The sequence below is a fragment of the Squalius cephalus genome (genome assembly GCF_949319135.1).
Source record: "Squalius cephalus genome assembly, chromosome: 9".
In the NCBI taxonomy this organism is placed as follows: Eukaryota; Metazoa; Chordata; class Actinopteri; order Cypriniformes; family Leuciscidae; genus Squalius; species Squalius cephalus.
The window spans coordinates 43,839,819-43,911,907 of record NC_137130.1 but is presented as its reverse complement, the minus strand read 5'-3'; the positions used below and the strand labels follow the sequence as shown (position 1 = coordinate 43,911,907).

Here is a 72,089-nt window from a genome sequence, read left to right as displayed (position 1 = left end):
TTGTGACAGGAAAGACCAGAATTCACAAAACATTAACTGCATAATATACATGTAATGCACAGCATTCTCAAGATAAACATTACTATACAAAATGCGTAGTGAGTAAAATAAGTGAGAATTTTATTTTTGGGTGAACTATGCCCTTAACATTCATATGCTGTTGGTATGCTAATCCAAGATCAGCATAGATTAATAAGAATAAAGTGCAACCTCTTGTGAACTGTGTTTGTTTTAATCTAGAGGAAATTAAAATATTTGCTAGTTTATATTAAAATAAAATAAATCAGGTGTCTGAAGATCAAGATCCCAGTCATTCAAAGGTGATGTTTCTGAACAAAGTAAGTTTATTGTCTGATAGGGACATCTCTGGTACTATCACTCCATCCTCTGTGTCAGCATCAGAATTTTGTTTATGGAAAAGTTGCTCCACTCCTGGAAAATGAGAGAGGAAATGTATTATAATCTAAGAATACAAACTACTTTGAACTCCCACATACAGTAACAAGTTGCAGATTTACAATATTTTTTCCAAACAAATTATATACATGTTTTAAGGGATTTTACAGTACTAGCTTAAATATTTACCTCGGGAGTCATGAAGCATTTATCATATGTAATACTGTTGTGTAACCAGTAGATGGCTGTATACCCCTATAAACATATATCCATGGCTGTGTATTCCCCAGTTGCTGGATGTTTTCAGTCATAATTACTTGCATGTATTAAGGTTTTAATTTGGACATATATTTATTATTAAAGACTATTAAAGATGAAACATTTTTCTCAGAAATGTTCATTTGAAGTGCAATTTTTGGCATTATTATTAGTCAAATATGGACACTTACATTTACTCATACTAGCTACATATAATAGCTTTATCTATCAGTCATCTTTATCACACAAAAGTAATCAGAATAAATAATTTCAAAATAATTAAATAATTTTCAAGATACTTCAAAATAATTGAGTGTTTATTATTATGAACAGAGACGTGTTCTGTGGTCAAGTCGTTTCTCTCCTCTTTCAAAAACTCTGCATCGCAAATTAATCAGCAATTGAGAAATTCAGGTTTAAATAGCTTTATTGGCATGGTAAAAAAAAGGCTTTACATTGCCAAAGTTGAATCAGGCAGTGATTGACAGCGCTCTGGTCCAATGGCATCATTGACTGATACAGTACTTTTTGTACTGTAGGCTACAGTACATATACTGTACAGTACTCTAGCACAATGTTGTTTGGGGTGGCTGGGGGGAAATATGATATAATCGAAGACTGTAACCGAATGTAGATAAACAAGTCATGTAATGATTGGGCTAAGTTAAATCAAGACAACACAGCTGTATAATGTTATGGGCTCTCACCTGAAAAAAGCCAGTACTGTATTATAAATAGTATTAGTAGGCTATAGTATTGATTAAAAATAAATAAATCTGACTTACCACGAGTAGGCTATCCAGTATCCTTATAGCGACGATGGCTAATGATAATGATATCATTCGTCTGTACTATTCCTTCTATAAGAAATCATCTCAACAATATAGTGTAGCAGCAAAAAAATACAGATATAAACTTAATATCATTAAAATGAAATAGAAAGCTGCGCTTACAGACGTTCACATCCACATATAAACACAGCACTGAGTCTTCACTTCCAGGTGAAGAAGCTGTCAATCAAAAACTCAGTAGCCAATAAGAGCACACTGCTACTAGCCCCGCCCCCACGAGAGAAATGTGTCAGAACAGCAAACGAAAACTCTGGGAGCGTAAACGAAAACTTCAGAAGCGTAAATGAAAACTCTGGAAGCGCATTTGTAAGTTCAGATCAGCGAACGAAATATGAGAAATAGTTAGCAAAACATGCAGTGTATTAAAAACGAAGTCAAAAAATTTGCCTGCGATTTATTCTTTTTCAGTTTCAAAGATATTTTATTCAGTTTCAATTTATATTTTCATTAGTTTCTTGAAAAGTTACGTTCATTATTATTGGATCAAAATTAATTCCATAGACCAGTAGGTGGCGATGTGCAAAATACTAACACGAAAGAACACCACTACCTCATGCTGAACAATTAACCTCCTAAGGGCTCAGCGACCATTAACATGACGAGGACAAGAAATTCAAGACACATATGCAGGTATTTATTCTAAACAACACAACAGATAACTAATACTTTACATGCAATGATCTTAAGTACGAAAAACTGTACTTACAACATAATGCAGTAGACAGCAGGATAGGGTGTACTCGCTTCTGTTGCATACTGTATGTTTGACTATATACTGGACGCATTATTGACATGACATACTGACACAGTTCCTCACAGCTAACCCTCATAAACTTTTGAAGAAGTAGTACTTCTTTAATACAGGATGCAGACAGACTGATGTAGTGTGAAGATTGTAAAGTTGTATGAACATGCCCATGACCGTACCTCTTTTACTTTAACAGATGCTGTTCTAGCGGAGTTTCCACACACAAGTGTGTCTGATGTGCATCAGGCGTAAGTGTAACAATGAGCATTTCAGCAAGAAAAAGTAACTAACAATGTGTAGTTTGTGTGTGGCCACTTTTCCAAAATCTTTTTTTTTTTTTTTTTAAAGTGTTCTTTTAATTTAAAAACATGGTTGTTACATTTTGTTATGTTTTACAATGATAAAACCATGTGAGAGTTTGAGTTGTTAATACCATGTGTGTCTGTCTGTTATTGAAGTTATGTTATTTATTGTAATGGCCTTGAAAACGTCTCGGTTACGTATGGTAACCCTCGTTCCCTGAGTCCAGGGAACGGAGACGCCTCGTCGGGGGAGTTCCCCTGACGAATTGGGATCACGCTAGGGAGCCAATTGCCTTCGAGAGAGTTAACAACGAGCCAATGAAAGAGAAACTGAAATGGCATGCAATATTTGCATTCCGCGGCCCGCCTACCAGCGCGGGTATAAAAGGCGGAAGTAAACATTGCGCAATGCTTTTCGCTGAGGAGCCGAACAGTGTCCAGTCCTCCGCGAAGGTACAGCAACATGGCGACGGGACGAGGGTTACCATACGTAACCGAGACGTTCCCTTTCGTCAGCAGGGAACTCCGACGCCTCGTCGGGGGAGTTCCCCTGACGAATTGGGATCCCTACCAAAACGCCATGGTGCTGGCCCCTTCCAGCGCCCAGCTAAGCTACCCTGCAGCAGTTTCCAGAAATTTTGCGGGAGCTAGCTAGGGAATCACACTGCTGTTCCGCAAGACCCAATCAGTGGATATGGATAACACTGGGAAAGCGTGCCCGTCCCCAAGGAAAATAATAATGGGGGGAAACGCTGCGGAAGTTGAGGCAGCCTAGAGGGAGGCCCTCAAATACACACATGTACTAACCACGTAGGGTAGTGAAGCATATGGCAGTCCTCGAAGGTAGTCCCAGTCCAGAGGAGTGAGGAGCGTACTCAACAGGGACGACAGAATGTGTCTGTCAAGGGGAAGACACGGCTGAAGTGCACGTGGCAATCATGGGTCACCGCAGGGACAACTGGAAAAACACCCAGTCTACTAGCAACTCCTTACTGAAGGTAGCAGACCTGGAGCCAGACGGTCCGCAACGCCTGGCACCGGAGGGGGTGATGGAGGAACTCACGAGGTTAGCCGTTTGTTGGGTAACCAACGGAGCAAAAAGACGCACGTATCTGCTCACGGAATGGCGTCGCAAGCCGACACACCTATTCCCTCTAATTACTGGCCGTAGCAAGTACTCGGGAGGAAACAGGTTCCACACGTAGGCTATAAAACCTAGCGAACGTGTTCGGTGTCGCCCAGCCCGCAGCTCTACAAATGTCCGTTAGCGAGGCGCCTTGTGCCAGAGCCCAAGAAGCGGCCACACTCCTAGTGGAGTGAGCCCGCAACCTGGGTGGGCAGGGCTCACCCTGGGACTCATAAGCCCTGGTGATAGCATCCACTAGCCAGTGGGCTAACCTCTGCTTGGAGACAGCCTTCCCCTTCTGCTGGCCTCCGTAACATACAAAGAGCTGATCTGAGGTCCTAAAGCTTTGCGTTCTGTCTATATAAAACCCGGAGGGCCCGGACGGGACAGAGAAAAGCTAGGGCTGGGTCTGCCTCCTCCTGGGGCAGCGCTTGCAGGTTCACTACCTGGTCCGCGAAGGGAGTGGTATGAACCTTGGGCACATATCCGAGCCGGGGTCTCAACACAACATGAGAAAGGCCGGGCCCGAACTCTAGGCACGATTCGTCGACCGAAAAAGCCTGCAGATCCCCCACCCTCTTGAAAGAAGTCAATGCCAACAGGAGTGCTGTCTTAATGGACAGGATATTAAGCTCAACTGTCAGCAAAGGCTCAAAAGGAGGACTTTGGAGCGCTTTAAGCACTAAAGTTAAGTCCCAAGAGGGTACAGGGTGCAGGTCGCGAGGTGGATTTAGCCTCCTAGCACCCTTGAGGAATCTGATGACCAGGTCGTGCTTCCCCACGGACTTACCTTCAACTACATCGTGATGTGCGGCTATTGCGGCAACATACATTTTGAGGGTGGAGGGAGACAGCCTTCGCTCCAACCCCTGTTGTAGGAAGGAGAGCACGACTCCGATCGGGCAAGTTCGTGGGTTCTCCCATGGGAAGAACACCAGCCGACGAACAGGTTCCACTTCAGAGCGTAGAGGCGCCTCGTAGAGGGGGCTCTAGCTGAAGAGATGGTATCTACCACTGCCTGTGGCAGGCCATCTAGAACCTCCACGTCCCGTCCAGGGACCAGACATGGAGTTTCCAGAGGTCTGGACGCGGGTGCCATAGAGTGCCCCGTCTCTGAGAAAGAAGGTCGTTCCTCAGAGGAATCGGCCAAGGAGGGGCTGTCGCGAGGAGCATGAGTTCTGGGAACCAAGTCCAGGTTGGCCAATACGGGGCTACCAAAAGGACCTGCTCCCCGTCCTCCCTGACCTTGCACAGTGTCTGTGCAAGAAGGCTCACTGGGGGAAACGCATATTTGCGTAAGTCCCGGGGCCAGCTGTGTGCCAGGGCATCCGTGCCGAGAGTTCCTTCGGTCAGGGAGTAATACCACTGGCAATGGGTCGTGTCCGGAGAGGCAAACAGGTCTACCTGTGCGGCTCCGAAGATTCGCCAGATCAGCTGGACCACCTGGGGATGGAGTCGCCATTCTCCCGGAAGGGGAGGCAGACGTGAAAGCTCGTCGGCCACAGCATTGAACTCCCCTGGGACATGAACGGCACGAAGCGACCTCAGATGCTTCTGACTCCACAGGAGGAGGTGGGAGGCGAGTCGCGACATACGACGGGAGCGTAGACTACCTTGTCTGTTGATGTACGCAACGGTCGCAGTGCTGTCCGTACGGACCAGTACGTGTTTGTGTCTGAGAAACCCCTTGAGGCGGCACAAAGCTAGACGTACTGCTTGCAACTCTAGGCAGTTGATGTGCCAATGCAGCTGGGGCCCCGTCCACAGACCCAAGACTGCATGCCTTTTGTACGTGGCCCCCCAGCCCTTGGCAGAAGCATCTGTGAAAACCACAGCATGCCTGGAAACCTGGACTAGGGGCACTCCGGCCCGTAGAAACCCAGGATCCAACCAAGGGGTGAAGGTTTGGCGACAGCGCGGGGTGACTTTGACCCGGAACTTGCCGCTCTGCCACATTCCACCTCGGGACTCGATCGCGAAGCCAGTGCTGGAGCGGTCTCATATGCAACAGGCCGAGCGGCGTTATTGCGGCTGCGGCTGCCATATGCCCCAGGAGCCTCTGAAACTGTTTCAGTGGGACCGCTGACTTGCCTCGAAAAAACTTGAGGCAGTTGAGCACTGACTGGACGTGTTCCTCCGTGAGGCGCGCAGTCTGGGCGACCGAGTCCAGTTCCATACCGAGATAAGAGATCCTCTGCACAGGGGAGAGTTTGCTCTTGTCCCAGTTGACCTGAAGCCCCAACTGACTGAGGTGCCGGAGCACCATGTCCCTGTGATCGCACAACACATCCCGCGAGTGCGCCAGAATGAGCCAGTCGTCGAGATAGTTGAGAATGCGAACGCCTTGTTCTCTCATGGGAACAATGGCCGCCTCCGCGACTTTCGTGAAGACACGGGGCGACAGGGCCAGCCCGAAGGGTAGGACCTTGTACTGATATGCTCGACCCTCGAAAGCAAACCGAAGAAATGGTCTGTGTCGGGGAAGAATCGAGACATGAAAGTACGCGTCCTTCAGGTCGATTGCTGCAAACCAATCCTGGGGACGGATGCACTCGAAAATGCGTTTCTGCGTGAGCATCTTGAACGGGAGCTTGTGCAGGGCCCGATTCAATACTCGCAGGTCCAGGATTGGCCGTAACCCACCGCCTTTCTTGGGTACAATGAAGTAAGGGCTGTAAAACCCTGACCTCAATCGGCTGGAGGGACCGGCTCGATCGCGTCCTTCGCCAGCAGGGCGTCGATCTCTTTCCGCAAGACCGGAGCATCCACTGGACGCACACGGGTGAAGTGGATGCCCCTGAACTTGGGAGGCCGGCGTGCAAACTGAATTGCATAGCCGAGCCGGATGGTGCGAATGAGCCAGTGCGACGGTCTCGGGAGCGCTAGCCAGGCTCCGAGAAACTGCCGCAACGAGCCCACCCGGACCGCCGGCGTACCCGCGGAGGGGCAGCGAGGCGGAAGGCAGGGACACGGCTCCGGTGGCATTGTAGCGGGGTCTGAGTGTGTACTTGAACAACACATACCTGCTTCCACCGAGGGACAGACGGCAGAGAAGACCCGAAAGTGTTCTGCTGCGGGCTGTCGCCTGGCGAGAGAAGGGGAGGAGACAAGAAGCGGGCCCCGAGGGCGGCTGCTGGCCTCGACGCCTTCCCGCCCAGCGGCAGACAGAAGTGGCGTGACCGAGGTGGCGCCACTGCTATCTGAGAGCTGGGGAGAGGGGACTGAGAGTGGCGAGACCCGAGGGTGGCGCACACTGCCGTCCCACTCTCTAACGGGTGAGACTGCTTGTTCAGCAGACCCAACCGTGAATGACCCAGAGGAGGAAGAAACTGCTCTTTCAATGAAGTTTTGGGTCGGCGGCGGAACAGAAAAAACGAACACAGGATTCTCCACCCGGCCCTCCCCCGGGGGAAGGAGAGGAGCAGAGGCCCCCTCCTGAAGAGCAGCTGTTCGGTCCTCCGGGTCGCCCGTCTCAGGAACGCTTCTTCCCTCTGGTGTTCTTCTTGGGGGTCAAAGACGGCTGAGTGGGCGGGGGAGCCCTCTTGCGACCGGCACCCCGCCTCCTGGGTTTAGACTGCTGCCCAGGAGGAGGAGCAGAGGGGGCCGCAGGAGGGCGCCCTCGGCGACGAGCAGTCTGAGGTTCCTCGGCCGCAGAAGACGGACCAGCAGCAGTCCGCTTCCTGGGCAGGACATGCCGAAGCGCCTCAGACTGCTTCTGGGCGGTGGAGAACTCTTGGGCGAAGTCCCCCACCGCGTCGCCGAAAAGGCCCCCTCGGGATATGGGAGCATTCAGAAATCTAGCTCTTTCTGAATCTCGCATATCCGCGAGGGTAAGCCAAAGGTGGCGCTCCTGGACCACCAAAGTGGACATCGCCCGTCCCAGAGAACGTGCGGTGACTTTCGTCGCCCGGAGGGCGAAGTCCGACGCCACACGCAGCTCCTGCAGCACCCCTGGGTCGGGACCACCCTGCTGCATGTCATGAAGCGCTTTGGCCTGGTGGACCTGAAGCAACGCCATGGCATGCAGGGCGGAAGCGGCTTCTCCACACGCCGTGTAAGCCTTCTCGGTCAGACCGGAGGAGAACCTACAGGCGCGGGAGGGGAGTGAAGGGGCACCCCGCCAAGTGGAAGCGGTCTTCGGACACAACTGCATCGCTACTGACCGCTCCACTGGGGGGATTCCCTCGTATCCCTTAGCCGCCCCACCATCCAGGGTGGTGAGGGAGGAGGAATGAGAAGGTCTATGTCTGGCAGTCAGGGGTGCCGTCCATGACTTCGTCAACTCCTCATGCACTTCCGGGAAGAATGGGACCGGAGCGGGACGCTGAGAACCAGCGCGGGCCGCCCCGATACACCAATCATCAAGCCGCGAAAGTTCGGGACACGGTGGAGGGTTCCACACGAGCCCGACATTCGCGGCCGCCCGGGCAAGCATAGCGGCCAACTCAGGATCCGGCTCGGCCGCAGCCACCACACCCGAAGGGGGTAGACCCGCCGAGTCATCACCTGAGGATGACCGCTCTCCCTCCGATGCAGCGATAGACATCGCATCGTCAGGTGGCGCCCCGAAGGAGACTACCGGAACCGCACGGGGCGGCACCAGCGGCTCCAACGGGGGCACTGATGGCAACGGCGCTACTGAGGAGTGGGAATCTCGTGAGGATCTTTCACCTGGCGAGATATTCCGCACTGTAACCCTCATACGCTCACCAACAGCCACAGCCGAAGTAGCCGCCCGCTGGACTGAACCAGCAGACGAACTAGAACGGGTGTAGACTGAAGGGACACCCTCAGCAATTTTCTGCTGAAGGATTTTAAGTCTCGAGCGGAGCGCCGCCAGAGTCATGTTCCCACAATGAGAACATGACTCGTTCACAAATGCTGCCTCTGCGTGTGCTAAGCCCAAACACGAGACACAGTAATTGTGACCATCACCCTGCGACAGAAGTCTACCGCATCCAGAAACGCATGGGCGAGATGACATCTTTGTCACGTAGACAAAGGCGCAGGTCGCCCGTAAAAGCTCTTTTAGAAAAGAGAGAGAACCTCTCTTTTACGTGCCGAAGCACACAGGGACCCACCGCGGCCACACACGGGGAAACTGCAAGCCCGTGTGGGCACTCAATACCAGCCGTGAAAACGGCTTTTGTTTATTCAAAACAAGCGCGGCTGGCAGCAGGAAGCGGCGATCGCTGATGAGCGCTGTAACACCGGCAGAGAGAGGACTCTTTTCTTGAAGAGGACTCGTTGAAATAAACTCTTTTTTCTCTTGACACTCATGCGAAGGAAACAGCAGTGATGAATCCTGTTCGGCTCCGAGGCGATAAGCATTGCGCAATGTTTACTTCCGCCTTTTATACCCGCGCTGGTAGGCGGGCCGCGGAATGCAAATATTGCATGCCAATTCAGTTTCTCTTTCATTGGCTCGTTGTTAACTCTCTCGAAGGCAATTGGCTCCCTAGCGTGATCCCAATTCGTCAGGGGAACTCCCCCGACGAGGCGTCGGAGTTCCCTGCTGACGAAAGGGAACAAGTGTGTTCAGCATTGTGTAAAAAGAGTCCCGAAGGAGATTCAGCCTTTAGTATTCAGGTAACGATTTTAAAACACTTGTGGCGATGTAATGTTTAAAGTATATTGAACAAAGTATAGCTAAGTAATATTTGTTTATCAATGTGCATTTGTTATTAAAGACAAAGTGTGCAGTTTGTAGTATTTGGAGTAAGCCAAAGGTATTACTGAGCATACACTTTTTACTCAAATATAATACACTTCATATACATGTTTTGAAGACACTGGTAATGAATTTGTAATGTACTTGTAACACAAATAAAGTACACTTTAATATCACTAATCAAGCATGTAATTAGTCCCTACACAGGCATGTACTTAAAGTATAGTAAGTATACTTGAAGTTGTTCCAATTTAGTACACAAAAGTACACTAAATACTCTTAAAGTTATGCTTTACTACAATTTAATTACAATTAAAATATACTTAGTTCAAAATTAGTTGTTTCAAAATAGCACACTTCAAGTTAACTAATCATTACCACACCTGAAGTATACTGATAATTAGTCTGGCTGCAAGTATACTTAGCATTTTTCACCAGGGTTTAAGAAATGTTTATTTGTTTAATTTCTCAGTCATCATTTTATTGCATTACATTATATGTTTGAAAACTACAAGCATTTAAATATCATCTTACTAGGGCTGCGTTTCCAGATAACGATGGATCGTAGCACTTATGAGGATTTTCTGCAAGCGACTTTACGAACGTTCGTGTTCATTTCACGTGCGTTTCACAAAAACGCACTTAGCACGAACGCTCGCAACTGTGCTTTAAGTGCTACTTAAGAGTCGCTGTCCGTTTGTCAAGTGCTGAAATGTCACCTTGTAGAATGGCTCGTAATTGTAGCACACGCTTGTATTTTGAAATGTTTAACCTAACTGTTTTCACCTGATGTGCATTTTCCACGAGGCCAATAATCTATAAAAGCACAAACCTACGAGTGGAGACACCAGCAAAATGGCTGAACCAAAAAAACTAAGAAAATACTTTTTTTTTTAAAGAGGAGATTAACCCTCTGGGGACCAAGGTGTTTTTGGGGCCCTTGAGATGTTCTGACATGCCTTGACATTTGTGGTTTTTTCAGTTATTTATAAACATGTTAATGGCTAAGGTGTAAATTCACTCTATATAGCACAAACAGGGCTACCATAATATGCGAGCAACGTGTATGTAGATGTTTGTATTTTTAAGAGAATAATGTTTATGCGTGGTTATTGGAAAAAATAAAAATGAAAGTTGCTGAATTAAGACCACAAAACACATATTAAATATGTGTCCACAAGACTTTTGACTAATGGATGTTGTCCCTTTGAGTTCTAGCTTCAAAATTATGTGAAAATAGTCTTGCTTTATCGTTCACAAAAAAAAAATACATTGATTTAAATGGTGTAAAACAGGTTTTGCTTGGAAAGCCATTATGCGAGGGGGGCGTGGAGGAGGAGTAGTTTGTCCCACCCACTCTGCATAATGACTCTGCCTAATGCCCATTCATTCAGGTGTGACACTGACTGAGCCACAATGCAAGGACAAAAGATGTATTAAGAAGAAGACTTATATTGACCATTTAAGATTTCGCTTACATCGCTCTTGTAAATATGTTTTGCTATTTTATTAAAAATGTTACAATTACAACAATAATTACAATTTCAACAATATTTCAAGTGTACTCTTTCTTTGTAAAAAAAAAAAAAAAAAAAAGATTATAGGCCTACATTTTATCATATGTATTCATTAGTTTGAATATAGCCAACATTGGAACATCTAACATCTTAGTCTATGACTTTATTTTTGACAAAAATAGTATATATATATATATATATTATATATATATATATATTATATTATATATTATATATATATAACGTTAGATATGAGCAGAAATTGCTAAACAAAAGCTTTTTTGATGTGGCGGTATATTCTACAGTAGCCTAAAAACTGTACCCTAGTCTAGTCAACAAAATGTTGTCTTTCATACTTCGCCTGACTGTAATGTTGTTTTTATGAAATATTAGGGCATATAAATGCTAATTTGCAGTTTAATACGTTGCTTATACAAATACATTTTATTTCAACATATTCCAGTCGATTTTTACTCATCTCAGTAGGCTATAGCAAAGCAGTTTATTCTTTCACACACAGACGCGCGATTCATATTTAGGCTAAACAGTCTTTACAAATATGTCCCCTTCATTCATCTCACAGAAAGGCGAGTCATATTATAGAAATGGGATTCATCTTTTTGCGGTTTACATAGGCCTACTATTCCACACGTGAGAAAAGAAAACAGCCTACCTCACTCCTCAGCGGAATCTGCTCCTCATTTCAGGAGATATTGCTCCTCATCAGCACTGTTCTGAGGAATCGTTTCTCCATAAGGTAGGCTATAATGTCTCACTCGCGAGGAGTCGCGACGCGCTTTGTTTACAGCTGATGTGGGCGTTTCACAGCTCTGAAATGGTTCTCAGAATTTGCGTTTGAATAGCACGCGCTCTCCGGGGCGTGGTCACATTACTGTGAATCATCTCGTAATGAGGTCGACTGGAGTCGCTCTCTTTTTATACAGATTACAGAAGATGAGAATATTTGTTTTTTATATAAATGACTTCATTTAAAAGATGCAATCTCAAGCTTTATGCCCGTGGGTCTGTTTGCCTGTTTGACTGAATTTTCGCGGAGTTATAGATCATTTTCGAACGCGTTTCAAATGGGAGTTTACTGACAGAGAGAAGGCAGAAATCGCATCATGTTAATTTTCCTTTATTTGTCAAAAAGCAAAACACTTTATTTTTATTGTGAGTATACAGAAAAAAAATAGACACTGAACAGGATCGATTGATGTATTACACGAAAATGAAAGATCAAAATTAACAGAGCATTTAGTGTTTATTTTCATTGCTAAAAAAAAAAAAAAACGAGCAAAACGCGCGGGCGCGTTTTTGGTCCCCAGAGGGTTAATGTCATTTTAGAGGAGGTGGAGCTATACAAACATATTATTTTCAGCAGGTTTATGGGCAGTCATACAAATAAACAAAAACAAAAAATCTGGGAGGATTTTGCTAGAAAACTGACTGCAACTAGTGGCAAGATCAGGGAAGGAGGTCAGGAAGAAGTGGCAGGGCTTTGCCAGTCTTGCTAAAAGGAAATGGGCACTGCAGAGGACAACATTTAATAAAACCAGGTGGTGGGAACAATGAGTCCCCCCTTCTCACAGCAGAGGAAGAAAAGGCCTTGTCAATGCTTGGCACAAGTGCTTCAGATGGCATTTGTGGTGGTATTGACATCCATGGAGGACTAGGGATAACTCAAACTGAGCCAGAGCCTGAGTCAGGTCCTTCATGCTCAGAGGAACCATCAGTTTCATCTGCCATCTCCCAGCACCTACCATCTCCTAGTCTTCCAAACAACCCTCCCAGGCCTCAGCCTCCATCTTCAGTTGTCCAGACTGCAGCCACAACACCTCAGCAGTTAGAGAATGTTGTTGTAGTCAGGGCATATGAGAGTGTCCTTACTTAACAGGGAGGAAGATGAAGTGGTGGTAGAGAAGGAGGAGGTCAAAGATGGTATGGGACCACATGATGGCCAACAAAGAAATGCCCAATACATGGCTGGTTTTCATGCATGTCAGCAAGTCATTGACAGATTTTTTTTTTTAGTTCATCCTTATTTTTCCCAGTCTTTGAAGCATATTACATATTTTATTTAATTTTTTGTTCATTCATTTATTTTTTATTAAAATTATTTCTATTTTTTGTTTTGTTTTCTGCCCTTTTAAATTATTTAATGTATACATTCATTTAACCAAAAAAAAACCAACAAAAAAAAAAACGAGTAATAAAGTGTACAATAAAGTACAATCAAAACCTTATATTATAATCACATTGCATTTGAATAAAGTTAAAGGTGTATCTGCCGGTTGTCCTGGAGTTGACCTCATAACTCGGTCTTCTTACGATGCACTTGTGGATTTACGATTACTCCAGAGCACTCGTAGATCTACGATGATTTTAAAGAGCTACTTAAGTTACGATGCTTTTGGGAAACAGACCGTAATATTAATATCAGTCGTACGATCGTTTTTACGATCTACTTAGGCTTACGATGCTTTTGGGAAACGCAGCCTAGGACATTACGGCAGATATAGTAATGACTGATATTTATATGCATTTTATGAAAGTGGTCTGATAAACTATTATTAAGATCTCAATGAATTACAAGCATCAGAAATGCATCTTGTGTTCATATAAATATTAGCACCATATTGTATATTTTCGTTCAGTTTGGGACTACTAATAAAATCAAGGTGTTTCTTCCTCCTCTGCCATAAAAGCTTGATGTATCAAATATGATACAAAACATAAAAACCATGCGACGGCTGGTTGCAGAACACACACACAAAAGCAGGATCTAATGTTATGTTTGTTCACAGGGTGTATTTTATTTACATGGCATCGATAAGAAAACCACTGAACACTGTGACACTGTTTTCATCCCAGATCCATGAGTTCTTTCGGAGTACGATATAGACTTTACCCTGTTAAAGAGTGAGACAGATCTCCATCATACAAGTGTTGATATTGTTTTCAGCAGTGTGGATTAACAATACCTGTGGCCGGGTCGTAGGCTTCACCAACATTAATGAAGACATCCTTGTAAACCAGTGTTGTATCTGTGTTAACTGGTCCAAAGAAACCATTTGATCCCAATGTAGCTGAAAACGCCACCTTTGGTTTGTCTGAAGAGAACATATACCTTCTTAAAATGTTGAAAATTGGCTCAGTAACAATGGAAGCAAATTATATACAACACTTTTTGAAACACAATTGTTTTAATTTTTATATAAAACAAAGATTATTGGAGTAAGTTTTACAGGAAAATACTATTTCTGTCTTTCTACTTCAAATTCAAGTCAATGTGATACATGCCATTTCTTGTAAATCCTACAGCAATTGTTTTTCAGTGTATATAGTATTACAGCACATAGGTCTTCAAAAACACTAGCCTCACCTCTGCTTTCCTTTTTGATTTCCTCAATCTGAGCTTCACTGTCAGCAAGTCTGATTTCAAGAGCTTTGAGTCGTGCCTCTGAGACGCCAAGATCCTTCTCTGCTGACTGTTAACACTCAATTCAGAGGTGACCAGTTTAAATATAAGACATTTGCACAGAAGCAGAAGAACTGCTATTGCTGACCTCATTCTTAATGCTTTGGCTAAAGCGTGTCAGAGATCTGTGTGCTGTATGTGAAGGTATTTATCAGAATGTTGCAAATCGGATGCGAGTACAAATACCTCGGTATTATTGATAACACATTGCGTTTCGGTTCACATATCAAATATTTGAGGCAAAAACTCAAGAAAAAATTTGGATTTTATTTTAGAAACAAGTCCTGCTTTTCATTTAATGTGAGGAAGAAATCAGTGTCTGCTGTTTGTTGATTTACAAAGCTATATTAGGTTATCTGCCCTCTTATCTTTGCTGTCTTAGGCCATGTCCACACTAATATGTTTTCATTTTAAAAACGTATATTTTTCTCTCCGTTTTGGCCTTCCGTCCACACTTTAGTTTAGTCATGTGACGCATATTGTACCAATAGATATTAATGTTTATACCACTATTGTGCCTGTTATGTGCTATTCACTTTCACACTATTCTACATAGCACTCTCTTCATATCACAGTCCTGCAAAGATGACAGAATTTACTCACATTTGCTGTCCTCGGCAAAACATGAGAGCAGTTTTAGCGTTTTAGACCAAACATGTGGTGACTGCGTGCGACCTGGACCGCATCAGTGAATGCTGAGATATTTTACTGAATAAAATTATCCTGTCAGAAGAATTGCGCGATAACTTCATTATTTATTTTACCATCTGAATCATATCAGTGATCTTTTGTGGGGTTTTACGCATGCGCAGTAATGTGAATTTAGCGTTTTCAGGCGTTTTCAAATATATCCACTTTGGAGTGCGTTTTCAAAAAAGCTTCGTTTCATTAATAAAAATGCCGTCTCAGTGCGGACGGAAGGACAAAACGGAGAGAAAAATATATGTTTTCAAACGAAAATGTATTAGTGTGGACATCTAAAATCAATCTACAATCTGTGTGTGCCTTTTGCAAGAACCGAGCTGGGTAAAACCTCTTTTAAATATGCTGCCGCCTCGGATTGGAATCTTCTCCAGACTGAGATGAAGTTAAAAAAATGTGGTGTATTGTAGTCAATTTAAATTCTTATTAAGCAATTGTCAGAGTAAATTAATGGTGTGTAAATGTTTTTAACCAGTTGCATGTTTTATGTTTATGTAATGATGTTTTTGTTTATATGTTTATTAGGGCTGGGACGGTTACCGCATTACCGCAATACCGCGGTCACGTGACGCCTACCGCGGGTCTGAGCTCGTCACCGTCATCACCGCAAAAAAAAACAAAAAAAAAAAAAAAAAAAACCCTGGCCTTCACATGTGTTCACGTTGTGTCTAATGACATGGATTCATTGATTCTAATGACATGGATTTTGTCTAATAACATTGTGTCTTACATGGATGGATTCAAGGTTTTCTAAACAAAACTTATCATCAAAAGATGGAGCAATCCGACCTTTCGCAAGTTGTTTCATGACACATAATAACATTCCATTCGTAGGCTATTGACTATAACCCCTTATTTACACTCTGTGGCGTGTTACGGCTACCGGAGCTGCTCGCGCCCACTCTAGTCAATGCTTGTGTTTACAACAGCCACGACGCGGCGCGTTTCAGAAGCCTCTCTCCGCGCCGCTTCAATAAAGATAGGCGCCTATAGTCTATTTTCGACGGACGCCGCGTCAAAGCCGCACCGTAAATAAATAAAAAAAGTAAAAGCAGGACCTCAGCTTTTAATTGCACGTGCTTATTTAACAGAATTCTCTCACATGAAGACCGCATTTGTCAACCCTCGCGGAGTCGCGGCAAGTGCACACTCACAGCACCAGAGAGGAATCTTGACGGCACTTGCAAGAAAATGTAGTAGGCTACATAATCAAATTCACAAATATTACACCATTTAAACATTATTAAAAATACATAGGCTACTGAGTTACTAAAACAGTTACACTTGTATGTTCACAGTTTGAACGTCTTGTTTCCATCTGTTTAATTTGAAGATCTGAGGTGAATTATCCATTGTTGCTTTTACAGCTATAAAGCTGGAGCACTAAACAATATTCAAAGTCACATTGCATGCTTTTAACATTAAATAAAGCACATAAACACTACCTGAGATTATCATTGACACACTTTGTTTGTTGTTCCAGCCGCAACGTCGCAAAAAAAAAAAAAAAAAAAAACTGGGGGAGGATGGGGAGGGGGGTTGAGGTTTAAAGCGGTTTACCGCAATACCGCGGGAATTTCTTGCTTTTCAACCGCGGTAAGAAAAAATCCATACCGTCCCAGCCCTAATATTTATGTATGTCGTAACTTCGATGTAAAAAACTGTCTATGTAAACTCAGCTGCCTATCTTGGCCAGGACACTCCCCTAAAAGAGATCTCAGTGAGTCTTCTTTCCTGGTTAAATAAAGGTTTATTATATTTATACTGTCATCTTCAGTAATTCACACTTTATGGACAATTTAGCCAGTGTCAGACAAAATACAGCATATGACGACTGTTGCACTATTTGTGCTAGCTTAATGTTTTACAAATTGATGCAATATTGACAGATTAAAGCTGTTTGTGTTTGCCTTGGCAACTTTAATCTGTACAAAACACTTAACTTTGGACTTAATAACAGAACAACATACTAGACATACATTCCATTATGTTTGCAAAAGGTTTTTTGCTTCATTCTCTGTATTTCTCAGTTTTTGTAATCACATAATTCACAAGTAATAAAAAGTGCACAAGTAGTTCTTATAGGGCACATTGTGTCAAAATGATTTACGACTTTGACCTTTGACCTTTTGACAGGTTGAACTTCCGGTGACCTTTATGATTGATGGGTTGAACTTCCGGAATGAGGTCATGGGATTAACCTATTGACCCTGCTAGCCTATCGATCATGTGGTATGACAGTTAGTTTTGCCATATGACCTAGCTAGGACTAAATCATAATCTTGACGGATAGTTTTAGACTTATTTAAATAGAACAGATGTTTTTGCCGGTTGTTTGAACTTTGTCCCAGTTATGTGTGTGCGTGTGTGGTTATATGGCTTGTGCCTGCGCCCCCTCCCTTTTACATTCCTGAGCAACGTATATAAATGGGGTCAGTTATTTCATATATGTGACATTCAGTTATTTCACATTTATATATAAAACATTCTATAATTGATATAATCTAAAACAATTAAAGGTTGAAAAACATTTAGTTATTTCACATTCATATGTAAAACATCCTTTATATAATTTATATAATATAAATTATATAGTAATTATCATGCTAAAGTTCTTTTTAAAAGTGTATAATATAAATTATATAATCTAAAGCAATTTAACTAAGGTTGAAAAACATTCTGTTCTTTAAAAGAATCTAAAATAAAAAGCTTACTAAAACCAATTGTTTTAGTTTTAGATAAAAATTACATAAAACATTCTGCTCTTTAAAAGTGTATAAATTAAACTAAGGTTGAAAAACATTCTATCCTTTAAAAGCATAAATGAAATGCTTATACAATATATCTTACTAAAAAGAATAAAAATAAAAATCATCTTATATGTTTGTAAGATATCAGGGGCTGAAATTATTTCAAAGTTTAAATGATATCTTGTTAAAAATGTTTTAAATTTAATACATTATTAAAAGTTGTAATAATGTTTTCAAAGTATTAAAAGTGGTAAAACAAAAACACTCTTTTCCTGAATGAGCTCACCCTGTCTCAAAACATAAGGGAGCCGTGTGTCTGTGTCAGCGTGTCCGTGTGTCTGTGTCAGCAAGAGGGGGTTGCGCGCGTGCCTGTATGCGCGCCCCCCTCTCCGTCTGAGCTCTGACCCCTCCTTTTCATATCTCGCACTAACTAAAGTTGAAAACATGCCTTTAAAAGTATAATATAAATATCTTATTGATCCAATTGTTTTAGCTGAATAAATAAATTCATCTTACATAAAACATTCTGCTCTTTAAAAGTGTATAAATTGTATAATATAAAATAAAATAATTAAACCAAAGTTGAAAACATGCCTTTAAAAGTATAATATAAATATCTTATTGATCCAATTGTTTTAGTTTTAGATGAATAAAAGAATATCAAATGAAATGCTTACTGAAACCAATTCATTCAGCTGAATAAATAAAATTGTCTTACCTTATTTTAGAGAGAGTTGAAGAAGTAGCTCCTAACACATCATTGTCCATACGAAAAAATATTCTGTTCTTTTTAAAAGTATATAATGAAATACTTATAAAATCTACCGAACCAAGTATTTCAGTTTTAGATAAACAAAACTGTCTCAAAACATAGGGAGCACGCCTCTAATGTATGTGTCTCACAAAGTAAAACACACGTGTGTGTGTGTGTGTGTGTGTGTGTGTGCTCTGACATATGAAACAGGACCCCACTCCTTCGCATACCAGAGCCCAGTGAAAGTGAGGAAGGGGTTTCCTAATATCACACTAACAAAAGTTGAAAAACATACAGTTCCTTAAAAGTGTATAAATAAAATGGTTATAAAAATATACTGAAACCAATTATTTTAGATGAATAAATAAAATTCATCTTACATGTTTAGAGTTACAACTCTTGAACTTACATGTTCAAGAAGCTCTTAAGAGACATAAATCACAGAGGTTCTCTCTCACACCAGCGTCTCTGACTCAGAGGAGTGTATTCAGTGATGGGATGAGACATTGTGTTAGGGCTAAAATTACTTCAAAGTATAATCTTAAAAGGTTAAATGATATCTTTTAAAAATAAAATTTAAATAAATTATTAAAAGTCTTAATAAAAACAAATATTCTACAAAGATGGTCTGTGGAAAAATTTGACTTGAACTTATTTTTATTTATTTATCATGGGTATGTAAAATAATTTGAACCGTCACAAGTCATCTCACGCCTGTGAAATGTTCAATAATTTCTTAAGTTGTATCTGTGAGAAAATGACAACCACATAGGCCTATCTTCAGAGAGAGCAACCATGAAAACATTTAGAAACTGGGAATCTTCCAGAAATAAGGGTCTTCCGATCAGCGCAGAGAAAGAAGTTACTTGACAATAATGATAGCTTCAGGATATCGGATGACAGACCGAGCCTCTGTGCATCGTGTCAGAGCGTATGTCATGTTAGTCTGCTAACGCCTTTACAGAGCCAAATTTTTTGTACACACTAAATTTATTTCAAATCATAATCGTAAAAGTTTAAATATTGTTTAAATTAAATCTTTAAAGTTTGAATACATACTCATCTTCTATTTATCTTTTAGAAGACTTGTGTATGATATAAATTATTTTGTTTAACGGTGACCTAAAGTATAATTGTTATTAAACAATGTCTGTTCAAAACTTTAGGTGGTCGTCTTAAATCTCATTTATATGAAAAAGATTCAATCAGCATTTTTTTTGTCCATCTGGGGGTTTCAGTTTTTATGGTGGGGGTTTTCCATAGCTATCCCGTACACCTAAAAACGACCATCACAGAAAACTACATTTAAAAAAAAAAAAAAATGAAATAAATAAATAATTTAATGAAATGTAAACAAAGTTTTAGCTAAATAAAAACACCTTACATTTCCCGAGAGGCGAAGTAGTTCTTTATGCAATGATAAAAACGATCCAAAAAGCAAATAGTTTAAGTTGTAATAAACAGAACAAAACAAAACAAAAATCCTCCAGTGATAAACTACAGTGTGAACTGAAGCTTCAGGATATAGGGCGACAGACCAGAGTCTCGGCGGACAATGTCGCAGTAAATCTAGTCTGCTAACGCCTTTCCAGAGTACATCCAGAGTTTACACTAATTTCATTTAAAATCATAACCTTAAAAGTTTAAATCAAATCTTTAAAAGTTTTATTAAAATCATATCTTCTTAGAAGATTTATGTATTATTGTTACTAAGCAGCGTCTGTCCAAAAACTTTAGATTGTTACATACAACATACAACATGAAACATGTTGTCAAAGTTTGTCACAATGTTTTTTAAGAAATCCTAGGACTCGACATTGCTCTTATTTAGACAAAGTTGTATCATTTGGAAAATCAAAGTAAAAATCACACATCGTCTTAATTCAAAGTTTAAGTATAAGATCGTATAAGATCATTTTTACTCGTATCTCCCAAACTAGGGTGAAACCCTTTACTGAGAATTAAAGAATTAAATTTTTTTTTTAAATTAAACACCGGCCATCTACTCAAAATATATGTAGAAGTTTCAAATGTTAGCATTTGTTGATGGTGGCCGTATGAACAGACTTTGGGGGGGAGCTATAGCAGGAAGCATGCCCTTTGACCTCCTTGATTTGGAGGCTTTTTTTGTTAAAAAGATTTGTCCCATCTACTCGTTTTTTTTTCAAATGCGCGTTGCAACTGCGGTAGCCGTTATGCGTCAAGAATCTATGACAACGTGTCTTCCGATAGCGCTTCATCGAGTTTAATTGTACATGTTCTACTGCTATGATGTACTTGTTACATGTTCTACCGTACATGTTCTACCGTTCTATATAATGATTTACACAACCAAGCAATAGACCGTACCTTTGACTTACCCGTCGAGAAGAAAGCAGAGTCTTTCTCCTTCATTAGCTCTTTCCACCTGGGAAAAACCTGCGATATTTAATTACATACCGATAAATTAAATTTGAATTTAATTAAAACTTCTCCTGTGGCTCGGCATAACTATGATCCTGCATTATATTGTACCCTGCAGTGCAGCCTTTCAAATGTGCCTTTCAGTATCAATCCACCCATATGGTCTAGCGGTTAGGATTCCTGGTTTTCATCCAGGCTGTCCAGGCTGCTACTCAATAGTCGAATAATCATTTTTAGTAATTCATAGTCTTAGAGGCCTACACGAACTGCAGAAACAAGCAGTTTCTTGAAGATTCAGTACTGAATCATTTTCACAAATACAATTATATTGAATTCAGAAAATTTCACTATGGAATACTTTATCATAATTTTAATTTAGTACGTCATCATTTCATCTCATAATTATGACGCATAGTCATAATTTCAACTTTTTAAGTCATCATTTCGACTTGTCATAATTTACCATTTGTGTCAATGACGCCTTTTTAATGTAATACTTAAAAAGTCATAATTTGGTGGTTGACTATAGTAGTGTTGATGATGAAATGTGCTAGTGCTTTTTGTCCCTCTCTGCTATTTTTCAAGATGGCGGAACGACACGGAAGCCTCCTTGGACTTACCCGTCCCATGTAAATAAAGATAAGAAATTATCTGATTTTAAGAAAGATCATTTTACACCCATGAGTAGGGCCCTATAAAATCCGTTTTATTTTTTCCCAAATTCCGTTTTATTTTTTCCCAAATTCCGTTTTTTCCGTTTTAATTTTTGCAAATTCCGTTTTTTACGTTTTAATTTTTGGGAATTCAGTTTTTTTTTACCCTTTACTGTTATTTTAGTCGTAAAAAGAGTGTTTTTAATGTTAATGATTAAAATGTACACAAATAAAATAGGAATGACCCTAAATTTATTGAGGTAACAAACAAAATTCTCATTTTAAGAGGTGTTAAATGTGGTATGGTTTGTTTACATTAGTGAATGTATTAGGCTAACTAACATGAACCACGAGCAATACATTTGTTACTGTATTTATTAATCTTAGTTAACCCTAACCCTGTATTTTTATTATGTTACTTCACACAGTGCATTAAGCTAACTAATGTTAACAAATACAACTTTTCATTTAAATAATGTAGGCTACTAAATGGTGAAATTAACATTAATACAGATTAATAAATGCTGTAGAAGTGCAGTTTATTAATAGTTAATGTTAACTGATCTAGTTAACTAGAGTTTAATAAATGGAACCTTATTGTAAAGTGTTACCGATTTCGTTATACATCGAACCGATTCAGTGTTGGACAGATCAGTTGTTTTAACCATTCATTAAAGTGAATCGGTTCAAAGGAGTCATTAGTTCGCGAATCGGACGTATCATTAGTAGTGATGGGAAGTTCGGATCATTTTACTGACTCTCTCGTTCGATCTCGTTCATCAAAATGAACGAATCTTTTTTTGAGTCTTTTCGTTCATTTAAGGGGCTTTAAATGTTATACTTTTAACAGGCAAATTCCCCGAACACATCCACCTACGCAATCTTGATCATATTCTGAATTAAGAAATCATTATAATGCAGTCAAAAATAATTTACAGGGAACATAAATAATTACTTTACCTTCCGTGTCTTTCGTTCATTTTTCACGTGACAGACGCAATGAACGGATCGTTCATGAACGACTCATCACTAATCATTAGCAGACTTGTACGCGTTGTGTGATTATCCCGACAGTTAGGACATCGCACGACAAGATTTGTCAACACAGAAAACATTTCATCATTGGATAGGTTTTGTTTAGTTTATTGAAAGTGTTTTTTATGTCAGCTGAATGGGCGGAACGCTTTTCAGAGAAGAAGGCAAGGTAAAAAAGTTTTTTTTTGGCACAATTCACACACAGCGGTAGCCTAATTCAGAAAAAAAATATCCGAATGCTCCACGTGAAACTTCGTTCTTCCGATCTTTTACCATTGTGTCAATTCTCAATTGATTTAGATTAATAAGCGCAAGGGACTGAGAGAGAGCAAGACAGTTGAGTTTGAAGACGCGCGCGCGACCGGGCCTCTCTCTCTGCTCGTTCTTTCAGTAATATGCGATTTTCCTCAGACATACGTTTTTCTCCCACACGAAAACAGAACTTTATTCCAAATATGTAAAATTCCGCGAAATTCCGCGTTGACACTAGATTCCGCGTTAATTTGCCAATTCCGCGATTCCGTCCGCGATTCCGTGATCGCGGAAATTATAGGGCCCTACATGAGGACTTATTTTATGAATACAGACAATGATTTTAGCTAATAAAAAACTCCTGTACCTTTAGTTTCAGATGTTTAAATGACAACATACCATTTTTCAATCTACACATGAGAGACCTTCAGAAGTTTCAGAAGGCCTTCAACGGCTTAGGTCCGTTGGCGAAAACACTGCATGTGTAAGGTTGTTTTCCAGATTTTCACCCAAAATCAAATACTGTATGACGCTTTTCAAAGTTAGAATAAAAAGACCCGTTGTGTTCTGACACAAGGCCATTAACCGGTTCTTTTTTTGTTTTATAAATGTATTTTTTGCTTATTTCTACAAATATTCATGATAAATGAAAATCAGGAAATAAGAAAAACGTCTCGGGTTACGTATGTAACCCTCGTTCCCTGAGTAGGGAACGAGACGCTGCATCGATACTCGATACTTCGGGGAATGCCCTCGGCATGACGCGTCTGAAGTCTGTAATGGAACTATTCCAATCTTGATTGGTGCTCGTCACTCGTGACGTTGCATGTGACGGTGATCCGGAAGCTATAAAAGGACAACGGAACATAGCCGTATCAGCTTTTAAAGGGTCAAAGCAAGTCGTTCTCAGGAGCACGAAAAGTGAGGCCGAGAGATGCAGCGTCTCGTTCCCTACTCAGTGAACGAGGGTTACATACGTAACCCGAGACGTTCCCTTTCGTAAAGGGAACTCCCGCTGCATCGATACTCGATACTTTAGGGAACGAATACCCACGCCGCCACACTGAGAGACCCTGCCCTGGTGTGAAGCAATCTGGCACACTCAAGACATGAGAACTTGTGAACCTGGTGTAGAGGACAGATCCAGACTGTAATGTTTGATGAAGGTGTGTGGGGAGGCCCAGCCAGCGGCATCACAGACCTCTTGAAGAGAAACCCCTGCTAGCAAGGCTCTAGAGGATGCCACTCCTCTGGTTGAGTGAGCTTTTATCAGGAGAGGTGAAGGCAGATTGCGCACCTCGTAAGCTGAAGAAATAGCCTCTACTATCCACTTGCTAATAGTCTGTTTGGAGACCGGGGAGCCCTTCTTGGATAACCCAAAACACACAAACAGCTGGTCCGACTTCCTCCAGCCCGAGGTCCTATGTACATAGGCCTCAAGAGCTCGGACCGGGCATAACAAGTGTAATTTAGCTTGATCAGCCGACACATGCGGTGGAGGATGAAAGGCCGGAAGGATTATAGACCGTGCCACATTCGTGGGCACCTTAGGCACGTAGCCAGGTCTAGGGTGGAGAATGGCTCTCACTCTGCCAGGAGAGAACTCGAGGCAAGAGGGAGCCACAGATAGCGCCTGCAGGTCGCCAACTCGTTTCAGGGATGTAATAGCGAGCAGGAAGGCTACCTTAAAGGATAAAAATTTCTCAGACACCTTATCCAGGGGTTCGAAGGGTGCCAGGGATAAACCTTCGAGGACCACTGCCAGGTCCCACGTGGGGACCCTAGGCTGGATAGCAGGCCTCATCCTCCTGGCTCCACGAAGGAAACGAATTATGAGTGGGTGTGTCCCCAGCGTGCCCACCCCTAAAGGCGTGTGGAAGGCTGATATAGCCGCCACATAGACCTTAAGCGTGGACGGGGAGAGCCCGTCAGAGAAACGATTCTGGAGGAACTCCAGTACTGAAGCCACTGGGCAGTTAACTGGGTCCAACTGATGTTCTCTGCACCATAAAATAAAAATTTTACATTTAAATGCATAAAGTTTCCTCGTGGAGGGGGCTCTAGAGTTTAGAATGGTCTCAACAACCTCGGTTGAGAGACCAGAATTTATGAATTGGTCCCCCTCAGGGGCCAATCCAGTAGCTTCCTGGGCTACAGCCAAGGGTGAAATATCATGACCTTGGGCTGAAGAGGGAGGACCATCCTGATCCGGATTCACCGCGGAAGGCCTGCCAGAAGGGCCCAGATTTTTGGAAGCCATATTTGGGCCTGTCAGTACAGGGCCACTAAGAGTAAGCTGATCCCGTACTGCTGAACCCTCTTGTACTCTAGAACCCCCGGGGGCAGAACAATCGGGGAAAGTATACACAGACATGGCCTCAACCATGTCTGTATCATGATATCCAGACCCAGCAGAGCTGGAAGAGCATGGGAGAGGTGGCGCAGAAGGTGGCCGTCCACATGAAGGGGAAACAGGAGCACCTCTGACAAACCGACCTCCATCCCGGCTAAAGCCAACTTGGGGTGGAGTTCGAAATCCCCGGGCTGCAGCCCCTGCCTCGACAGGATGACTGCCCCCTCCTTGATCAGAGAGACCACCGACATAGTGTCTGTCAAAAATAGAACCTAATGGTCTCTCTGAAGTTTCCTCAGACCCTGTGTTTCCAACACAGGTACTAGGAGCAGGAACCATAACTTCCTCCCCATGATCAGAAAACGAGGGCATGTGCGCGTAACTCTGGTCATGCGGAGTGGGTTCCCTCTCGGGGAAAACCCATTGGTCCTGAGCCACTACTACAGGGCCCCCATGTACAGCAGGCCAAAGAATAGTATGTTGAACACTGCTGCCAGCGAGCCCACTCTTTGATAAGGTCACGTAGTGGTGGCCTGGCCTAGCTTGATATACATGACTATGGTAAGGAAGATGAGTGTCTGAGCTGGAGACAATTGTGCCTGCATCATGACTATAACCTACACCGCCCCCAGGAATCGGTTTCTCTGAAGAGGCAATGGTGATTTTTCCTATACTCTGAGCCATATTCCCGAGCACCTCACGAGACTCGGAACAACACCTCGGTGTTGAACCGTCTGCTCTAGTAGTCAATGGACAGGAATGAGGATGCCCTGAAGACTCCATGGAGCTAGGACAGTGACCATGCATTCCGAGGAGGTGCGGGGATACAATACTAGGCCGAATGGAAGAATCCGGAACTGATGTGCTTTTCCCCCAAAAGCAGATCTCGGAAACTTCCCGTGATGGGGTTAGAAGGGAATGAGGAGTTAAGGACCTTGTGGATCTATCACGACAGACCAGTCCTCGGAGCTGGTCTGACTGACAGTCGGAATCTTGAATCTGAACCCCCTCGGAGGTTGATCCATTACCCTGAGATCCGAAACAAGGCCTTACTCCCCTTCCCTCACAGGAACTATGAAGTACCGGCTGTAGAACCCGGGCTCCCAAAACCGAGGAAGAGCCCACCTTGAGGTTTCCTTTGTTAAGAGAGACTAGACTTCTTGTTCCAAGAACCAACCCTGCTCGGGGCTGGCAGACATGTGAACCACCCTTAGTAGATAATATTTGTATATTAACTGCACTGTAAGCAGGACCCTCCAGGCTATATTTTGAAGACCCCTCGGGGTGTCTAAATATGCTATTATGGGGACCAGTCCCTCGAGACTGGCCTTGGCTAAAAATGTTCAAATGGTTTCGGTGACCTGAAGCAGCTAACTGGCAGGGACTAACCGAAATATGCTCTCTATAGACCTCCTGAGAGGCAGCGAACTCGACAGGGCCGCAACGTTTCCGGGCAGATACTGCGATTTGTGTTCGCTGGAAGCCGATTTGTCCCGAAGCGCCATCGGCGGCGGGAAGTAAACATCGATTTCCTAAGGGCTGTATAAGGGGGCGAGACTCCTGTACTCGCTCTCCTGGGGGAACGCCATAAGGGTCTGCGTGTTACGACAAGACCTCTTAGTTGAAGCCATCTTAGCCCGAGAGACAGTCCTCAGACCTGTCCTCGATATAGAGGGCTTCATACGAGAATGTCTCTTCTGGCCCCAAGCCTTATACGGGGGGGCACGAGAGGAAACCTTCTCAAAATATGAGGAACTGGCGGCTGTCCCATGAGGCTGCCCCCTGGCAGCAACCCCATGAGACCTAGATTGACAACTGGGGATAGCTGAATGTCGCTCTGCCTCCTGAAACCTTTCGACAACGGTTCTTGCCGCGTCGCCAAAGAGGCCAGAAGGTGAAAGGGGGGCATCGAGAAGGAAAGCCCTGTCTTTCTCCTCGATCCCCAAGCGATTAAGCCATAAATGTCTCTCTGTGACGACTATTGCTGCCATAGAACGGCCAATAGCACGAGCCGTCTCCTTAATAATACGGAGAGATAAGTCAGCTACTCTACGAAATTCAGTAATACCGTTGAGTGAGACCTCCCAGTTATCATCCACCTCTTTGAGGAGGTCAGCCTGGTATGCCTGTAATAACCCCATCGTGTGTAGGCATGCACCGGCTCGACCCACCGCCATATAAGCTTTCCCTAACAAATTCGATGTACGAGATTTGGAGGGAAGTGTCTGAGCTATCAGGGGTGACGTAACGTCGGGGAGAAAATATTTCGCAAAATATTCCTCAACCCGAGGCATCACCCCATAACCATTCTCATTAGATTCCCTAATAGATGAGTAAATATATACATGGGGGGAAAATAATTGAGATGAACATGGATTTTCCCACGATCTCGATACCTCAGTATGAAGATCAGTGAAAAAGGGAAGGCTCTGACACAAAGATTGTGACTGGGTCTGCAGGAAGCGCTCATCCATTTTATTTTTCTTAGTCGCTTCCTGCTTATTATATGGCCATTCAACATTTAATTTAACCACTGCCCTGGTCACAACCTCCAGCAATTCCTCAATAACGGGAATATGGGGTGGCGAATCCCCATATCTATGTGATTCAGTGTTGATAATATCTAACCCCTCGGAGCCAGATAAATCAAACGCTGTGTCTTTAACACGGTCGGAAGAAGCAGCAGCGCGGGCTTCCGAACCGTGCGCGAGACCAGTGGAGCTGGTTAATAAACACTGAGAAAGGGTCGCAACCGTCTCAGTGTTATCTGCCAGCTCCACGTGCGAATCCCATGCATACAAGCGGCGCGCTGCCTCAACAGACGCGGGACCTGATGCACTGGAAATGCGAGCCTGATCTGATTGATCGAACAAGCTCAAACGGGAGCGGAGCTCTCTCATAGATAGCTGAAAACAGTTTGCACAGACAGCGCCCTCAAGCACTGCCCGTGCATGCTCCACTCCCAGACAAACAACACAAAACGAGTGCGTGTCACCCTCGCTCAGATAGCGCGAGCAAGGGGACGCACACCGCCTGAGTCGTTTCTCTATATTCGCCATATATATATTGAGATAGACAAACAACACAATAAGACAATACAGTCACACAGAACGCTTGCTGAAGACAGAAAGCTGATACGGCTATGTTCCGTTGTCCTTTTATAGCTTCCGGATCACCGTCACATGCAACGTCACGAGTGACGAGCACCAATCAAGATTGGAATAGTTCCATTACAGACTTCAGACGCGTCATGCCGAGGGCATTCCCCGAAGTATCGAGTATCGATGCAGCGGGAGTTCCCTTTACGAAAGGGAACAGTGTTTTAAAATACAACTAAACCATGATAACGGATGATTTTTTGACAGTCCTACATAAATGTTTCAGGCATAGTGCAACCAGATTTCTCTAACATCTCACTCACAACGCAAAACGTTGTAAATAAACATTTTCAGACTGTAATTTTATTTTATTGATTATGTTGATTTAAAGTTTTTTGTTTGTTATTAACTAATACCTACTAACACTTCAACATCCGGCACAAAATGAAAGAGATCTCAGATCACAATCTACAGTTAGATATTCTCCTCCTTAGTATCTTTGAGTGTATTTTTACACACCATAGTGATGCAAAGTTCCACACTCTATGGACCAATTTTAAAACAAAACAAAAAAACATTTCTTAACTAAGCAAATGTTTCTTAAATGATCAGACACTCACCGCACTGATGTTAACAGCACCATATATTGTGTTTTCTACCATGATTGTAGTAACTATTGTCCCACCATTCGTCTGGTCAATTGTGAAGTTAAGCTGATTAGGGTTCTGAATTAATGGATGTCCGAATGATGTAGAATTATTATGCCGTCGTTCTGGAAGGTTGTTTGGCTGTTGAATTGTCATGTTTCCAGAATGTGTTTGAATGCTCAGCGTCTGAACGTCACCATCTGTTAAAAAATTTACATTTTTTAAGAAGATTGAGAAACATATTGACTACTAACAAAGTAAATTATAAATCTTTTCCTACGTTTGATATTCTTTTTTCTGATTTTTTCACTATGGACTTGATCCTTTTTAATGCTGTTTTCTCTCCATATTTATTCTGTAGTTCCTCTACTGTGTCTTCCAACCTCCCTGTTGTTCTTCTCCAGCTGTGTTAACCAAAGACAAGCAGTTAGAAGAATAAAATTTATGTACAGCAAAAATAAAGTTAACATAAAATAAACACATTCATACACCCGTTCAAAGTCAATGAACCGGCTGATGCTGCAGGTGTTAGAGCACATGATGGACGGTGAACAGACGCACAGCAGGTTAAACCAGAGTTAAAACAGTAGTCTATGTTAGGACAATAGTATCTGATAATAGCTGATAACGGTCATAATGTGCGAGATAAGGTGTAAGTAGCCAAACTAAACATTTCATATTTGACAGAATACAACGACAAAAATAATCAGGCAAACTAATCAACTTTTTTTCTAATTTCACCATTTTAAACTTAAAATAGGCCTATATAATACATGTGATTTAATGTGAGAGGAGAAGAAACACATAACATGTGTACATGAATGAATGTGTACAATTTAATAAACGTATTTACCTAACATCCATAGCCTTCAGTAAATTAAGGCTGTTCCTTTTTGTGGACAAAGTGAACTTTGGAGCGCTTAAAAGTGTGGGGCTCAAAATAAGTGTCATTTGGAACTCTTTTATCAAAAATATGTTGATAATGATAGTTTGGCATGCATGCGATTGTGTGTCCATAGGCTAGTGAGAGAAATACTTTTATTATAGAAATGCCTATTTTTTATTCTATTCTTTAATCCATGCATAAAATAGGTTTTTATACCTGCTCAAGTACTTCTTGATGAGTTTCTTCTGTATTAAACAGCGAATCTTCTCAGGCAGATCGTCGCAAGATCTCAGGAATCCTCTCACACTGCTCGTGTTCACGCGCTCCATCCCTGCAGTTGTGTGTATGACTCAAACGATTCAAACTTCCATAATGTGGGTTTAATTTACATAGTTATTTATGGCTTTCCTGATGACAAGCCCCTATTCACCCCCTCCAGCGGGGCGGGGTGAGGTGTTGTCCTGATAAATATTTCAGGACATTGCACGCTCTACTCTAGCTCTACTAGCCTCGGACTGCTGCGCTACTGCAACAAAAAGTTGAAAGTCCTGTTTGCCTGAACCTGACGCAAAACACAAACTTCCGCGCATTAACGCACAAGGCATGATTGTACCGCAAGGGAGATTCCAGGAACATTCCAGGAGATTCAGGAGACTCTTCGAAAAGCTGAAAAAATGGCGACGCAAAACCCGATGGAGAACGACTCCCCGTTGAGTTCTGGCGATACGGGGTACAATTATCCTCCGGCGTGTGAGTGTGCCACGGGCAAAGAGTGTCGTTTAAGAGCTGCGCTGGACTCTATGTTTAAAGATCATTTTAGAGGCCAAATGGTTGGCTTGATGCACAGGATCATCGACGCTGCGTGTGATATGAAAAAAGATTGTGCGCAGGATACCAAACGCGTGACAAATCTCAAAAATGAAATGGAAGTCGTAAGAGGCTTGACAAAGCCATGGCCTGATGTAACGCCCATGTTTTTTAACGGCAAAGAGCCGATCGGCGTAATCCTCAGAAAAGTTCTGGATGTGTTGCGTGAATTCGAAATCACAGAAATTCTCGCTATATGGACATTTGTAACGGATCTCTGTGTGTCACTGGTGTCAAAAAATGCAAAAACTGACGTTGGTGAATTAGTTGAAAGTCTGGTCAACTATACCCTGGAGCAAAACATGATAGCCTGCAGAGATTTTCTATTCTGGTTAAACCATCTGTAAATGTCTTTCACTCAAATTTCTTCTTCAATGTATGAAAGTATAATGTTGAAATAAAAAATTACAAAAAGACTATAGCGGTCATGTCTGAGCTCATAAAATAGTATACATGATTTAGAATATTTCAATATTTGTTTTTTTAATTAACGTATTCCTGAGGCGGCAATACAGTTGTATCATATCAAATGATACAACTAATTTGCCCAGAACAGAAGAAAGGACATTTTGTGGTGTTGAAATTCAAATTCATCAAAATTCATCATAGAGGGAGGAAGCACATACCCCCTACGTAGACCTTCTATCTGTTCGACGACTAGTCATGGGATGTCCGGCAGAGAGAAGGGCTTGAGTCTTCATCCAGAGCCTTCATCAAAAGTGCCTTTTCCCCGCTTCGCAACTGAGAGCTTTCCACCCCTGCGACACCCGTAACACCACGGCATCCGTTTCAGGCCAAATGGAGGAGCGGGTGGGTTACATGGATATGTCTCACCAGGATATGTCTCACCAGCGCCCTCCGGCTTGTCAGAATCCTGGCATGCGTCGGGAACAGGAACGCCTTGACACCTTTCAGAATTGGACTCTTGCACCAGTAAGTCCGGCCGAGCTTGCCAAAGCTGGTTTCTACTACCTTGGCCAGGGCGACAGAGTGGCTTGTTTCAGTTGTGGAGGTCAGCTTAGCAACTGGGAACCGGGAGATTGTGCAGTATCAGAGCACCAGAGGCATTACCCCAACTGCCCCTTCGTTCGAGGTGACCGTGCAGATAATGTACCTTTGTCTAGCCTTTTCAATGTATCGGCAATGCAACGGTGTGAAGAAAGGTCGCTCACATTTGTCTACTGGCCCTCAAGAATAACTGTTCGACCAGACCAATTGGCTAAGGCTGGTTTTTACTATGTTGGTCGTAATGATGACGTGAAGTGCTTTTCTTGCGATGGTGGACTCAGATGTTGGGAGTCTGGTAATGATCCATGGGTAGAACATGCCAAGTGGTTTCCAAGATGTGAATACCTGCTGCAAGAAAAGGGCCAAGAGTTTGTTCATCAGATTCAAGCAAGATTTCCAAGACTATTTGAGCGGCTATTGACTCATGGAGACAGCGACTCGAAAGAATGTGTGAGAGAACAAGAGAACAATCCTGTGGGTCCTGGAGAAGACCGTTCAGAAGATTCGGTGGTGAAGTCTGCTTTAGAGATGGGATTTGAGCATGGCCTGACGGCTTAGACAGATGAAGCTGCATCACCGAGTCAAGATCTTTCAGACTTGCCTATGGAGGAACAGTTAAGAAGACTTCAAGAGGAGCGCACATGCAAAGTTTGCATGGATAAGGAAGTGAACATTGTCTTCATCCCCTGTGGTCACCTAGTTGTGTGCAAAGAATGTGCGCCTTCTCTGAGCAAGTGTCCCATATGTAGAGGATCGGTCAAAGGCGCCGTCCGTACTTTCCTATCATAAAGTTTTCCTATCATTTGGATTTGCAAATTTACATTTAACTTGATGAATAAAAACAAAGGAGAAGTTCATTATTTTCACTTTCAATCCAGTGACAACAGTTTTTGGATTTACAAACATTTAGAAAGTAGTTAGGATGTGCATGCTTTAAGTTAATGTGCTTTAAGAATAATTTTGCGTAGGCTTTAAGTTCATTTAACTATTAAGATGTTAAAGTTCTTTAGCGCATTCCAATGTATTGAGTAAAAACGTGATATCAATATTGCATTAAACACATCATTACCGAATTCAGGGGTGTTTAATAGATTCAATAGTGATCAAGCACCAGCTGATTTAAGTTTTTCTTCAAACAATGAGACAAAAGTAATTTTGTTGTATGCACAGATTTTGAGGGTCGCTTATAGAAAGAGGCGTCCTTGTCTTTGTTTTTAAAAACATAGAACCAGAGAACAGAGAACCTTGTGCGGCATATAAAGGGTTAAAATATACATTTTAGCGCTATTTAAAAACTAGGACGGTATAATGTAAATGTCTCGTGTATCAAATCAAGATACAAATCAAGCCAATTCATGCGAATACCGTCGTGTATGAACAAAGAGATATATAACAAATATGATATCCGAGGGAAAGTGTAAAGAAAACGCCATACAAAACATTAGAATCACACCCGACAATACGATAAGTGTTACGCTGGTGATGTTAAACAATTTCAAAACAGGGTGTTTCAGAAGAAATGCAAACAAAATCTTTTAAACAAAGTCTTGTTTCAGAGTCGGTACGCTCCGGTGAAAACTGTGTGAACTTTGATGAGGCCGAGAACAATAGCGCTTTTATTTAACAATTATTTTCAATAATATTGAAAAACGGTTCAATAACAATGTTCAATATAAACAAGAATCCAACTCTAATGCGACTGTGCTTGTTTCACATATAACCGATGATTGTTAGATAGTTAGATGATTTATCTAACGATTGAAATTGACGATAGATTAAATATTTCGGCATTCTGCCGAATAAAAAGAAGATCATAAAAAGAAGAGCAATTATTAAGACACAAAGTCTGTTTTCTGGATCGGGCCTAAAACTCTGGTGTCAAAGTGTGGACGGAATAAAAAAATGAATCAATTCACATGAAAATACCACTTGTCAACCGTAATTCATTAGCTTAACCGTTGTTTAGCGACACACACACAAAATATCAAAATAAGTGTAATAGTTAGACGAGTTTAAAGTGTAATAGGTAACAGAAACACAGCCATACTCATCTTTCACGTCGATGTTTCGTAGGCATCGCAGAAAGATTTAGTCAAACACTATCGTGTAGAAGGACCTATAATGTATAGGATACATTCCTAACATGTTTGACCACGCTCTATGTACTTTTTGCAAACTGTACAAAAAGAAACAAGATGTCAATGACAGACATTCAAAACGGATCACTATAGTGGCTTTTCTGTATTTGTTTTAAATGGCTCATGATGATGCATTTACTTTTAACCCAGTTGACCTCTAGAACTTACTTTTCGTGTTAATACTTTGTGTGATTCGTATTTGTGTGATTGATATCAATTTAGTCAAACTATCGCTTAAATTCTTAAGCGTCATTTATTTCTATAAACGGCTCTCAAAGAAACGTCTTCACCTAAAACACATACGGTCCAACGTACAACGTGAAACAGTGTCGCCTGCTATCTGAACAAGATGACTAAATCTAGCGGAGTAATAAACTTTTGTGTATTTATTTGTGTATCACAAATTCTTAGTGATTTGGTCTTTTTGAATCTTACACGTGTGATTCCAAAGATGATGTTTTAAAGTTATAGGGTGTGGAACTTTGCATCACTATGGTGTGACAAAATATGCTGCCGTGTAAAAATACACCCCAAAGATTTAAAGGGGGGGTACAATGGTGTTTCATCTATTCAGAGTTGTTTACAGTGTTAAAGAGATAGATTCTCATGCTAAACATGGGCAAAGTTTTTAAAAAATATTTTGGACGAATAACGGAGAATTTCTATGCTGAAAATCTTACTTCCGGGTTGGTACAAGTTTCGGCTGGTTTTTTTTAGATCGTGGATCTAATGACGTAGATCAGAGTGCAACTCCTTATATGAGCATTTCTCTCGGAAAAGCGCGCCCGCGAGCACGTCGACTAGAGGAGAGTGAGACCGCGCACATCAACGCGCTTCAACAGGAAATCATCGGCAGCGCTGCATAGGATATGTTCAAGAATGTCTCCAAAAAAGTGTGTATTTGGATGTGAGGGAAAGCTTACCGTGTCCAGCTTTCCAAAGAACCCAGTGTTACAGGAACAGTGGATGCAGTTTGTTTTTCCGGGGCAGCAACGGAGTGTAGGAAGTGCGGTTGTGTGTTCTGGTCGTTTCAGTGACGAATGTTTTATTAACAAGGCTCAGGTCGACGCTGGATTTGCAAATCGTTTGCTATTAAAACGTGGAGCGGTCCCAGTGATAAAAGACCCCATTCATGTAAGTACAACTGGATCAGATTTCTGTCTTTTGCTGGAAATCAAGCACTATCGCTTGACTCTATAGCTCCGCCTCCAGGACCTCGGCTTTTTCCGGAGAGAATCGGAAAGCTGTATTTTTCTTTTCTAAATATAATAAAACTAAACACTTTTTTGAGATATTAAGGATGCACTACTACTCTATAGGTACTCAAGATTAACATGAGATTAGGTGAAACTGTGCATGTTATGTACCCTTTAAGCACAACTACTTACATACATAGGAGAATATCTAACTGTAGATTGTGATCTGAGATCTCTTTCATTTGTGCCGGATGTTGAAGTGTTAGTAGGTATTAGTTAATAACAAACAAAAAACTTTAAATCAACATAATCAATAAAATAAAATTACAGTCTGAAAATGTTTATTTACAACGTTTTGCGTTGTGAGTGAGATGTTAGAGAAATCTGGTTGCACTATGCCTGAAACATTTATGTAGGACTGTCAAAAAATCATCCGTTATCATGGTTTAGTTGTATTTTAAAACACTGTTTTTCTTATTTCCTGATTTTCATTTATCATGAATATTTGTAGAAATAAGCAAAAAATACATTTATAAAACAAAAAAAGAACCGGTTAATGGCCTTGTGTCAGAACACAACGGGTCTTTTTATTCTAACTTTGAAAAGCGTCATACAGTATTTGATTTTGGGTGAAAATCTGGAAAACAACCTTACACATGCAGTGTTTTCGCCAACGGACCTAAGCCGTTGAAGGCCTTCTGAAACTTCTGAAGGTCTCTCATGTGTAGATTGAAAAATGGTATGTTGTCATTTAAACATCTGAAACTAAAGGTACAGGAGTTTTTTATTAGCTAAAATCATTGTCTGTATTCATAAAATAAGTCCTCATGGGTGTAAAATGATCTTTCTTAAAATCAGATCATTTCTTATCTTTATCTACATGGGACGGGTAAGTCCAAGGAGGCTTCCGTGTCGTTCCGCCATCTTGAAAAATAGCAGAGAGGGACAAAAAGCACTAGCACATTTTTATCATCAACACTACTATAGTCAACCACCAAATTATGACTTTTTAAGTATTACATTAAAAAGGCGTCATTGACACAAATGGTAAATTATGACAAGTCGAAATGATGACTTAAAAAGTTGAAATTATGACTATGCATCATAATTATGAGATGAAATGATGACGTACTAAATTAAAATTATGATAAAGTATTCCATAGTGAAATTTTCTGAATTCAATATAATTGTATTTGTGAAAATGATTCAGAACTGAATCTTCAAGAAACTGCTTGTTTCTGCAGTTCGTGTAGGCCTCTAAGACTATGAATTACTAAAAATGATTATTCGACTATTGAGTAGCAGCCTGGACAGCCTGGATGAAAACCAGGAATCCTAACCGCTAGACCATATGGGTGGATTGATACTGCCCCCGGCACATTTGAAAGGCTGCACTGCAGGGTACAATATAATGCAGGATCATAGTTATGCCGAGCCACAGGAGAAGTTTTAATTAAATTCAAATTTAATTTATCGGTATGTAAATAAATATCGGGATAGCTTTTCCCAGGTGGAAAGAGCTAATGAAGGAGAAAGACTCTGCTTTCTTCTCGACGGGTAAGTCAAAGGTACGGTCTATTGCTTGGTTGTGTAAATCATTATATAGAACGGTAGAACATGTACGGTAGAACATGTAACAAGTACATCATAGCAGTAGAACATGTACAATTAAACTCGATGAAGCGCTATCGGAAGACACGTTGTCATAGATTCTTGACGCATAACGGCTACCGCAGTTGCAACGCGCATTTGAAAAAAAACGAGTAGATGGGACAAATCTTTTTAACAAAAAAAGCCTCCAAATCAAGGAGGTCAAAGGGCATGCTTCCTGCTATAGCTCCCCCCCAAAGTCTGTTCATACGGCCACCATCAACAAATGCTAACATTTGAAACTTCTACATATATTTTGAGTAGACGGCCGGTGTTTAATTTTTCAAAAAAAATTTAATTCTTTAATTCTCAGTAAAGGGTTTTCACCCTAGTTTGGGAGATACGAGTAAAAATGATCTTATACGATCTTATACTTAAACTTTGAATTAAGACGATGTGTGATTTTTACTTTGATTTTCCAAATGATACAACTTTGTCTAAATAAGAGCAATGTCGAGTCCTAGGATTTCTTAAAAAACATTGTGACAAACTTTGACAACATGTTTCATGTTGTATGTTGTATGTAACAATCTAAAGTTTTTGGACAGACGCTGCTTAGTAACAATAATACATAAATCTTCTAAGAAGATATGATTTTAATAAAACTTTTAAAGATTTGATTTAAACTTTTAAGGTTATGATTTTAAATGAAATTAGTGTAAACTCTGGATGTACTCTGGAAAGGCGTTAGCAGACTAGATTTACTGCGACATTGTCCGCCGAGACTCTGGTCTGTCGCCCTATATCCTGAAGCTTCAGTTCACACTGTAGTTTATCACTGGAGGATTTTTGTTTTGTTTTGTTCTGTTAATTACAACTTAAACTATTTGCTTTTTGGATCGTTTTTATCATTGCATAAAGAACTACTTCGCCTCTCTGGAAATGTAAGGTGTTTTTATTTAGCTAAAACTTTGTTTACATTTTATTAAATTATTTATTTATTTCATTTTTTTTTTTTTTTTTAATGTAGTTCCCTTTCGTAAAGGGAACTCCCGCTGCATCGATACTCGATACTTTGGGGAATGCCTTCGGCATGAAGCGTCTGAAGTCAACTATGGAACTTTTCCCATCTTGATTGGTGCAACGTCACCCGTGACGTCGCATGTGACGGTGATCCGGAAGCTACAAAAGGGTCACAGGAACCAGGAAATGTTAGCTTCTGGTCTTCAGCAAGCGCTCTATGTCATCTTGTCTGTTCTATTTGGTGTTGTTTGTCCCGTGAAAAGAGTATTATTTATGGAAAAAAAAAGAGAAGCTATTCAGGCAGTGTGCGTCCCCTTGCCCACGTTATTTAAGCGAGGATGACACACACACGCTTTGTGTAGTTTGTCTGGGAGTGGAGCATGCACGGGCGGTGCTCGAGGGCGCTGTCTGTGCAAACTGTTTTCAATGAAAAAGCTCCGCTCCCGTTTGAGCTTGTTCGATCAATTAGGTCAGGCTCGCGTTTCCAGTGCATCAGGTCCCGCGTCTGTTGAGGCAGCGCGCCGCTTGTATGCATGTGATTCGCACGTGGGGCTGGCATATGATACTGAGACGGTTGCGACCCTTTCTCAGTGTTTATTAACCAGCTCCACTGGTCTCGCCCACGGTTCGGAAGCCCGCGCTGCGGCTTCTTCCGACCGTGTTAAAGACACAGCGTTTGATTTATCTGGCTCCGAGGAGTTAGATATTATCTATTAACACTGAATCACGTAGATAGGGGGATTCGCCACCCCATATTCCCGTTAGTGAGGAGTTGCTGGAGGTTGTAATCAGGGCAGTGGTTAAATTAAATGTTAAATGGCCATATAATAAGCAGGAAGCGACTAAGAAAAATAAAATGAATGAGCGCTTCCTGCAGACCCAGTCACAATCTTCATGTCAGAGCCTTCCCTTTTTCACTGATCTCCATACTGAGGTATCAAGATCGTGGAAAAATCCATTTTCATCTCAATTATTTTCCCCCATGTATATATTTACTCATCCATTAGGGAATCTAATGAAAATGGTTATTAGGTGATGGCTCGGGTTGAGGAATATTTTGCGAAATATTTTCTCCCCGACATTGCGTCACCCCTGATAGCTCAGACACTTCCCTCCAAATCTCGTACATCGAATTTGTTAGGGAAAGCATATATGGCGGTGGTCGAGCTGGTGCATGCCCACACACGATGGGGTTATTACAGGCATACCTGGCTGACCTCCTCAAGCAGGTGGATGATAACTGGGAGGTCTCACTCTATATTACTGAATATCGTAGAGTATCTGACTTATCTCTCCGTATTATTAAAGAGACGGCCCGTGCTATTGGCCGTTCTATGGCAGCACTAGTCGTCTCAGAGAGACATTTATGGCTTATTCGCTTGTGGATCGGGAAGAAAGACAGGGCTTTCCTTCTCGATGCTCCCCTTTCACCTTCTGGCCTCTTTGGCGACGTGGCAAGAACCGTTGTCGAGAGGCTTCAGGAGGCAGAGCGACAATCAGCTATCCCCAGTTGTCAGTCCAGGTCTCATGGGGTTGCTGCCAGGGGGCAGCCTCATGGGACAGCCGCCAGCTCCTCATATTTTGAGAAGGTTTCCTCTCGTGCCCCCCCGTATAAGGCTTGGGGCCAGAAGAAACATTCTCGCACGAAGCTCTCCATACCGAAGACAGGTCTGAGGACTGTCTCTCGGGCTAAGAAGGCTTCAACTAAGAGGTCTTGTCGTAACACGCAGACCCTTATGGGCGTTCCCCCAGGAGAGCGAGTACAGGAGTCTCGCCCCCTTATGCAGCCCTTAGGAAATCGATGTTTGCTTCCCGCCGCCGATGGCGCTTCGGGACACATCGGCTTCCAGCGAACACAAATCGCAGTATCTGCCCGAAGACGTTGCGGCACTGTCGAGTTCGCCGCCTCTCAGGAGGTCTGTAGAGAGCATATTTCGGTTAGTTCCTGCCAGTTAGCTGCTTCAGGTCACCAAAGCCATTTGGAAATTTATAGCCGAGGCCAGTCTCGAGGGACTGGTCCCCATAATGGCATATTTAGACACCCCGAGGGGTCTTCAAAATATAGCCTAGGGGGTCCTGCTTATGGTGGAGCTAATATACAAATATTATCTACTAAGGGTGGTTCACATGTCGGCCAGCCCCGAGCAGGGTCGGTTTTTGGAACAGGAAGTCTAGTCCCTCTTAACACAGGAAACCTCAAAGTGGGCTCTTCCTTGGTTACGGGAGCCCGGGTTCTACAGCTGGCACTTCATAGTTCCTATGAGGGGGGCGAGTTAGGCCTTATTTTGGATCTCAGGGTACTGGATCAACCTCCGAGGGGGTTCAGATTCAAGTTACCGACTGTCAGTCAGACCAGCTCCGAGGACTGGTCTGTCTTGATAGATCCACAAGCTCCTTAACTCCTCTTTCCCTTCTAACCCCATCACAGGAAGTTTCCGAGATCCGCTTTTGGGGGGAAAAGCGCATCAGTTCTGGACTCTTCCAGTCGGCCTAGCCTTATCCCCTCGCACCTTCACTAAATGTATGGACACGGCCCTTGCTCCATTGAGACTTCAGGGGGTCCGTATCTTATAGATGACTGGCTCATTTTGGCTCAGTCAAAAAGAACTAGCAATTCAACATCGAGATGTTGTTTTGCGCCATCTGAGGTGCGTGGGGTTGAGACTCAATGTCAAGAAAAGTTCCTTAACTCCTCTTCAGAGGACTACGTCCCTGGGAGTAGAGTGGGACTTAGTCACAATGCGGGCACAATTGTCTCCTGCTTGTATAAATACTATCTTAAACACAATGAAGAGTATTAGGTTAGGCCAGGCTATCACTGTCAAACACTTTCAAAGAGTTTTGGGTCTTATGGCTGCAGCTTCCACGGTAGTACCCTTTGGTCTGCTCCATATGAGGGCCTTGCAGTGGTGGCTCAGGAACAAGGGATTTTCTCCTCTGGGAAACCCTTTTCGTACGATCAGAGTTACGCGCAGATGCCTTCGTTCTCTTGTCGTATGGAAGAAACCATGGTTCCTGTCTCAGGGCCCGGTTTTGGGAGCACCATGTGAGAGAAAAACTCTGACCACGGATGCGTCCCTCACGGGCTGGGGTGCGGTTATGGAGGGCCGTTACACCCGAGGTACTTGGAAAGACCATCATCTCACATTGTATATTAATCGCTTGGAGATGTTGGCTGTATTTTTTGCCCTGAGGCACTTCCTTGTAGACCTCAGAGGCCATCATGTTCTTGTTAGGACAGACAATATGTCGGTGGTCTCTTATATCAACCGCCAAGGAGGTTTGAGATCTCGCCCTCTTTGTAGACTGGCGCATCAAATTCTTCTTTGGTCCCAGGACAAATTTCTCTGTCAGATCTATTTATATTCCTGGGGTTGAAAATATGGGAGCAGACATCCTGTCGAGGCAGGGGCCGAGGCCCGGGGAATGGTGGCTCCACCCTGAAGTGGTTGAGCTTATATGGAGAGAGTTTGGCCGGGCGGAGGTTGACCTGTTCGCTTCTCATGAGAACTCTCATTGCCCGCTCTGGTACTCTCTCTCACATCCAGCTCCTTTGGGCTTGGATGCCATGGTACAGATGTGGCTGAGGTCACATCTGTATGCTTTTCCCCCGATCGCTCTGCTCCCTGGGGTTCTAGAAAGGGTCAGGAGGTACGGAGTGAGACTACTCCTTGTAGCTCCGTACTGGCCGGCCCAAATTTGGTTTTCGGACCTTATTAGTCTCTTGGAGAGTCCTCCATGGAAAATTCCTATTAGGAGAGATCTTCTGTCTCAGGCTGATGGTATATTATTTCATCCCCGACCAGAGTTATGGAGACTATGGGTCTGGCCCCTGAGGGGGTCCCACCCATAATTAGGTTGCCCTTTCCACCGAGGTGGTCAGGACATCCATACTAGAACCCCACTCTACTAGGAACTAAACAATTAAGTTAGGGAGGGCATTGAACCCAGTTTATTACTGCCCACTGGCTTCAGTACTGGTGTTCCATCCCGCTCTCTAACGGGATCTCCTGTTCATGCTTAGGGCCTCTGTGGCGGCCTCAGTGCCCTCCGCAAGCCTCTAAGGGTGTTCTCGAAAGGACGTTCCCACTGAAACTCCATGTTCCTGTAGATTGGAGGATGAATCCTGTCATCCAGCCTATTGGCATCAGGCTGATGGGTTATCCCTGGCACCCATCATGCCCTGTGGGTGAGGTATACAAATATATATTTGAGATATATAAGTATATATAGGAGAATCTATTGAGTCTGCTTCCTGCTCGTCTTACTCCCTGGAAGAGTGGTGGTGCTGCCCCCTCTTACTTGCTAGCGTGGGAGCCACTCAACGTTATTTTTGCCCGGTACTGAGGTACTTGTAGGCAATGTTAAGATTCTTTAGGTATTCCATCCTCCATCGCATGTGTCGGATGGTCAAGGTCGTAGCCTTTGAGGTTCCTACATTAGGACTCAGGCTGAGAGGAGTCAGTCCATCTAGTTATGCATCAAGGGTTAGGAGCTATTCCCTTTATTAAGAGTACAGTTGGTTATCTAAAACCACTCATATTTGAAGTACAAGGTGCGCTTCTGCCTTCACCTCTCATCTAATATTTTCTACTGTCTGGGGCTCCCAGCCATGAGGTCAGTCGAGCCTCCGGCTCCAGACCTCCCCTTCTTGCACCAAATCTTATGACAAGCTAGTTTGGATCTGCCCTCTACTCATTCTATCGTCCGTGAGTGTACCAGATGCTTTATACCAGGGCGTTTTTTCTCTCAGTGTGGCGGCGTGGGTATTCGTTCCCCAAAGTATCGAGTATCGATGCAGCGGGAGTTCCCTTTACGAAAGGGAACGTCTCGGGTTACGTATGTAACCCTCGTTCCCTGAGTAGGGAACGAGACACTGCATCCCTCGGCCACACTTTTCGCGCCCCTGAGAACGACTTGCTTTGACCAATTAGAAGCTAACATTTCCTGGTTCCTGTGACCCTTTTGTAGCTTCCGGATCACCGTCACATGCGACGTCACGGGTGACGTTGCACCAATCAAGATTGGAATAGTTCCATAGTTGACTTCAGACGCTTCATGCCGAAGGCATTCCCCAAAGTATTGAGTATCGATGCAGCGTCTCGTTCCCTACTCAGGGAACGAGGGTTACATACGTAACCCGAGACGTTTTCTGTGATGGTCGTTTTTAGGTGTACGGGATAGCTATGGAAAACCCCCACCATAAAAACTGAAACCCCCAGATGGACAAAAAAAATGCTGATTGAATCTTTTTCATATAAATGAGATTTAAGACGACCACCTAAAGTTTTGAACAGACATTGTTTAATAACAATTATACTTTAGGTCACCGTTAAACAAAATAATTTATATCATACACAAGTCTTCTAAAAGATAAATAGAAGATGAGTATGTATTCAAACTTTAAAGATTTAATTTAAACAATATTTAAACTTTTACGATTATGATTTGAAATAAATTTAGTGTGTACAAAAAATTTGGCTCTGTAAAGGCGTTAGCAGACTAACATGACATACGCTCTGACACGATGCACAGAGGCTCGGTCTGTCATCCGATATCCTGAAGCTATCATTATTGTCAAGTAACTTCTTTCTCTGCGCTGATCGGAAGACCCTTATTTCTGGAAGATTCCCAGTTTCTAAATGTTTTCATGGTTGCTCTCTCTGAAGATAGGCCTATGTGGTTGTCATTTTCTCACAGATACAACTTAAGAAATTATTGAACATTTCACAGGCGTGAGATGACTTGTGACGCTTCAAATTATTTTACATACCCATGATAAATAAATAAAAATAAGTTCAAGTCAAATTTTTCCACAGACCATCGTTGTAGAATATTTGTTTTTAGTAAGACTTTTAATAATTTATTTAAATTTTATTTTTAAAAGATATCATTTAACCTTTTAAGATTATACTTTGAAGTAATTTTAGCCCTAACACAATGTCTCATCCCATCACTGAATACACTCCTCTGAGTCAGAGACGCTGGTGTGAGAGAGAACCTCTGTGATTTATGTCTCTTAAGAGCTTCTTGAACATGTAAGTTCAAGAGTTGTAACTCTAAACATGTAAGATGAATTTTATTTATTCATCTAAAATAATTGGTTTCAGTATATTTTTATAACCATTTTATTTATACACTTTTAAGGAACTGTATGTTTTTCAACTTTTGTTAGTGTGATATTAGGAAACCCCTTCCTCACTTTCACTGGGCTCTGGTATGCGAAGGAGTGGGGTCCTGTTTCATATGTCAGAGCACACACACACACACACACACACACGCACACACGTGTGTTTTACTTTGTGAGACACATACATTAGAGGCGTGCTCCCTATGTTTTGAGACAGTTTTGTTTATCTAAAACTGAAATACTTGGTTCGGTAGATTTTATAAGTATTTCATTATATACTTTTAAAAAGAACAGAATATTTTTTCGTATGGACAATGATGTGTTAGGAGCTACTTCTTCAACTCTCTCTAAAATAAGGTAAGACAATTTTATTTATTCAGCTGAATGAATTGGTTTCAGTAAGCATTTCATTTGATATTCTTTTATTCATCTAAAACTAGTCAAGTCAAGTCAAGTCATGTCATCTTCATTTATATAGCGCTTTTAACAACGTAGATTGTTTCAAAGCAGCTTCACAGAGATAAGCGTAATTTAAGGTAACAGAGATTGTTTTGGCTTTATAGCAGAGTTAAGTTATTTTCCATCTAAAGTTAGTTTTGATTGATTTGCTTCCGTCGCAACGATCATTTGTTATTAAATTAGGGGCCGCTAAGACGACACCATTCCCTCTACACAGACTTTAAACGCGAACCTGTGAGAAACGCTGATGGCGTTCACATGCGCATTTAGAATGGGTTCTATAGTTATGTGCATTTGAAAATACGCAGGTTTGGAATTCCCTACAAGCCAAGCCTAAACAAAGTACTTGTCTTTCCTTATAAATTTTGATAAAGAATTTTATTTTATTTTGTTGCTTTGGGGTAGGAACGCGAAACGAATTTTCCCGACAACGCCTTCTCTGTAGAGTGGTAAAGGGATCCTCCATAGGGAGAGACTAGTTGGCACTTCAGCACTGCGTTGTCATCGGTCCAGGCGAAGGTCCTTCGTCAGATCTGGATACGGCCCGGATCCGGCAGGCTGCAGGAAAACCTCGGGATAAACACAGACACTAAAATTAGCGTAGATGCCATTCTTCTCATGATGTAACGAGTACATCAGGATTTATGGGAAGTGTTCCCGGTTCCAGCTGACCTAATCTATGCAGCCTAACATTAAATTATAGAAGTCTATAATGTATTATGTGAATGCTAGGTCAAAGAGATGTGTCTTTAATCTGGCTTTGAACTGACAGAGTGTGTCTGCTTCCCGGACAATGGTAGGAAGACTGTTCCAGAGTTTTGGTGCTAAATAGGAAAAGGATCTACCGCCAGCAGTCGATTTTGATATTCTAGGTATTAGTAACTGGCCGGAATTTTGAGATCGCAATAGACGTGACGGACTATAATGCGTTAAGAGCTCGCTCAAGTACTGCGGAGCTAAACCATTTAGTGCTTTGTACGTGATCAGCAATATTTTAAAATTGATGCGATGTTTAATAGGGAGCCAATGCAGTTTTGACAGAACTGGGCTAATATGGTTAATGTTATACCTTGACAAACTATACATCATTAAAAAGATATGACTCAAGTTTCAGTATTTGACCACTATTGTATTCTGAAAAACTTATAGCGACAGTTATTTCTTAATTTGTGTCAGGAGTTATGAAATGAAAAAATGAGTCGATACCTTTAATATGAATTATGCGCGTCAGCCGCTCCCATTCATAAAAAACTCCCGTGCTGTCGTCATGACAGCGATACACAAAACAACGTCCCTCAGGGCTTTAGCTCAAAAATGTGCAGATTTGGAGAAATATTGATATATTCTCATAGGTTTACATCAGATTTCTATAGACAGGAATAATATTTATTGAATTTATACCCAAATGCGTCGATGTAATCATTATGAGCGATTGGATACTCTGATACTGTGTTTTCAATTCATACCAATAGCCTGAGGGCGCTATATGCACAATAATTGTCCATATATGGAACATGAAGAAGAGCCATGATCATGTGACATTCCAGGACGTCACTGATACACACAAAGCTACAGAGATCGCGCTGTAACATGCAGATAAAAGATGTTTTGAAGATAATAAACATGATTGCAATGATATTTGAGTTACCTGTGTTTTTCAAGCCATGCCAGGTATTTTCATAATAATAGATTATATTTATAATGTAATGCTAATCTATATAGAATATCATTGTGCAGAACACCATACAATAGTATATTTTCTGTCTGTTTTTTTTTATCTGAAGCCAAATTAGATCACAGAAGATTATTTAAAATATGAGGCGCCACGTAGGATTTAAATCAAACTTCCTTATCAATACATACATAACACACGTGCATATACACCTATAAATTACTCGCATATACATGTATACTATTGGATGTTCAAAATACATATATGAAATACACGTGCACACTAATATGAAATCCATACCAATACATATTATGTTAGTCATGAATGCATATACACTTGTGAATAACTTGCATATACATATAAACTTGACGCACGCATACACCTATAAACACTCGCATATACATATAAACTTCCATGCATATACACCTATAAACACTCGCATATACATATAAACTTCCATGCATATACACCTATAAACACTCGCACATACATATAAACTTCCATGCATATACACCTATAAACACTCGCACATACATATAAACTTCCATGCATATACACCTATAAACACTCGCACATACATATAAACTTCCATGCATATACACCTATAAACACTCGCACATACATATAAACTTCCATGCATATACACCTATAAACACTCGCATATACATATAAACTTCCATGCATATACACCTATAAACACTCGCATATACATATAAACTCGATGCGCGCATATACATCCATAAAACACTCGCGCATACATATAAAATAAAACGTGGATGCATGCTTTGTGTATATGTATATGCGAGTGATTTCATATGTGGATGTGTGTGAACTTTTCAGTGTAAAAGGAAGGCATAATTAACCTGCCTTTTTGATAGTTTGTTTTCCAATTTGAAATGAAATAAGCATAAACGAGAAAACGGCCCCTTTATTCGTTTTTTTCGAAAAAAAAAAAAAAAAAAGCCTAAAGCCTCTTACGTTGTTGATTTATATTTCAAACAAGAATTCGACATTTGCTCGCAATGTTTTTCTTACAAAAAACCTCATCGTTTTGCAGGACAATTGTCTATTACAGTATACAACACAGATAGAAGGGTGCCAATAAATCTGTGGTGATATAGGCTACAACACGCTTTAAGAAAAGTTTATTTCCATCACACTGTAAAGTGTTTTTAGATATTAGCCTACATATAGATAACATATACCAAAGATTTTACATATAAACTGGGTCAGCATACTGTTAATTACAGTGCTGATGTGACCCCTGGAGTGGAGCCCATGAAGAAATATGGTTGGGGATAAAAGTTCACACAAACAAAACCAAAAAACTGTGGTGTTTAGCCTATAGGCATACATATTACGTGTGTTTGTTTTTATTTATGCAGTATTATAAAATACCCATATTATAACAAATAAATATATTTGGAAATTGCCCTTTAAAACGAAGGCTCAGTTTGTGGTTCACAATTATTTGATTAAAAACAACAAAAACAATAAAACAAAGACAAAGTCACTTATATTAAACACTTTTTTATTTTTTATTTTGTTAACAGAAGTTATCTTGCACCTTTAATTGCCTTCGCTATCGTCCTGTCAATCATCTGTCTCATTCTCGCGGGTCGCGGATATGATTACAGTTTCAGTAAAACTGTATTCCACCATCATCGGTATACCACCCTCAGCCGATTGGCATTACAGTATTTGCAATCACCATCCCGTTTCAAAACGGAGCGTCTAAAAGAAAAGTTCTGACTGCTGACTGAACACTGGTCAGTGAGCCTCTCCCGCTCGGCGCTGTCAAGCGCAGCTTCACCACACAGATTTAACTCCGCACAGCTAAATAAAACAGGCTGGTGACTAATAATTAATATATCTGATGTAAAGATTTCTGTGAAACGCGTAAAGTTGCACAGAAGAAAGCCCAATAGGACCTGCCCTGTACAGTTTAAGAATCTGTAGCCATAGTAGAGGACTATTATTTTGTAGAACAGACCCGATCGACAACTGATGACGTCACATGCTCAGACTTGCTTGACCAATCGGCGGAAGGGGGCGTGTCAGGCCGCCCACATGTGGAAAATGAATTTTGAAGTAATTTATTCGTTTTTTACCTGTGAACTAAAAAACGAAAAATCAAGCCGAAATCTCATTTTTTTCGTTTTTTTTTTTTTTTTTTTTTTTTTTTTTTTACGGAAAAACGAATAAAGGGGTCGTTTTCTCGTTTATGCTTATTTCATTTCAAATTGGAAAACAAACTATCAAAATGACACAAATGACTTTTACACTGAAATGCCTTCCGGTTAGACTGAAATGCCTTCCTTTTACACTGAAATGCCTTCCTTTTACACTGAAATGCCTTCCGGTTACACTGAAATGCCTTCCGTTTGCACTGAAAAGTTCACGCACATACACATATGAAATCACTCGCATATACATATATACACAAAGCACACATCCACGTTATGTATGCGCGAGTGTTTTATGGATGTGTATGCGCGCATCGAGTTTATATGTATGTGCGAGTGTTTATAGGTGTATATGCATGGAAGTTTATATGTATGTGCGAGTGTTTATAGGTGTGTATGCATGTAAGTTTATATGTATGTGCGAGTGTTTATAGGTGTATATGCATGGAAGTTTATATGTATATGCGAGTGTTTATAGGTGTATATGCATGGAAGTTTATATGTATATGCGAGTGTTTATAGGTGTATGCGTGCGTCAAGTTTATATGTATATGCAAGTTATTCACAAGTGTATATGCATTCATGACTAACATAATATGTATTGGTATGGATTTCATATTAGTGTGCACGTGTATTTCATATATGTATTTTGAACATCCAATAGTATACATGTATATGCGAGTAATTTATAGGTGTATATGCACGTGTGTTATGTATGTATTGATAAGGAAGTTTGATTTAAATCCTACGTGGCGCCTCATATTAAAACACTCATCTTGCGTTATAAATTAAGTTTGAAGCACAAACATGGTTTTAATCTCATAAATTGTCGTGTATTGATGGTGTGCTAAGCTAACATGCTAGCTAGCCTAGGTGCACCTGCAACCTAGAAGTTATATTTTATGATTTTGTTTCTAGATAGGAACGCTTGCTGAAATGTTTCTTTATTCCAGAAGGGCATTTTATACAGTTAGATACAGTGAGAACTTTGATAAAAGAATTTAGGGATTGAAACCCTATGAATAGCCTGTTAATAGCCAGTCGTTAGTAACTATAATGCAGACAAAAGAAATGCATATTTAGAGCCATAACCAGGCTGGAGAGGTGTGAATGTGTGCAGGGGGAGACTGAGACTGAATGGGGATCGTTTGCACCACAAAACAATAGAGACAAAAGACTGAATAGATGACTTAGAAGATGACTAAACATCAGTAGCATTTTTAGAGTCTAATCAAAATAAAGTCATGACATGATCTTGAAAAACATTTAACTAAATACAGAGTTTTAGACTTATCTTCATATTGTACATATAACATGGTCAGACATGTGGCTTTAGCTGCAGTGCATTTCTAGATTGCTACAGTGTCAACTTCAATTTTATTTTCATGAAAATGTTTCATAAAAATACATTTCTAATAACTTTACAAAATTTTGAAGCTATTTATAACTATTTTTTTCATTATGACAATAATTAATTCTACATTTACAATAAACTGCCAGGTGTCAGCTTTCAAATGAGATCATACTTGTGCTTTTAGTGCAAAGGGATCATGAACTGTATCTGTTTCAGTTTGGGTATGTCATTTCTGGGGATTTTTCAAAAGTGGGGTTGCAGCTTAACAGGTTAAGATGGAAAAATGCAGTTTTACAGATACTAGACACGTGACTTTCAAATGAAAGATTGGTATCAAAGAGCACACCCAGGTTCCTAACCGACGACGAAGACTTAACAGAGCAGCCATCGAGTGTTAGACAGTATTCTAGGTTATTACGTGAGGAAGTTTTTTGTCCAATAATTAGAAACTCAGTTTTTTCAGAATTTAGAAGTAGGAAATTACGAGTCATCCAATTTTTTATATCCGTTATGCATTCCGTTAATTTTGTGAATTGATAAGTTTCGTTAGGTTTTGAAGAAATATACAGCTGAGTATCATCAGCATAACAGTGAAAGCTAATTCCATGTTTCCTAATGATATCTCCTAATGGTAGCATGTACAGAGTGAACAGCAGCGGTCCTAGTACTGAGCCTTGTGGTACGCCATACTGAACTTGTGATCGATGAGACATCTCATCATTTACTGCTACAAACTGATAACGGTCAGATAAGTATGATTTAAATCATGCTAGTGCATTTCCCGTAATGCCAACATAATGTTCTAATCTATTTAAAAGAACGTTGTGGTCAATGGTGTCAAATGCAGCACTAAGATCGAGTAACACTAATAGCGAGATACAACCACGATCGGATGATAAGAGCAAATCATTTGTGACTCTAACGAGAGCTGTCTCGGTACTATGGTACGGTCTAAATCCGGACTGGAAATCCTCGCAGATATCATTTCTTTCAAGAAAGGAACACAGTTGTGAGGATACTGCCTTTTCTAATATCTTTGACAGAAAAGGTAGATTCGAGATCGGCCTGTAATTGACTAATTCTGTAGGATCAAGTTGCGTTTTTTTAACAAGCGGTTTAATCATAGCCAGCTTAAAGTTTTTTGGTACGTATCCTAGAGACAAAGATGAATTAATGATATTAAGAAGAGGATCTAGGACCTCTGGAAGCATCTCTTTCAGTAGCTTAGTCGGTATAGGGTCTAACATACATGTTGTCGATTTAGATGATTTAATGAGTTTAGTAAATTCTTCCTCTCCTATAGCAACGAATGAATCAAATTTTTCCTCAGGGAGACTACAATGCACTGCCTGATGCGATACTGTAGTAGACGGTTGCATAGTTATAATTTTGTCCCTGATATTATCAATCTTATAAGTGAAGAAGTTCATAAAGTCATTACTGCTGTGTTGCTTGGAAACTTCTGGGCTTGAAGCTTTATTTTTCGTTAGTTTAGCCACCGTTTCAAATAAATACCTAGGATTATGTTTATTTTCTTCTAATAGGGTTGAAAAATAAGCAGATCTAGCAGCTTTTAAAGCCTCTCTGTAAGTAATTGAGCTCTCCTTCCATGAAATGCGAAATACCTCTAGTTTTGTTTTCTTCCAGTTGCGCTCCATTTTTCTGGCTGCTCTCTTAAAGCCCATGTTGCAGGTTTTTTTTTTATTTTTTTTATTAATATAACCTTGTATGAAAATACCATATGAAAAGTAAATGCAGGATTAAAAATTGTTTTGCAAGACATAAGGGCACAAATTTAATAGAAAACTTGACCGTTTCCTTGACCTTGTTGAAAAAGCGCTTTTTTTCACCATCGCGTCATATGACGTCACATGAGGTAGTCGTTTGGCTCTGCGTTCGCGCTCAGTGCAGAGATAGGTTGGTATTCAGTTGGAGAGGTCATGATTCAGTGTGTTTTCTGTGCTTATTGTATTTCAATTAATCATCGTCGTGGTAAATGATTGTGAATTATGGCCTGTCAGGACATCGAGTCCACAGGTTTCCGAATAAGAAAAAGGACGGTGCAATCTTCCGTGCCAGTGTGCGTTTTGTGCCGGGTAAGAGACAGGACTTCACTTCTGCTTCTGCTTTGAAAAACGTGGTAGTGTGTAGCGTTCACTACAGACCGAATGATTATAATCCTGGCGATATGTGCACACTGTCCCAGCTCCTTCATCGGGTCGCCCGGTGACGGTCCGCCGTCAGCATGTGGTTCGGCCGCCAGCGGGAAACATGACGCTCACGGATCCGTCAGAGACTTATTGTAACGTTACATCTGTTTTACAAAATGTGCCTTGTCTTAATTTAATTCATTAACATATCCTACATAAACTTGTAATGTAATGCATTTATGTGTTTGTTATTAGTCTGCAGCCGACACTATTATTATTATTATTATAAATATAATATATTATGTTCTATAATTCATTTTCAATCTGTACAAACCGACTTTAATGTTTGTGTTGGCTGTTTCTACATATAAAGTTTTTGTACAGTAAGACAGTTGTGATTGTGATCATTTTTTTTATTCATCGTCACCAAATGGGTCAATTCAAAGCCTTTATAAAGTCCCTCTTCCTCTGGAAACTGTCTCCTAATGGCTGACACACACAACACATGCAGGTATGGGTCTAAGTACTAGCTTTGCTATTGCCTGATACATGATGATAATAATCTGTACAGTATTGTGATCTGAGCAAAGTGTTGTACATATCGTCGGCTAACGTGAATACATCTATAAGCTAACACTGTTCTCTCGCCCTGTTCTCCTCACACCACAACTCACCGTTGTTCTGTCTAACCCTGGCCTGTCCCGCTCACTTGGCTTTATATCAGGCTCATAATTATATGATATCATCATATATATCAATTATATATGAATGATATATATATCATGCGAGTAACATTTAGGCTACAATTCCCCCAGCTTTCCGAGCTGTCATTACGATCCATTGCTTTCCTATTCGCTAGTTGATTTACTTTTACCGCTCTACCTCATGTTACGTCACTTCAGGTTCGGCGGTTTAAGCGATTTTCAAATGCGGAAGTAAAAATTTCTCACAAAAACGACTCCAGAAGCCTAAATAGCGTTTTATAAGTATATGTTTATATTTAAATCTAGTTCCTACATTATTTTTCTATACATTGGCTTACTGGGTACTCTAACCTGCAACATGGGCTTTAAGGGCCTGAGTGTGCTCGTTGTACCACGGCGTTGGACTATTTTCTTTAATCTTCTTTAAGCGCAACGGAGCAACTGTGTCTAAAGTGCTGGAAAAGAGAGAGTTAAACGTTTCTGTTGTAATATCTAGTTCTTCTAAGCTATCTGGGATGCTGAGATGATGAAACTGATCAGGAAGATTATTAATAAAGCAATCTTTAGTAGCAGAAGTGATAGGTCTCACATATTTGAAACACGGAGTCGGCTTTGCAGCCTTGGCTAAATGCAAATTACACGAGACTAGATAATGATCTGAGATGTCATCGCTCTGCTGCAGAATTTCAACGGCATCAACATTTATTCCGTGTGATAATATTAGATCTAAAGTATGATTACGACGATGAGTAGGTCCTGACACGTGTTGTCTAACTCCAATTGAATTTACAATGTCTTTAAATGCCAATCCCAATGCATCTTTTTCATTATCGATGTGTATATTAAAATCACCAACAATTAGTACTTTATCTGCAGTCAATATTAATTCTGATAGAAAGTCCGCAAATTCTTTGATAAAGTCTGTATGGTGCCCTGGTGGCCTGTATACAGTAGCCAGCACAAATCTCAAACGTGATTTATCGTTTACACTATATATTTTTACATTAAGCACCAATGCTTCAAAAGAATTATATTTAAAACTTGATTTCTTAGTGGTTTTGAAACTATTACTATAAATTACAGCAACACCACCCTCTTTGCGTTTCAGACGAGGCTCATGTTTATAACAGTAATCTTGCGGGCTGGACTCATTTAAAGTAATGTAATCGTTTGGTTTTAGCCAGGTTTCTGTCAAACACAGCACATCTAGGTTATTATCTGAAATCATATCATTAACAATGAGTGCTTTTGAAGTAAGCGATCGAATATTCAGCAACCCAAGCTTTAGCATTTGCTCATCTGTATTATAGCTGTTTTTTATTTGTTGAACATCAATTAAATTTTTAACCTTAGATGGGTTAAACCGAATTTTGGATTTCCAAATTCGGGGAACAGACACAGTCTCTATATGATGATAGCTAGGTGAAAGAGGCTCTATGTGATGGGATTTATCTGACCTTGGTGACGCGAGGCCGCTAGCAGATGGTCGGTTTAGCCAGTCTGTCTGCTTCCTGACCTGAGCCCCAGATTGTCATGTTTGAGCTCTAAGACTATGAGCCATATTACTAGAGAGAAGAGCAGCACCATCCCAGGAGGGATGAATACCATCTCTTTTCAACAGGTCAGGTTTGCCCCAAAAACTTTTCCAATTGTCTATGAATTCTATATTATTAAGCGGACACCACTTAGACAGCCAACCGTTAAGCGAACACAATCTACTAACTATCTCATCACTCCTGCGAACAGGAAGGGGGCCAGAGCAAATTACAGTCCTTGACATCGTACTTGCAAGTTCACACACCTCTTTAATATTAATTTTGGTGATCTCCGACTGGCGGAGTCGAACATCATTAGTGCCGACATGAATAATGATCTTAGAGAATTTACGATTAGCATTAGCCAGCACTTTTAAATTTGCTTTGATGTCAGGCGCTCTGGCTCCCAGCAAACATGTGACTATGGTGGTTGGTGTCTCTATTTTCACGTTCCGTGTAATAGAATCGCCAATAACTAGGGCACAATCATTCTCAGTGGGTGTTTCACTGAGCGGGGCAAAACGATTTGTTATGGTAATCGGAACGGAAGAGTGGTTTTTAGATCCGCGACTAGAGCGATCCCTCACTGTCACCCATTTGCCCGGCTGCTCAGGCACTACTTCAGCCAGAACCGACTCATGTAAAGTGTTCACTATGCTATGCGCATCCAAAACAACTGAAGCTCTAGCACTCTTACTATCCTCAATTAAAGTTTGGATGCGTGTTTCTAATTCTGAAATCTTCTCTGTCAACCTAACTGTCTCCTTACATTTATCACATATAAATCCTATATTGCCGACAGAGAAGGCTATGCTAAACATGTGACATGAAGTGCAGGTGACAATAACAGGACAAGACATTACTCACCGTGTTTGTTGACTGATTCTTACTCACCTGAGCTTTTATGAACTCAAAGGCGCGGACGCGCGAGAGAAAAATAAATAAATAAAGATAGCTGAGCGCACGGGTGGCGCGTTAACAGGCTAGCGAATTACTAGCGTTTTGTGCTAGTAGTACTAATAACAGAAGTTAGCGATGTCAGTTTAATCTGAGATGTTGGGTAAAATGTAGTAGTATAAACAACTAGAAATGGTAGTAAATGATGGTTCAAAACAAAGAAATGCAAGGCTAAGACGGAGCTTACAGCACCGAAGCAAACAAACACACTCACAGCAGGCAGCGAGGCAGACAGGAGCAATCGATCAGCGATCAGCCAGACTAGGGGAGTACTAAAACAATTGGATCAATAAGAACTAAAACTAAAACAATTGGATCAATAAGATATTTATATTATACTTTTAAAGGCATGTTTTCAACTTTGGTTTAATTATTTTATTTTATATTATACAATTTATACACTTTTAAAGAGCAGAATGTTTTATGTAAGATGAATTTATTTATTCAGCTAAAACAATTGGATCAATAAGATATTTATATTATACTTTTAAAGGCATGTTTTCAACTTTAGTTAGTGCGAGATATGAAAAGGAGGGGTCAGAGCTCAGACGGAGAGGGGGGCGCGCATACAGGCACGCGCGCAACCCCCTCTTGCTGACACAGACACACGGACACGCTGACACAGACACACGGCTCCCTTATGTTTTGAGACAGGGTGAGCTCATTCAGGAAAAGAGTGTTTTTGTTTTACCACTTTTAATACTTTGAAAACATTATTACAACTTTTAATAATGTATTAAATTTAAAACATTTTTAACAAGATATCATTTAAACTTTGAAATAATTTCAGCCCCTGATATCTTACAAACATATAAGATGATTTTTATTTTTATTCTTTTTAGTAAGATATATTGTATAAGCATTTCATTTATGCTTTTAAAGGATAGAATGTTTTTCAACCTTAGTTTAATTTATACACTTTTAAAGAGCAGAATGTTTTATGTAATTTTTATCTAAAACTAAAACAATTGGTTTTAGTAAGCTTTTTATTTTATATTCTTTTAAAGAACAGAATGTTTTTCAACCTTAGTTAAATTGCTTTAGATTATATAATTTATATTATACACTTTTAAAAAGAACTTTAGCATGATAATTACTATATAATTTATATTATATAAATTATATAAAGGATGTTTTACATATGAATGTGAAATAACTAAATGTTTTTCAACCTTTAATTGTTTTAGATTATATCAATTATAGAATGTTTTATATATAAATGTGAAATAACTGAATGTCACATATATGAAATAACTGACCCCATTTATATACGTTGCTCAGGAATGTAAAAGGGAGGGGGCGCAGGCACAAGCCATATAACCACACACGCACACACATAACTGGGACAAAGTTCAAACAACCGGCAAAAACATCTGTTCTATTTAAATAAGTCTAAAACTATCCGTCAAAATTATGATTTAGTCCTAGCTAGGTCATAGGGCAAAACTAACTGTCATACCACATGATCGATAGGCTAGCAGGGTCAATAGGTTAATCCCATGACCTCATTCCGGAAGTTCAACCCATCAATCATAAAGGTCACCGGAAGTTCAACCTGTCAAAAGGTCAAAGGTCAAAGTCGTAAATCATTTTGACACAAGGTGCCCTATAAGAACTACTTGCACATTCTTGGGTTTTATTAAAGGGTATTTCCATAGATTTTTGTCTCAATTTATTTTGTTCATAATCCCCCTTTTTGCTTTCAGAGTTCACTGTATATAATGTTATGATATTCTAAAAACATTAAAAAATAAACTTGTTTTACATGTAATATCAAATAACACTACAGCTAAATTATAATCAATACTTTACATGTGCTTTAGATAGATAGATAGATAGATAGATAGATAGATCCAATCAAAGATGTTTAACAGAGAGGGGAATCTAACATGCAGAGTTGGGTCTTCACCTTTAAGTAAAAAAGCCTGAGTAAAACTTGTGTGTCCTATACAACATCTGGTGAATAGCACTGGATCAGATCTAGTTTTTACATGTGCTTTAGTATGTTAGTCAAAACATCAAAATAAGTACTACTTTAAAGCATGACAAAAGATTATAAAAAACAAGATGCTTTATGGTGAAACCTTTTAAAAGTGTCCTTAATTAATTTGACCAAAAGTAATTCCATTTCATAAGATTATTTAGTTAGATCCAGGGACGTCACTAGGATTGGAAGACAGGGGGGGCTTAGCCACCAGGGTATTTGTAACTTGCGTTTATAGAAAATCTTACAGTGAATTTGAGTAAAAAACAACTATGTTTAGCTATATTTGTCTCTTCAACCCCGTTACCATCTTCAACCCTGTTACCCTAGTCTCAACCCCGTCACACCTACATTTTTATTAATTATTTTAAGTTTATGAATAAGTAATGTTTGTTGAACTTAGTCAGAAATGTTCAGAGCAATCATAAGAATACTGATTTTAGTTCAAATTCTGAAGTTAAGCCACATCTTTGATCAAAAATGATAGGGTTGCTGTCACAAAAAGTGCCCATTTCAGGCTTTAGTATAGCATAAGTGTAAAATTATATGTAAATTTTATGGTGCATGATACAATTTCTGGTAAGCAATGCTTTTTTATTATTTCAATTCAATTATTGTATCTTTATTTAATATTGACTTATTTGGATAAATATTAGGTACTCAAGATAAGCGTTAATTTTTCTCAAGAAAAAAACAACTCACCTAATGCTGTAAACATACAGAGAGCCCTATCAGCTGGTAGTATTATTTAAGGTTAAAATAACTCAAATTAAATATAATATAATGCGTTTTTTTTATAATAATAATAACTTTATTTAATGATATAAGTAAAAATATAATAAATATGTAATATAAAACACATATTTAGCAAAATACTCTCTATAGCTCTTTTTTTTTTCTTACCAGCTAACTTACGTGCTGTAGCCTATATTATGTTCATTAAATGGCTTTCCTGAGGTAAATGTGACATAATTGTTCTCCAGCTGTGTTATTGACCTCTTCACGCTGATAAAAACACTGATTGATCGATATTATGTATGAGGAATATACATTTCGGTAAGTTGTAGTAGCCTAGGCTACTACTGTATCTTTCAACAGTGTTCGTGTTTTTTTACTATTAAGGTTAGCTAGTAACGTTAGAGATGATCGGTTCACGTGCGCTAAGGATCTGTCACGTAACATTTACAAACGCCAAAACGGTATTTATTGTTTGAATTTCGTAATAAAATTGCTCTGTCTAGTCTGTCGGTCTCCGTGTCCTCTTTGCTTCATGATTTTTCTGTGCGTGAGAAAATGGATGTGTGGCGTGAGAGCGTGTGAAAAGTGTTAATTGCGTGTCTCACGGTGAATGCGTGGTCCAACTTACTTTTCGGCTATTTTTTGTAGCTGGATATATATCATTTGTTGCGTCTAAATATGAATGAGGATACGGTTATTGATAAATCGAATTGTTATTGTTGTTCTTATTATCATTTAGGGGGCTTAGGAACATTTTGGGGTAGCTTCAGCCCCCCTAAAATAGGCCTAACGACGTCCCTGGTTAGATTATTATCATCTAAGTAATTCTAAACTTCGTGAGGCAGACAACGACATTATGTGATCAAAAACAATAAACTTGTTGAACCCGCTCCATAGCGCCACCCAGTGCATTTAATTATGTTTTTGTGAGTTTTTGTGCTTGAGATTTATCATGGCTTCACTGCATTACGACCAGCAAAGCAGCGCAGTAAAATTCTAATCGTATTTTTATTTTTTCGAATAAAAATTATAGGTCAAATATTTGTGCCCACCCCTAGTTTCTTCTCACACAAGTATGACTGAACTTCAGTTTATTTAGACTGGTCAATTTACATATGTGAATAAAAGCCTAAATTACATCTGCCAATCATATAAAGCGATTGTTGCGCAGAAGGAAATGTAGTTTAATCCCCAAGATTCATATACATTTATTTAACAATCCATTTATGAACATTTTAAATCAAAGTTTGGGGTAAACAAACTTTCAATTGAAAGACAAATTTGTTGGAATTTATACAACGGTTTTTCGTTTGTTCCAAATATGAACAAAAGTCACATGGAACAATCTAAGGGTGAGTGAGACAGAATTGTGAGACAGAATTGAGAAGTAATTTTTCCTTGATGTTTTGACGTAAAACTTCATCCTACTATAAAAACACCCTGTAACCAAAACTAAAACTGACTAATTGACATAATGTGACAAAGGACAATTTTGTCCAGACATTTAAAAATATGTCAGTGCCATTGTTTTGTCTCAAGATGGACACCAGTAATGGTATTTTATAAGGCACAATTATTAAAGCTATTTAAATGTATAAACTTAAATTGAACCAAGGCATAATCCTGGTGTGGCAACCCACAGGTGAATTTAAATTATAATTTGCCAAACTCTGGGAATTCCACCCAGAGAAATTAGTGTCTCTAATGGACACGCAAGTTCGTTCACCAAATAAGAGCTCAGAGACATTGTGGTAACAACACAAAAACAATTAACTTTATTAAATCACACAGTCACTTTAAAACAATCATTAAAAACCATAAGGCCTCAGCCAAAGCACAGCCCATCATAAGAGTTTGGCTCTAAGGGTGCTTTCACATCTGTAGTTCGGTTCATTTGGTCCGGACCAAGGGAGAAAAAATATACTTTGTAGCATTTTTCAGGCGTTTTGGTTCCCTTTCACACCACACTGATCGCCCTGGTCTGAATCAGTTGAAACGAACCAAAATGCAGTCACGTGACAACATCCACATCACTCGTTGGCCAACGAAACTGCACTTCGATTGGTCAGAATTAACGTGCGGGAAAATTCCAACAGAAGAACGGAAGTAAACAAAGAGGAGGAAAATCCGGCAGACAGCTTTTTACTATGGAGAGACGACTGCGTGTGCTGATTGTATCCCTGGTCGTAGTGTATTATATTGTTTGCCTACACCACTTTAGGCAAACAATCACATTTGAGAATGAAGCGAGGATGCGGCTAGAAAATAATGTTTTAATGCACTGCACGCGGCGAAGGCGCATCGCAAGTCACTTCAGGAGGAGGCGTGCGTTAATGTTACTAAACAGTGACATGCTCATCATCCAAAAAAAATACCAACGATCCATCAGGTAATGCTGTGTCCTTTCTCTCTTTAAAATTGTTTTCTGTGAGCATCTGTAAAGCCTACAAGTTCTCATTATAAACATTCTCACTATGCTGTGTTGGGTCCTTGAATTTGAGGTAAATTGGGTCTGTAAAGTCCTTAAATTTGACGTTTAAGAAGGTTTGGTAACCCTACCTATGTATCTGCTTGCTTGTCATTAAACAGTTTAAAATATCTGTTCAGATTACAGGCATATGTTATAGCATTAAGTACTTTTATTCAAAGTGAGAAACCGTATTGAAGGTGTAAAATCTTAAAAGCAAAAATGACATGGCTCTAGTTCATCTAACAATATTAATGATAGCAGTTTACATATGATAATAATAATTTAAATGAAGTTATTTTCCTGAAAGTTATCATAATGACTAGATTACCAATTTCATCTTTCTGTTTAACACAGGAGCATTTGGACACACCCACGTAATGAAAGTTGGTGGCCCCATATCAACGCCACCTGGACAGACAAGGATTGGCTGAAAAACTTCAGAATGGGAAGAGGCAGTTTCAAATTACTGTGTGACATTCTCCGGCCCTGGCTGACACGACAGAACACTAAATACAGACAGGCTGTGCCTGTTGAGGCTCGTGTTGCAATTTGTATTTGGAGGTTATCCACAAACCTGGAGTACAAATCTATCTCACAACTGTTTGGTGTTGGTTTATCAACATGTTGCACTATCACCCAAGAGGTTGTGACTGCCATAAATGTGGTAATGAAACCTCTGTACATCAAGCATCCCTCTGCAGCAGAGTTCAGGCAGATAATACAGGGTTTTCGTGACAAATGGAGATTCCCTCAGGTGGCAGGTGCGATAGATGGAACCCATATCAAGATCAGAGCTCCACCTGACAACTCATCTTGTTATTACAACCGGAAGGGAGACTATTCCATCATTCTGCAAGGTGTGGTGGACCATAGAATGAGATTTTGGGATATTAATGTTGGACGTCCAGGCAAGATACACGATGCCCGTGTTTTCTCCCTCTCATCATTGTATGAGCGTGGCAGTGCAGGCACTCTTTTACCTCATTGGTCTGAAATGTTTGAGGGGGTCGACGTGCCTCTTTTTCTTTTAGGTGATTCAGCTTACCCTCTACTAACTTGGCTCATGAAAGCTTACCCAGAGGGAGGAGCAGTAACACCACAGCAGCTCAACTTCAACCACAGATTGAGCCAAGCCCGTATGACCGTTGAGCGTGCCTTTGGGTGCCTCACAGGACGCTGGCGTTGCCTTCTTAAAGAAAATGAGACCCACATAACTTTTGTAAGCCGCATTGTGTCTGCTTGCTGTGTGTTGCATAATTTCTGTGAGATACAGAAGGAGGAATTTCTGGAGGGAGAAACCGTTGCAGAGGAAGAAGGATCTGTACATGATGAGCAGGGACACGCACAGCAGCAACACGACATTAGAAATGCATTGTGTAGCTACTTTGCTACAATATGAATGGCCAACACCTGCAAATACTTTGCATTTAGTATTCAGTATGTCAAATAGTTAAGGTGTGTTATCTCCCTTGATGAGTTCATCTTCACTTATTCATATGTGCTAGTATAGGAATCACCACATACTGAACCTGTTTTATCTGATTTAAAATGATTGGAATGGGGACACTTTTTGCTTTGAAATACTGTTTTATTTTCTGCTTAAGTAACAAATGTAGAGTTGACACATCTGAACAAACATTCTTTTTCTCCATTTCTAAAATAAAATGTCTTTTTTTCAACAGTGCTGTGTCTGGTAGATTGTTTCAAATGCTAAATGAAAAATAGTAAAGTGTGTGGTACAAAAATGCAACCCTCTTATTACTATTAGCAAAAATATGTTCTACTCTTTTTTTGAATGATGAGTAGACCTTGAAAATTAGGTAACATATTGCTTGTAATTTGAACCCCAAATTCGCATGCGAAACACCACACACGAACACCGTAAGCTAAAGGCACAACACTTGTACATGTGCATGTTACACTTGTAAACACACACAACCACAGTTCTTAACATCTTAACCTCATTCTTAACACCAAGATTGCCAGTTTAACTTCAGACAAATGTACCTTCAGACAAATGTACCCATAACTGATGGCTAAAAAAACAATACAATTCGAAAATAAACATCAAGCTGTGCAGTTTTTTCGGTATATTGCTTGAAATCGTAATAAAAAATAAAGTTTGCTAGAAATATATTAGGGGGAAAAAAACTATCCTCATCCTACTTTATATTATATATATTCTTGTGTATTCCAGAAGTAGAAAAAAAAATGAAAATGAGGTAGCATATTTCTGGGACATGTAAATGCACACAAAGTAGTCATTTATGCTGAAATATATACAGAACACATAACCTTTTGCCTAGCAATTCAAAAACATTTAAGGCCTACACACACAAAAAAAGCCTTTTCTAGTTTGGGGGAAAAAAACTACATGTTGTAGTAGTGTGTACTATTAATGTCATGTATAATGGATGAAGTGCTAGGATGTTCATCTTGGGTGGATGGAGATTCTGATTGCCGGTGCTGATGTGGACGAATCACAGGCAGCTGGTTTGGATGAAATGGCTGGGACAAGGACCAAGGACTAGGGATTGATGTTGGTGGGGGTGTCCAGGCTGGCATTGTTGTGGAATGAGGTTGATGCTGATCAGGATTCAATGCACTTGCAAGAGTACCCATTAGTTGCAGAAACATCTGGTTAGTGGCCTGTTGCTGTGCGTGCATCATCAGGAATCTTCTCTCTTCAGCCTCCTGTTGTGCCTTAAGTATTCTCTCAAAACTGGAAGCCTCTTGAGCCACCTGAATCTGTTCAGCTCTATGCAATTCGTTCAGCATCCTTCTGTTGTCCATCATATATGCTTGGATTCCATCATCAGCTTGAGAAGACTTTCTCTTTCTTTTTCGAGCTTTGGCTCCAGGAATGGGCAGTCTCCCTCCTCTGATGCCTTCTTCATTGACACTGCTCTCTGTGCTTGGATCAACAGACAGTCCTGCATCAGCAGCAACGGTGTTTGTGTCATCTGCATCACAGGATATGCTGCTCGAATCTCCCACTGTTTATTGAAATACACAAATTCGATTAATCCAGATAAAAATATATATTTCAATACATGTTGCAATGTACAAAATGCAGTGTGTGTGTGTGGATAAAGAGAATATAACATGAAAACGAGCAACAGGTTTGCTTTTGGTTAATGAGAAGTATCCTAACTGGCTGTATTAAAGAGAAAGGACCACAGGTGCTTAGGAGGCTATAGTTCTCGCCCTGGAGCGTCGGTCAGAACGCAGGACAGGAGGCAGAAGTCAGTTTAAACATTTTACTGAATTATCTTCGGCAGCACAGACATACATTAGACACTGGTTACAGATGCAAACTTGAATTAAGTAGTTGCCTCTCAGTTCAGATTAACAGGAATGGTATGTTTACATCAGGTATTCGAAGGTATGAATGCAGTGTAGTGTATGTAGTGTAGCTGAAAGTAAACAAACAATAATAAATGTAACATTGTATAAAGTAACATTATGGATGAAGTCTATCCATCAGCTTAGCATTATATCTAACACAGTACACCAATTTAAACATGTGAATTATAACATGTGAGTCATCATTCCTTAACATAATCACTACAGAACAAATAATGTAAAAGTAATGTAAACAATAATGATATGTCTGTATAATACAAGCACAAAACTGAAATCAGTTACAAATAACATGCATCAGCATTCTACAATGATGTTCACTCTATGTTAACTACACGGCATGACTCGTCATTTCTCTCGAGTGGATTTATGACCCAAATGCTCGATTATTCCTAGATATTTACATATATAATCAATCTTAAACAAGTAAAGAATAGATGAAACTCACTTTTCTCGCAAGGACGTACACAGTTATTATTGTTCAACACGAACACTGCACCGTGACTTCTATATCAGTCTTCCTGAGGAGAGCGCAGCTGTTATTCCTCACGCGCATTTCACGTACGCGATCACTTCCCGCCTATCCACTAATAGCCACTAATTGGCGCCTTTGCGCTACCTTTGTAACAGGCTGTCATATTGGAAAGGCACAGTATACTACTATCTATGTCTAAAGTTACACCATAACTTTTGAAAAAAGTGGTTTGGAATTGGCAAGTGCAAAAACTAAATACACTCACCGTCAATCTCAGTGTCAGATGCGGAAGCCCGGTCAACTGTACTTGCATCAGTAACGTTAGCATCATCTGACGATGCCGATAGCAATGTTGAATCATCATAGGACTCAACAACATCCACCGGATCAACGTCAGGTTTTGTCCCAAGTATATTGTCGAGTTCATCGTACCAGGGGAACTTGTCTTTCTCCTTGCCCGAGCTGCCCGTTTTATTGAGTGCATCCCGCACTTGAATGTATTGCTGGCGAAGTTTTTTTGCCTTAACCCTGCACTGTTCCACCGATCTCTGAAACCCCCTTTCCCTGAGCTGTTTGCTAAACAAACCAAATATTTCACTGTTCTTATGAGTTTTGGAGAGTTGGGACCTAATATGGTCATCAGACCAAATTTCTATGAGGCTTCGCACCTCCTCAGAACTCCAAGTTTGCCCGCGAGCTGCCATGCTAGTGCTAACTGTAAACAAACATTAGTTCTCATCCCATAATGCACAGCGCAGCTGACTACGGCAGCTGGTTTAGTCCAAAAATGCGCAGTTCTTTGGCAGTTGGTTCTGTCCGAGGTCGGATCGCGTTCTCACCACAAACGAACCGCTCCAGAGTTCGTTTGAAAGCGTACCGAGACCACCTCTTCGAGCAGGTCTCGGTACGCTTGTTTGGTCCGCTTTTGGTGCGCACCCGAGTGCGATTGCCGCATTCACACCTGCCCAAACGAACCGCACCAACGGGGAAAACTAACTCTAGTGCGATTCAATCGAACTAAACGAGGCAGGTGTGAAAGCACCCTAAGAAGGTCACAGGAACACCAGCTAACTGGGGCTCACTGGCAGGGTCAGGCTATCAGAGATTTGATCTGCCTATAGCAGAGAAATCATTCCTTTCACCAGTGCACGCAGACACACACACGCACACACACGCACACACACACACACACACCACTTTCCACGGATGGACACAGCACACTGTGAATAACACACCACCACTAGAAGGGAATAGAGCCGGCCTCCCTGCCTTTGGCACCCAGATCCTGTGACACAAGGACAGAGCAATATTAGTAAAGAGTCACTAAAATGCACACAGAATCAACACAAAACAAAGCAGCAATGCTATCCGTGGGCAGGACGTGAAACGCGCCCGGACTAGCAGTCAACACCCCCAATGTTTTTAGGAGAGCACCTGAAATAAAAACAGAATATTACCATTTAATATATTATGCGTTAACCCCATTACAACGGCACACACACAACAAGGGCAGCCACAGCTCAGTGCGAGACCCGCACGAGAAACAGAGCAGCTGATTCGAACCATACGAGAGGGAATGGCAGTCAAGCAATCGGAGCTTACTATGGTGCAGACAACATGAAACCAGCGACATTTAGTTACTAAATTTAAAAGATAATCTCACAAAGTCACCAAGCGCTCATACCTCTATCCAATGTCCACACCTGATGCCAGAAGCAGCCACAGTACAGCGTTCGCGGCGCGTTAGTGACGTCCACAATGACGTTGACCTCAAGCACAGGTCTATCGCCCTTTATATCCCTATGGTGACCATAGATATCATATAATAAAGACTAGATGTCTCGTGCGCGCTGCTGGCCAATGGAGGTCGACGTCCGCACGTGGCGGCCATCTTGCCACAGACAGTTCGCTCACTCGTAACGTGTTTTAATGCTGCATGTACTTTTCAAATAACCATAACTTGCTCAATTTTCTACCTATTTTCAAACGGTTTGGTTTGTTATAAACGTCAGAGATGTAGTTATGACACTGCGTCAGGGACGTGCACAGGGGGTTGCTCAGGTTGCCCGGGCAAATGCCCATATGCCCTTCTCGACTCACGTTGCCCTTCCGAGGGAAAATAAATAAATAAATAAATCGTACAATGGATGCAGAATTTCACGTAGGCCTAGATAAAAAAAAAAAAAAAATCGCAAAGCCTCATTCACTTCCATTCGGGCACCGAAAGTGAAAGTCGGTAGGGGAAGGGCAAACTCTGTTTACGTGGCTGCAGCGCTGCACGCGACCGGTGTAGCATTCCCGGAATTCCTGTTCCCTTTACGCAATCATACTACAAATCATGCATAGTTGCCCAGTTACCATACGTACCATCAGAACTGAATACGACCAAGAAGCACAACTGAATGTACGGGAAGCCAAAAGGTTAAAAAAGGATTGTATTTTTTCCCGAAATTTAAGCGTTTTTTTATTTTTATTTTATTTTTATTAGAAGTGAGTTTTTCCCCATCTGTCAATTCAATCCAGATTATTTATTTTCAAATTTAAAACAATAAAAAAACAACAACAAAAAATAAAATAAAAAAACAATAATAGGATGATATAATATAATGATAGGATATTGATAGGGATATTGGTGTAGGGATTTTCATGACTCAAGTCATTTTTTTCAGGTCAGAGCAACTGCCCCTCAAAATTCCTGTGCACGTCCCTGCACTGCATACATATGAATAATTATAACCATGGACTTCCATATGAATATATTATAGCCACGTTAATAACGTTTGTAAGAAACCAAACCGTTTGTAAATCCATCAAGATTTCAGTGAGATAAGAGTATTTGTGTTCGTGCTGATCACTCACCTTACATCAGGTACCACAGAGCCCGCCAGAAAGCCTGCCTGTGACAATATGGCCACCAGTGATGTCGTTCGAGACTCCGCCGTAAGACATCTAGCCTTTATTATGGATATCTATGATGGTGACTGCCAATAGGCTATTTGCACGTGGCCGCCATTTTGGATTTCGGATCAGCGAGTGTGGGGGTAGACACTTCCGGTTTCGCATTACGCCCAAGCGGCAACATTCTAATCTGAAAAATGAAGCCTACCCGGAAGTGCGAAAAACTGCAATACATCGAAAATCCGCTAGGGGAAGGTCCCAAAAGGGAGCAAATGTCCATAGACCCCATGTTAAAATGTCCGTTTTCACAGCATAAATTCATGTTTTTACAGGTTGGTCCCATGGACTTTTATTGTATTTTTTAACTCGTTAGTTTAGATCATATTTAGATATAAAATGTATGACAAATAAGGGCGTGGTTAACTTTGATTGACAGCTTGATTGACAGCTGAGCATAGGCTGCGCCGAGTGGAATTCCTGAAATTTGACGTCTCGGCCATGATCTGACACAACACACCACCTCTGTATCCATTCTGAACATTTGTATTGAAATATCATACATAAAATGGGTTGCTCTGCTATAAACTGCACTAACCGACACTGTAGGAGGACTTCGCTCCAGTTTTTCCGGTAAGTGACAATCCACTACTATTTCATCCACTACTATCTCTTAAAACTACATTTCGTGACACAATAACAGTAGTATTTTTAAATTTCGCGGTCTTTCTCCTCTGCTGACGCAACTTGAGATTATAGCAGCGGGATTTAGCATTCTACATAAAGCTACCACATAATAACACAAAAACAGCTCACGTTAGCCCGGACCAGAGCCATAGAGAGACATTCTCTCTATGGCTCTCTGGCTCGGACTCATCACACCGGCTCAGTCTCACACAAGGTGGGCGGGGTTAGGATTTCTCAAGATTTTCCAAGATGGCGCCGCCCATACCCCCCATAAACGGCTTCAAAACAGTTCTTCAGAAAGTCTATGGGTGACGTCACAGACGCTTTGTCCATATTTTTTACAGTCTATGATTACGCCGGTGCGGGGAGCCGGAGAAAGCCGAAAATTATCTTTTATAGTTGTTTATAGAATCAATTATCACTTAAAATACTACTAAGATCCATATTACTATCACACGAGCCAATGGCAATTAAATGCATGGATGCATAGTCAGATTAATGAATGAAATACAACTGTTCACGAACAGAAGATTGTGTTTGACTCATGCTGCATACACCTACGCAATGACAGTTTTGCCTACTGTAAATATAGAGTTACAACTACGATTAGAGTTGTTTGCATAAAATGCACCGTGAACATTCACGTTTGCCCTGATATAGGCTACAATTTATCTCCATAAATACTATTTTCTCAATTCTGCGCATATATTTTTACTTACTTACACCAATTGCTCGATCAATACTATCATCACATATTTTACATTTACATTTTTAACTGTAGGTACCACAAACAATTTAATATAGGTAAGTTTGTGTATATTTTACACGTAGTACAATACTGTAGGCTACTGCTTATAAACACCAGACAGATAATGATTTATGAAACAGATGATCTTTACTCATCTCACTTGCACAAAATAAATGCAGTAATAGAAAGCATAGAAACACACAGGTGAAATACACTGAAAATTATAAGCATTTAAACATTTGGTCGGGTTGAAGTCATCCCTCCAGATCTTCTGCATCCACTCAGCCCGTACCGCAGCGTCAACGGGGAATGCATGAAAGCTGACTTCTCTGTTATAACGTGACGAAAACGGTACATAACGGCACACAACGATGAAGTGCTGAGGCTGTCACCCTCTGAAAGGCAAGTCGCCTCTCTTGAATCCTGAAAACACTCATTGTGAAAAAATGATCTCTCTGGTAATGGAACTCGGTCGCTGTTGTCTCCCACTCTCGCTGTTAGATCACCGGAAGTTTTCACCGGAAGTACTGGCCCACACACTCAAGGTCGAACGTCAACGGTCGCCATATTGTGCACGGAGCGAATTGGCTTACGACCCAAATATAATTATTAGGGAAGGTAATGGCAGTGAATCGGTGTGCAAACACCCCCAAGAGTGAAGAAGAGACTAGAAGTGGCATGTCTAGTGTCAAATCATGAACCTGACTCTCCATTTCTTCTACTCCAGATAGTGGTACCCCAAACTTAGTGATTCAGGCAATATTTTAGCCTTGAGTTAAAAACAATTTCTATCTTTATTTCTTATGCATAAGCTGTTATTATTTTAATTCATTTTCTGTGTAAAGCACTTTGAATTTAGCCTGACTTCGTCATACTCATATTCTAGGCAGAATGTGAGTCTGATACTGCTCCATTAAGCTTTGATTATGGGGCGTGTTTCAACCGAACCAGGAAAGAAAATTTCTCTGCACTCAATTGGATAGGCCTACAGCCAATCACAGCAACAGAGTAAGTGACGTATGTTTTTCATTCATGTTTCCGATCGACAAATGTTTCCTTGATCGCGGTTCTCTCTTCCTCTTTTAAAATGAATGCGCTGTCGATATCGTCTATAACAGACGCGATGGCGCGATGACGCGAATCTACACGTTTTGTAAACAAAGTTCGGGAGAAGCACATTCAAATCTATAATCAATCCAATCAACGTGTCAAACGATTACCATGTCTACACTATCAGCATGAGAGGAAGCATATATATTCACTCTGTCAACTCACCTAACATTCCTTGACAGTTTTCAGCATCCCTCCACTCACTCTCGGCTTGTTCTTCCACAGCCTGGAATACGGGGAGAGTGTGTTCGGGCCGAATACCGAGCCCGCCCTCTCCTCGGACAGCACCCCAAATATGCATTTATTCTATCTGATTTATTTGTAAGTGTGAAATCTAAATTCTCCAGAGGCAGTCATCTTTTATTTTACTGTTTACGCATCTTTGTTGTAAATTAATTCAACCCAAGCGCTCGTTGATGACGTGTCACTTGGATGATTAAGTTACTGTTGCTGTCCATCATCGATTAAAGCCCGCCCTGCCGGCAATTTGATTGGCTCGGCCTTCTGGAAGCCGAGCATAATTACTCCTTAATGGATCGAGTCCAGACCGAACTTCCCGTCCAAAAAATGTTGTGGGCGGGGTTCGGGCTGGCACCCAGGCTACTTTGAATTACCATTGTGTATGAAATGTGTAAAATATATAAACTTGCCTCGCCTAAAGCTATTAACCCATATTGTTCTTTATAGTGCTGTTATCAATACAATACTGGGTAACGTCATTGTCCAGAACTATTTGTAATAATACTTTCTAATATATAATATTATATATAATATTATTTTTTGTTATTATTCAATTGTCCTGTTCATGCCACTCTCTGTTCATTGTCGTCTTTTATTTGTGTGGTAAACTTTGCTAATACTCCGGTAACCCTTTACAATAAGGTTTCATTAGTTAACATTAATTAACTTCATTAGTTAACATGAACTAATAATGAACTTCACTTCTACAGTATTTATTAATCTTTGTTAATGTTAATGTAAACATTTACTAACACATTATTAAAATAAGTTTCATTCATTAACATTAGTTAATTCACTGTGAATTGCTGTATTTTTATTAACTAACATTGATAAAGATGAACAAGTACAGTTACAAATGTGTTGCTCATGGTTAGTTCTTGTTAGTTAATACAGTACAATAACTAATGTTAACAAATGAAACCTTGTTGTAAAGTGGTTCCACTTAGTGTTTACACTCCTTGGTTTATTTAGTAAGTTCCCAAGTTATATTATTAAAGCCAGTTGTGATCATTTCTTCTTGTCGTGCACTTCCTAGTCATCTTCTATACGATACAGCTTCACTGCTACAGAGAATTGTAGTAGTTCTGTGATTGAACGAAATGATCAATTTGAACATTCTAATACTTGACATTTCCTGTGGAAAACTGAAGCTTGACCTTTGAGCTTGTTTATGAACAATTGGAGTGTTTGAGTTTTGAATATTTCAATTTTTAAATAGAAATTGAAACACATCAGCAGGAGCTGATTTCAAAGTCTAAATTTGACAGCTTGGTTTGGGACAAAAACAACCCATAATAATCACATGTTCTTGGTCAAGGTGAATCGGTGTTCATCAACACTTACGGTCAGGTGGTCTCTCTTTACTCCAATCTCTCCTGCGAGGAGAACCGTGAGCTACAGCTGCAGAAACAAAAGCATTTGCAGTTTATTTCTTGGATATGACAATATCTCCAAATGACACTTTTCTTCTACAAACACATAAATGAGAACAGGTTAAAAAAAAAAATCAGATTTATTGATTCTCTAGTTCTAGAAGATGTTGTCTGTATGGTGCCCACCAGGACTTTCTATCAGAGTTAGTACTGACTGCAGTGTTATAAATATGTTAGACCTATCACTTCTGCCAGTAAAGATTGCTTTATTAATAATCTTCCTGATCAGTTTCATCATCTCAGCATCCCGGATAGCTTAGAAGAACTAGATATTGCAACAGAAACTTTTAGGGACCGTTCGGTATTTATGGAAGGGGCCACCGGAGGAAAATAGGGGAGGGTCATGTCTTTTTATTCTTTGTTGAGGGGAGGGTCATCCAACTTTTTTTAGTCTAGGGGGAGGGTCACCCAACTTTTATATTCATTAAAACAGCAACATTTCAAAGTGGCTTGTTTGGTGCTATTTTTTTCCATTTAGCTCCATGTTGATCTCGCGTTATCAGCCCCCCTTCGATATCAGATGGGTCTGACCCAACAAAAATCCAGTTTGGCGCGCTTCAGTTCGCGCTTAGAAAAAGTGCATCATGTCAGAACAGAATGCCAAAGAAATGTTTACCCGGCAAAGCTTTAAAGCACGAGCAAATAATGAACTTTTGTTAAGTGCACAGTGTCCTGTGAGTAACTCTACCGCTGCATTAACATGTGATGTGAACGTACGTCGAGTTTAACAGTATTGGGACTGAGGCGCCAGAACTGCTGATAGAATGTCCGCTGTAGGGCAAAACTGCATATTTTAGTTTCCATTCTTATTTTGTTTCCACGATGTGTAAGATGTAGGGCTACCACCAGCCGCGGCGCTACCATTGGGCCCGGGTGGGCATTTAGGTCCGGGCCCACCCATTTTCTATAGCCTAGCCTATATGGTTTTGTACGTTTCTTCATTCGGATCTATTTGCGATGATCGATCCAAATTCTAAACAAACATGCTTCGTCCTTGTTACATTATTCATTAAGATAATAATTAATAAATGCACGCATAATTATCAGTGAACTTGATAAATGTTGCAGATATGTTTTACATGCATGCACAAACA

General features: G+C 40.6%; 1 long non-coding RNA gene across 1 annotated transcript; it reads right to left on the bottom strand.

Moving 5' to 3' along the window:
- Positions 1 to 29,106: 29,106 nt before the first annotated feature.
- Positions 29,107 to 30,203, bottom strand: LOC307164656. The gene is made up of 3 exons (XR_013822315.1): positions 30,100 to 30,203; positions 29,278 to 29,395; positions 29,107 to 29,197 (listed from the first exon to the last, which is right to left on the bottom strand). It is a non-coding gene; the product is annotated as an uncharacterized lncRNA (long non-coding RNA).
- Positions 30,204 to 72,089: the final 41,886 nt, after the last annotated feature.